The following is a 63358-nucleotide window of genomic DNA, read 5'->3' as shown; positions in this document are numbered from 1 at the left end:
CCATCTGCCCTTTTGTACATATTCACACTTGAGATTGTTCATCAGAGGATTACAGTCAATGGTCTGTATGAGCTGAGCTGGCCAGGCTAACACAGGAAATGCTCAGAAGGCTTTTTGTTATGAAAACAGGCATTCCACTCTCTGCAGAGAAAAAAGAAGGGTGGCCCTGGTGCATTAATATTATGTAAAATAATAAGAATTTTCAAATGGTGAACACACATGCCTACACATCTATTTTAGGTGCTGTTTGGAAGTTTACTAATGCAATCTTTTGTGTATATCATTAAAGGACAAAGGATCCAATAACAGGAAGCACAAAAATTCAAGTCTGAATGATTAATAATGCAATTTCAATTGTACATACAAGGTTGAAGAATTATTTTTTTAATGCTTTGAAACCCTTGGATTTCTGCAGACTGTAATTTCTTCCAGTGTTTGCCACATATGAAATTTTCCAGAGCAGGTTTTGTTTGGAACAGCACATCAGATCACAGAAGTGCCAGAGGAGGAGAGCTAGTGCTGTGTAAAGGGGCTGTGCTGGGCTACAGGTTTTCTTTGTTTCAGGAGACAAGCACAGGGCTCACAGGTTAGGAATAATACCCTGAGCAGTGCCAGAGAGGTGAGGCAAAGGGACTGCAGAGAGCTGACACCTCCCTTGAGACTCTGACCCACAGAAATGGTCAGGACAATTAAGATTTTGCACCTAAATGCCAATTTAATGTATTTCAGATGCAAATTCAATTACCTGTTTTAAAGGAATCTAATTTTAATTAACCCAGGTCTCAAATTAATGTAAACTAATTAACCATTGTTTAGAAATATGTTTCAGAAGACAATACCTAGTTCAGTAGGTCTCTAATGGTAGAAAATGTGCTTTCTTTACCAACAATTTGTTCTTGGGAATTAGAAACATAATTGTGGAGCTATAAAGCAAGGTCTAATACTCTTTTACAGTCCTGTCAAAAGTCAGGTTTGAAAAATAATTCTTTCTAATTATTGTAGTACATGAATATTACTCTCAGAAGACAAACATTTGTGTCCTACAAACATTATCTTATTTTTAAATGGTGACAGCAATAGCTCACTTACATATAGACCAGGTTGGATGGGGTTCTGAACAACCTGGTCTAGTTAAAGGTGTCATTGCTTAAGGCAGAGGGGCTGGAATGAGGTGATCCTTAAGATCCCTTCCAAATCAAGCCATTCTTTGATTCTATGCTATAAAACCAGCAAAGAATATTATCTAAGTGGAAGCACAGAGCAAACTTGCAAGTGCTACAGCAAGAGTGTTAAATTTTCAATGTGCTTTAGATCTTGACAGTGAAAACAAACTGCATTTTGACAGGTGACAGCTGGAGGCTCAAATGGCTGGAGAAGCCACTCTTTTAATCTTCTTGGTGAACAGTGAGAAAACGGATTTTTTCATGGGGTTCACTGATTCCTGTCCACTGTCCCAAGACTTCTTCCAGTGAACTACACCATGAGGTGCTACAGGAACATTCTTGATTTCTATACCAATAAGCTCAATCAAAGACAAGCAGATTTGAAAGCAAATTATATCACATTGGATGAGAAACTATTGTGCTGAAATCAGCTGTAGAAGCAGCAGCTGAAGGATGCTATTAACTACAGATGTGGCTAGGAAAATGCCATCAAACAAACAGAAGGAAGGCAAACCCAGTGCTTTGGTGGCAGTATTTGTCAGCTCTTTCAGCACTGAACCAGTCAGTTCAAACTTTAGGGCTGATCAGCACTCTGCAGTTATGCTTCTGCCTCAGCAGCTCATTGAGTGGCAGCATGTCCTGGATATCACAGGGAGTGGTGCCTCTGATGCACAGATTAAATGCTGCATTTCCCAGAGAACTCTGGAGCCTTCCCTTTACTAGGAGGTTTCAGCTTTCTTGAAATAGATAACAAAAAAACCCTAAATGGAGACAAGACAGTGGGCTGATTTACTGTCAGACCTTTATCTACAAAGAACTTACATATTGAGATACTTGGCATGGGCTTGTGATACATCACCTCCTGGAGGATGGTCTCCAAGCCTGAGTTTGGTACATAAGCTCTCCCCAAAAGTGGGATACACACAGAAGGTAAGGAAAAGCACCTTAAATAGGCTATAAATCTCAAAAGAGGGGGGATTTTTATTTCATGTCAGCACATTGAGCCCCTTCACTGCAGCTTGTTTTCAGCAAGGATTCAAAACCTGGGACTGGGCAACTCAGCATCACTGAATTATTCAAGCCAGGAAAGACCTTCCTAGAATTACATTCTTGTACTTCCAATTAGGAATAATTACTTTTAATTAATGGTTGGACCAACCATTTTTATAATTAATGGTTTTGCCAACTGAATGAGAACAAGTAATTTGGAATTGATTTGACTTGACTAGATGTGAAGAAATTTAGATCATGGTATTTTTTTCCAGGACAAAATGCAAAAACTCATGTATTCCTAGTGAAAACTTGAATTTCTCCAGGATACTTGTAAGGATATGTAAAATGCAGCCAATTAAACCTTTTATGAAATTACCACATAACATGTTCTATGAACTGAGTACTAGGCTACTGGCAGCTCTTAAAATACAGTTCATAGGTAGATACCACTCAATGGGAGCATTTTAAATCAGAGACTTTTCTTGACTGACTTTTTGATTTTGCTTCTCTATGGTATAGTCCCATCCTCAGGTAACATAAAACTGTGTGGAACAGTAACTAAGAGATAGATGGGTAAATGAGCCATCAGGGTAAATAGCAGTAACCTGCAAAAATGTGTTTTGGTAAGATCAATTGTTTGAGATCCAAGAATGACAGTTGCTTATATTTACATGATAGAAGGCTTTGCTTTGAAAAACAAGAGCTCAGAAAAGGATTTAGGGGTCATTATAGATAATCGCCTCAATGTAAGCTGTCTGGGCAATGCTGTTGCAAAAAGTACTAATGAGATTCTTTAATGTGGGTGGGGGAGAATAATATGAAGCAGAAATAATGAAGGATTTCAGCATCATTTGGCAGCACTGCCAAGACCCTTACTAGGTTACTGCTGTCCTAGTGTCTGTGTTTTAAGAGGATTTGAAGACATTGGACAGAGTTCAAGTGAGTGTCACAAATGAATTCTCTGGCTTTAAAAAAAAAAGCCCATGCCTTCTGATGTGCTGGGTAAGAAGCTCAGCATGTTCAGCTCACTGAAGGGAAAGTGTAGGCATACCTTCATCACACTGCATAGGCAATGGCTCTTGGGAAGACATACGTGATCTGGCTGACAAAAACCCAGTGAATCAAAGCTGAAGCCGGAAAAATTCAACCTTGAAATAAGGGGAAATTTCCCAGCAACAAAGTAATGAAGTACAGAAACATCTTATCAGGATACCTATAAACCTCCACCACTCTAAAGATGTACTTTTGGCCTAATTTCAGACTTGATGATTGTGGTTGTCCTTCCTGGCTTGGTAAGCTGTGGACCTTTAGTTCCCCTATGCACAGCTTTATTTCCTCAGCCCGTGGTGGAACAGGGCTGCCTATACTGGAATCAGTGTGCTTGCAGTGCTTCCAGGATGGCTCAAATGATGCTACAGGGGCTGTGACTGGCAAGGGTGAAGGGGTTTTTGTGGGGCCACGTTTGCCTCATGGTCAGGGAGAAGGGGTGACCTCATGTGCTGTTCTGACATAGACGGGTAAGGTTTTGATAGCAGGTGTTTGAGAGATCATAATCCATTCCTAAGGATGCAAACCAAATGTTAAATCTTCTTGGGCAGCAGTGAAGAGTGATCAACCCTTGTGAAGTTACAAATGCTTTCCTTTACATTATGGTTAAAACTATTTTGAAACGTCCCCCTGCTTTCTCCAAACTCATCCAGAGAGCACTTGGAAAGTGGAGCACATTATGGATATGGTTAGATCTGATCCCTGTGTGCTTGCTGAAGGGAGTCACAGCAGCCAACTTCACTGGTATAAAAATTTAGAAGGCACCAGGTGCTTATTCAGAGGCAAGATCCTCCAGGGGAGACTGCACACTGGAGAGCATTGCAGACACACAGATACAGCTGCTGTGGGATAGACAGGTGGGGAGAGCAGAGTATAGCACCTCTGACACAGTTGCCTAAAGATGGCATTGGAAATCAAATGTATATAGCAGCCATTCTTATAAATACAACACATGAAGCAGCACTGGGTTTTGACCTGAAGCATCAGTGAAAAAAACCATGGCTCTTGACTCCAGTGAAACCGCCCCCAGAAGCTGAAATTAGAAACATTAATCCCATGGCATTGCCCATAATTAAAGGCTCCATCTACCACCAAACAGCTGTGTAACTACTGCTGGCTGAACCTCAGTGCTTTGAAATAGGATTAGGAGGAAATTAAAAGAGGAGCAAGCATTGCAAGCAGCAGTAAGACAAGCAATACCTTAGTGTCTTTTATTACATGGACCAAATGACAGAATTGGTGTTCTTTTGCAGTTACTCTTTCTCAGAATTCATTACCAGAAAAAATGAGAGCATTACAAACAAAACTAGGGAATTCAGGACTAGAGGCATGTCAGAATCCTTCAATCCAACAGTCCTTGCTTACATTGAGCATTTATTAACATCTTTTTGCTATATTTCAGAGGTCTGAGCTTGCCACTTGTTCTAGTTTTGGCTGGGTTAGAATTAATTTTCTTCATAGCAGCTGGTATACAGCAATGATTTGGATTCAGTGTTGATAATACAGGGGTGTTTTCCATGTGGGTGATCAGCATTTACACAGAACCAAGGTCTTTTCTGCTCCTCACCCCACCAGTGAGGAGGCTGGGGGTGCACAGGGAGCTGGGAGAGGACACAGCCAGGACAGCTGGCCCCAGCTGACCTAAGGGATATTCCAGACTGTGTTACATCATGCTCAGTATATAAAGCTGGGAGAAGAAGGAGGGAGGGGACATTCAGAGCAATAGCATTTTTCTTCCCAAGTAACTGTGGCATGTCAGGGAGCTTGGCTTTCCTGGGGATGGCTGAACACCTGCATGCCCACGGGATGTGCTGAATGAATTCCTTGTTTTGCTTTGCTCTGCTCATGGACTGTTCTTGTTTTGCCTATTAAACTTTATCTCCACCCACGAGTTTTCTCACTTTTACTCTTCCAGTTCCTCCCCTCCCCACTGTGGGGGGAGTGAGTGAGCAGCTGTGTGGGCTTAGCTGCTGGCTGGGGGTTAAACCAGGACACCACTGAAATCTACTCTGATTTACCACCACAAAGAGAACACAATGCAGCAGACAAAGAGGAACAAATAATTATCCAAAGGGTGTTCTCTCCTTGGATGTCTCTAAATGTGCCTGTTGTTTTTCTTGCTAAAAACTATTTGTTGATATGGACAAATGACAGGATAGCAACAAGAAAGTGTCATCCTGTGAGAAAGGTGCCATATGGTGCACAAATCCCATTAAGAGGGTTTAATTGTTACTTAAAAGCCCACAGACAAGGAGGAATAAAAGGGAGCCCAGTTCAGGCATTCTCTGGATGCCAATTTTGCCAATTTTGATTTTCAGTTTTGGTTGCAGTCCGTCCCTCCTCCCACTGGTAGCCATTAAATACAACTGGAAGGATGCAGAATGACCCCAGAAAGCCAGTGCTGTGTCCACCAAGTCACCAGGCTCCTGCAGTGCCTCGGGGCCAGCAGCCAGTCCTTCTCAGCTGCACTGACAGTTTAACTCAGGCTGGCTCATCTATAACGCATGATGGGACTCCCACGGTTTAAAATTGTTTATGTCTCTTTTCAGAACTAGCCCACCCTCCTGCCAGAGCCATTAAGTCATGGCTGCAAACAACATTACTTGTCACTAGTCTGTTTCTTCTTTCTTCTTTTTCTCTCCAGGTGATGGAAAATAAATGAACTGGGAGGTCTTTTCAGGCGAGGTGGCTGCACTGTGACCAAGGGGCAGCCCTGGAGCTGCAGAGCTGCCATCTGCACTGGTTCCTCACCTCCCAGCCTGGGCTTTCTTGTCACTGGCATGGAGCAAGGAATACAGATGAGCTGCTGGCTAACTGCTGCCTCCAGCAATCAAAAATTATGGCACAGAGCTTGCCAAGCTTCATGCAGTGGAAAAATCTGACCTCTGAAAATGTATCCTGGCTATTCCACCAAGGTAAAACTGAAGTGTCTAGTTTGATTTTACTGAATTGGTGTATGGAAATATTACATAATTTAGAATCATAGGCTCTGGTTAAAGCTGTGGTTGCAAAGTTTTAAGCAGGTCAGGGGCCAAATTAAAAAAATTAAGTCCACAAAATTTAATCCCTCTGTACATTTTTGCTTCAATGTGACTCTTGTTAACTCCCTAAAATTAGATTTTTAATCTCAGATTGGCACCCCATTCTCTGCCACTCAAGTAACACAAGCAGTGAGAAGATTATGGCCACTTATGTAGTATCTATTTTCCTATAATCCCTTTAGCACCATAAATGCTAAATATAGCATCCAGTTTAAATTAGCTTTAACCTCAAGTTGACTCCAGTTAACCATGCAGGAACAGTCAGGGGAAAAAAAAGCAAAACCAAAAACAAACCACACCCCAAAGAAGGCTAGAAAGAGGTAGAAATATTCCCACACTTTAAATAAAAAGTAGTAAGCTGTTCAGTGCATATTAACAGACGACTGCAATAGTGGAGAATTGCCAACAGCTTTTTGAAAATGTGAGGCTTGTGAGCCCTTAGTCTGCCACTCATGAGTAGGTTGGTCACAGTACTCACCCTTACAGCCATCCCAAAAAGCACAACGAGAAACTGGGGCTCCTGCAGCTCCTTATTCCTGGCTATATTTACAAATCATTAACACTGAACATGGAGGCATTTCTGTGAATCAAACTCCCATTAGTTTTTCCAGGAAATGTTTTGTAGGCATCATGAGATGTCCATGAGGAAAATTGATGCATCCCCTGATCAGGGGAGAACCACCATCATAACTCAGTGAGAAGAGCTAAAACAGCCTCAAAACCTAGAACAGGAATTACTTCAGTGAAACTGCTGCAGAGAACCCTGCCTTTTGCTTGGCAACTGCTTCAGGAAGAAATATCCTCAGCACCAAAGTTGGGGTTCAGGAGGGGTCCCATTCTCAGAGGGACACCCCTCAGTGTCCCAGGGAGTGGTGCCAGCTCCTGCTGACCACAGCCAGCTTTACAGCTGCCAGGGCCACATCACCCCATGCATATTCCCTTGGACATTGATAGGTTACATACTCATTAGCCTGCATATTCTATTTCTGCCTCTGCCACAGCACTTGTTCTGACCAGCCCTGGTTTTCCACCAGCCAGTTTGCCTAAGGAGCACAACAGCAAATGAATCCAAATAACCACATCATCCTGAAGCAAACAACCACACACCAGTGAAGTTACAGGTTCATCTCAAAACCTAATAATAGATTTATTTACTGCACTTCTTACTTCTGCTCTTTTCAAACACCACATGGAGACAGGGGAAGCCCACCCTCAGCAAGCCTGGCACTTTTTCATACTCCAGAGACAGCATGACTGCCAAACCCTACCCAGGCATGGGAAACGTCATAGAGATGCAAATTAAAATATATCTGATTGTGCCTGCCTGTCCATTTTGCTTCAGCTTGTTAGGAACAATTGAACAGATGCCTAATGCTGAGCAGTAAAATGAGTACCCAGGAACTCTTCCCACAGTTTTCCTCCTTCGCTTGGAGGACTGCCACATCCACAGATTGCAACACTCTCAAACATTCATTACTGAGACACACTCATCTGTTCAACACAGAGTAGAACAGAGGATAGACAGAGCTGGGCAAAGGAGAAATAATGAGTCAGGAAACGTTCGTGTGTACTGTCACAGCCACTACCAAACATGTGGTGAGCTTCTGTTGAGAAAACTATTAAATGCCAGCAGAAAACACAACATTGGTGAAATTGGGGTTCTGCACCAAAAGCAGGATCAAACTGACTGTAGGCAGGAACTCCAGAGTCTATGGTACCCTCATTCTGCTTCCAGAATATTTTTCCTTATGAAGCATCAAATTTATTTTCTGGAAAAGTTGTGTAGTAGAAGAGTAAACTAAACATTTTTAACTATACCTGGCTACAAAACCAAGGAGCAATAAGATAGCAACCAGTATAGGTCATATCTGGAGGAAATATAATCTCCAGGTTGTTATTTTGATTCTCCTGAGGTTAGACTGGGCACCTCGTGGACCACAGCAGGAGCATCACTGCCTGAGGGGACTCAGTCTGGGACATGAGGGGAACAGCAGCAGCACAGAGCAGGGGGGATACAAAGGTGAAAGGCAAGGACACAGCAGTAGAATCACATATTTAGAGGAAAAATTCATTCAGTTTTCTATATTACATTTTCAAACCTGTTCAACTCTTGACTCCAGCAATCTCTTTCACTTGGGACCAAACCCCCAACAGCTGGTGATGGACAAAGATCCCAAGTAGGTTACACGAGAAGTTACCTGGCTTTCATCAGCTTGGCCCTTTGGAATAAAATCTTTCTGATTACTTTCATTCTGCAGAACTTTCAAAAGTTGCCCACAGGTACTGAGCAATTATCTAAGCTATTATTTTCTCCTGAAATACAGGTTAGTTCAATCTTCTTAGGCTCAGCAATGGTAGTGTGGCACACAATTAGAGTACAGAATAACAAGTCACTACAGATGAAGGAGGCTGTAAAGGTCTTGCTCTCCCCTTTTTTCTTAAAAACATATAAAAACCAAGATCTCATCATGACATAAGGAAGCCCAGTCTTAGAAATTGGAAGAAAGAGATTTATTAGTAGGACCATGGCCTGTAATAGTGAAGAGTCAGCATATCTTCTCTTCATATCTTTTCTTAATGTGTTACCATCACCAGAGTACACTGAAATGGCAAACTTCCACCAGAGGGGCTAAATAAGTGGCCCTATGCCAAGTCACACCATCCAATGCCCACAGCCAGAAAAGATGCACAGCTGGTGCACACCTGAAGTTGCCTAAGGACATTTCCCATCACTGCAGCAGCCTCAGTGGGCCCCAGGGAAACCTCAGACAATGCTTTTTTTTTTTTTTTTTTTTTTTTTAGTTCTTTTCCTGTCAGAAAAAAAGACCCCAAAGCTGGAAGTGTAATGAGAAGAGTATTTCTTTAATACTGCACTAAGATTTTAGGCTTAGCCAATTCCCAGGAACTTCCTAATGACTTCAATGCTACAAATCTTCTGACAACATAACTGCACCTCTGTTGAGGTTTTTTAGTTGGTTTTCTTTTTTTTCCTTTTTTTTTTACCATGGAATTGATAGAGATGAACCAATTTCACATTAGATTTTGCCTCACCTTCCCCTCAAGACAGCATTGAAACCAAGCTCATGTTAAATTGATTTTATTAGTCATGGAACAACAGGTCTGTATGTTGAGGAGTGTTGAGTACTGCTCATATATTATATTACTCATGCACAAATATGTGAGTAACTTGTTTAACTTCTACAAGAGGCTGCTCCTCTTCAGGAGGTGATACAGAGCAGAGGCAAAAGGATGTGCAGCCATTTGATTTGCTCAGCCTGATCAAACCTCACATCCAGGAAAACACAACTCACTGGGCATCTCTTGGTTCTGCTTTTTCTGAAAAGTCAGCATCCCTACCACATTATTTCTCTTGTTACAGAAAGAGGAATATAAAGCCCACAGCCCCTGTTCACCCTGCAGGTGCACAGAGCCCTCCAGGGCACATACTCAGATGTGACCTGCAAAGGGATTAGCAAGCCCTTTCCACAGCCCCCCAGGACAGGGGCACCACACCTGGTGGAAGGATTTGGGACTAGGATCCAGTGAGTGCAATGGCACTGCAGGCCATCCCATGCCCATGGTGCTGTTTGAGACCATCACTGCTTCTTTAGTGCAACTTTCCAAGAAAAAGCCCTTTTCTGCTGCCATGGCATCCAGGGAAGGGAAGGGCACTGGCAGTTTGTATTGCTGCTAGTTTTCCAGGCTGTCTCTCTCTCCAGAAGCACAATCATGTAGGGATGGGAGCCAAAGATGGGGAGCTGTACCCCCTCAGCTGTCCCCAACACAAGAGTACCTCAATTCAGCAGCAAGCACCTTCCTCCCAGTCCTGCAGATACATTAAACCTCTTAGGGACCTCTCTAAAAGGTATCTGCCATTATATCCAAATAATGACAAAACAATTTCTCCAACACTCTGTTTCTAGTAAGAGTAAAGTGTTGGAGAGAGAGAACAGTCCCTGCATCTCTTGCTCAGGGGATCTGGTGTCCTGAGCACACACCAGTCCATCTAATACAGTGACCTGTCTCCATTTACTGAATTGATTTGGCATATGAATGTTTACACCGTTGAGTGTATTTAAACTAATGGCTGCTAAAGCAGCTTATGTGACTTTTTAATCTAGCTTTTCCATAGAGTCATTTGTGGAATGACTGTTTGAAAGGGAAACAGACAAGAAACTGGGGCAAAACATACACTGACAGACACAGAAAATGGGATGATGTGGCCACAGCAGCTACACAGGCAGATTTCTGGTTCATTCATGGCCATCAGACTGTTTCCCACAGCTGAGCTTTTCTACAGACAACCTGACCAGAGGCAGAGCCCACTGCCTCAGGAAAGCCCTGGACAGCCTGGACTTTACAAAATTAATTTCACCTTCTGAAGCAGAAAATAGAAATTCCCCTTTCTTCCTGGGGAAAGGGGCTGGTGGGGAATGTGACCAGTTAAGAGAGGCCCAGCTGGGTGGCTCAGTCCCCTGTGCTCTCAAGGGTTTGACTTAATGATCTTTTCCAACCTATTTTATTTTGTGACTCACAGTTGGAAAAGGATTCTGTGTGAATTACACTGAACCTCAAATGTTGCCACAGATAATTCTGTGTGTGTGTGACTATCATTAAGCACTGAGCCAAAAGGACCATTGGTGACTGAAAGATAGTTTGAAGGGCCTGCTGCAAAGTACAGAGACTGGCTCTGATCACAGATTGCCTGTTTTATTGAGCAGGTGTAATATTCTGTGTCACTGTATGATGGAAGTCTCTTTGTGCCATTTTCCCTTAGAGAACTTAATGTTGATCTCTTACAAAACACTAAGATCTGTTGATCTGTCACCAAATATATCTGTATCATACTATTTTCCTTTTCAAAGTCCTCCAAATCTTTTTATAGCAATTAAGCATGCCACATCAAAAACCAAATCTGTGCAAATCACACTGACCCCCAATACGTCAGACAACTCACGTTCTTCCAGCATATGGTGGAAAAAGTGGATCAAGGGACACAGTCTTTGCAGGAGTAATAATTAGATTTACTTCTCCTAATTCCTTGCACATGATCTTCTGATTTGCACTGCAGGTTTATCTACCCACCACACTGCAGACCTGCAGACAACACCAAGTCTAGGTATTCTATATAACCCAAAACTCCTTCTTGTAGGCACTGTTGTTTCACATATGACCAATAAATTGACATAATGTTCATTTTAAAAGGAGCACTGTCTAAGCCTGCTATTCTGACACTGATATATCCTTACCAACATTTGGTACAAACATTGCCTCACAATTAGGGACAACAAAACCAAAAAATTCCCTCAAGAGGACTGGTGCCTGTGCCATCAAACATCTCCACCTGCAGATGTCCCCACAAGGCCAGGAGCTGGGGCTGCTCTCACAATCACAGATCCCTGGTGACTGTCCCACTGCGCTCACAACTCTGCTCAAAGCAAAGTGTTGGTGATCCAAGACACAGATACAGAAAAATGAGATGGGAAGGGATACATAACACAATTATGGTTCCCATCTTTAGTTTCCTGAAGGAAACTCTATTCCATCTTTAAAGGTGAAGAGTCAGTTCCCATCACCTGTCACAGCAAGAAAAGAAGAAATCACCTTTGGGTAATCTCATCCTGTGGATAATCATGTCAGCTCAGCCTGACAGCCACTGCAGATCTGAGAAGGAGGAACACATGCAGCATGATGTGGCCAGCCAGGCTCTTTATGAAAGCCACCTTCACTCCTGGGTGGTTGAAGCCATGCTCTGGGCAGGGCTTTCCACTTTTCTGGGTATCCCACCTCCCCACAGCAATGGCAGCACCTGACTTTTGCTGCAGCACCCAAAACTTCGGAAGGAAATGGAATGATCTCCTCAAACCACAAGATCCAGTGGATTTCTGAGTGATTATCACACACCTTAGTTGCCCCTGGACTTTAATCACCCAGGAAGTGTGATAATCCCCAAAATACACACCCTAGAGTGTCTTATGAGTGGTAGAAACTACAGTGGTGCATAAACAATGAGTTGTGCTTTCCACATGAGCTTGGCCCTGGCATGAATCCCCAGAGCCAGCCCATGCCCTCTGCAGTCAGGAGTGGAAATCTCTCCTTCCACCACTGCCAGCCCAAAGGCACACCACAAGGTCATCTCCAAACACAGCTCATCAAGAATTTGCTGGCTAGATGCTGGGGTTCACAGCTGGGAAATGGAAGGTCATTCAGCGCTGTGCCTCCTCTCAAAAAACAATATTACTGGGAAGAAAGCTGCAGAATGCAGATTGCCAGTCCCAGACTGATGGCACAAAGTGGCAGAAAGCCAAGCAGGGGGAAGGGAAAGCCACAGGACCCTGACATAATTATATCTTCAGTTTCAGAAAGTGCTTTGATGTTCTCTCAACAGGGGATAGCTTCCATTGCCTTCAGTCTTTGCTGAAGCTTTAGAAACATGGGCTCTTTCTGTTGGATTTTTATTTAGAAGTGGACTGTACAATTTCCTCCCTCAGCACCCATTCAGACTGTGTGAAAAGGGAGGTTGGATAAGTAAGACCAGAACCAAAGTGGTGCCTGAAAATACAGAAAATATTCCCTGGAAGAAGCAAAGACAGGGAGGTGCATTCAGGCTGTAGTTACAAAACAGAAATCTCTAAAAGCCTGTTCCGCTGCTGCATTCAGCACCTGGTCTAAGGAGGCAGGCGTGGCTAAGCCTGTGTTTATTTTAGGCTTGCAGGATAGAGCTGGCTGTGGCATGGGAGGAGCATTCCTCCTGGGTGTCCTGGGGCCGAGGGGCTCTGGCAGCACACACCTCCCTGCAGCTTAATCAGCTCCCAGCAGCCAGACAGCAGCTGCCACACTCTGTGCTCCTGCATAAACGCTGTAATCCTGCTCTGAAATCGGGATTTGACAAGATGGGAATAAATAAAGATAGCTCATGGTGATACCCAGCCATCTGAGCACACTGCCCATAATGGTAGCACCCAATGGTAACCATACTCTGCCAGGAAGAAATTTGTTTCTTGTAATTTTAATATCAATGTTTTTGTTTGCTGTTCACCAAACAAAGCATTTGAACAGCATTAATCTCCTACATTGTAACCCATCTTCACTGACATACCCTTAATGCATTGCTGGAGTTACAATACAAAGAAATAGGAAAATAAAAGGCAATGTCACAAGTGAATCAATATTTGACCCACTGATCATAAAACACAGTGCACACATCCTTGGAGAGAGGAAGCTTTTATCAGGATCCTCATGGAATGTTTAGAGTACAAAATTAGGACTTCCTCCTGCAAAGTGCCTGTTGAAGGCAACAACTTTAAGGTAGCTCCTAAGTGAGGAAAAAGTTGCTAAATGTTCTATCAAGCATGAAGATACCAACATTAGTCAAGGAATGTTTTACTTTTCATCTCAAATACACTGCCTTGTACTTCTTAATTCCTTTCAAACAGTTTCAAAATCCTTTCAAATACCACTACATGCACACCAGTGCCCCACACATAATCTAGTGAAAATAGATGACATTTATTAGCAAATTGTCTAAACATATAAAACTGCCACCAGAGTCTGAGAGAAATCAAATCAGACAGCTGATGTTTGTGTGCAGAATTCAGTGTCAGCATCCACCAGCCAAGAACACTTGCTAAAGCAGGAAATCAGGGTTTATAGTGGTAATAGAGAGTAAAGTTTATATATCAAACCCTCTAAGAAGCAAGGGAAAACATTAAATAAGGGCACTCTGTCATCCTGAAGGTGGAATTAATTCTTTTGTATGCCTCAATAACTAAGTTCCTTCTCACTTGAGAAAAAATGTGGTTTTTACATGCAGAAGGTGGCATCAGATCTTTGTGAAAGGAATAAAAAGGCAAAAGTTGCTCCATAGCTCAAAGGAAATGAAAATATGAAAATAAAAATTTTCCACCAAAAAAACCAAAAAGACTTGCAGAAATGCTGTGCTGTCAATAACAATAAAAATACTCTCTAGAAAATAGAAATGAGTTACAGTAAATAGAGGGAACCCCATTCCCTGCCATGCTGCATCTCCTGTAGCAACTGGCACATGTGCAAAGTGAAATTAGCCCAAAACCACCCAAAATCGCAGGAAAAATGGCCCAAAAACCTCTAAAATCTGTACTAAAACACCTAGAATCTGCCAAAATTCCAAGGGTCGCTGGGAAAAGCATCAAGAAAAATCCAGAATAAATTCAGCATGAAATACCAGAAAAGTTCCTAAATATTTGCACTAAGATACACAAAAATCACTTAATAATCTCAGTAAAAATGGCCCAAAAACTCCTGAAGTCTATACTAAAACACCTAAAATCTGCAAAAAATTCCCAGGATTGCTGGGAAAAGCATCAGGAAAAATCCAGGAAAAATTCAGCCTAAAAAAACCAGAAAAATCCCTACAAATTCGCACTAAGAAATGCAAAAACCCCCCAAAATTCTGCACTGCAAATGGTCTCAAAAAGTCCTAAACTCTGCACTGGAACACCCCAAACCCGTCAAAATTCCAGGTGTTTTTGGGAAAAACATCAGGAAAAATCCAGGATAAATTCAGCCTATAAAATCCAGAAAAATCTCTCAAAATTCACAGTAATTAACAATTAGGCAAAATTCTATCAGATAATGCTTGTCCACCTGCTGACACTCTGCATCATCTATGTTCTCTTTCTCCTCTGTGGTTAAAAGCTTCCCTAAAGGCTGGGCGCTAGATAAAGAGATGTGGGGCTGAGCTGAAGAATAAAAGGATTTTTTCCCCCAAAACACACGCGATCTTTGCACCCTCTGCTGGCGAAACAGCCGCCAGCAGACAGAGTCTCACCACGGAGATCTTCCTTCTATTTCCCAAATGTAACCAGAGAGGAGCAGCTTTCCTCTGAGACAGGTCATTCCTCCTAACCCTGTCACATCAACTGGATTCTGTTCAGCATCTTTACTGACTTTGGTCACAGTGAAAAGTTTACACACAGCACTAATGCACAGTAAGAGAAGCTCATGAAAATCCTTTATTTACCACATTCTTGTAAGGTAACTCAGATTTTTTGTTTATTCTGTTGGTTGGGTTCCTTTTTGGTTTGTGGTTTGTTTTGGGGTTTGTTTTGACGGGGGGGGTGTTGGGGTTTTTTTGGTTTTTTGTTTTTTTGTTTTTTTGGTTTTTTTGGTGGGTTTTTTGTTTTTTGTTTTTTGTTTTTTGTTTTTTTTGTTGTTGTTGTGTTTGTGAGGGGGCTGAGGTTTTGTTTGGGTTTTTTTGTTTTTTTTTTTTTTTGTTTGTTTGTTTGTTTTTTTGGTTTTTTGTTATGATTTTTGTTTTGGGTTTTTTGTTTTTTTTTTTTTTTTTGTAAGGAAGGAGTCCCCTTCTGCTGAGAAGAAAGGCCACTTAAATACCAAAAAAAGCCCTAGTAGCAATATATCATTAAATACCATGTCCAGGGGACAAGCAATTGCTAGCTACTGAAAATCGGACCTTTGCTACTGATACACAGAAATGGCTGGGGCCGATTTTCTGTAGTGAGGCTGGCAAGCCCTTTTCCAGAACTTTGACTCTCTAAGGTAAGCAGCAGATCACAATATAATATTTTTGTTCTTATCTTTGTTATGTTTTTACTAATATAAACAATAATCCAAGGGAAGTTTTTCATGTTACTCTGTATAAAAAAAGTGTTAAAATAAAATTATCCAAGAAAGCCACCAAAGAAATTAGGTATTTGCTATACCAGTTTATCAAAGACAGCAATAAACCCTTTAAGAGCAGCTCTGCTGTTGCATTTAATACCAGAAGGTGGCATTGAATGGCCACAAATCTGCTCCCAGTGTTCTGAACTGAGCAGGGAAGGTGGGTGGGTCCTGGGCACTTCACGCAGAGTAAATCCGAAATTTAGGCTGCTGCTCTCATAAACTCCCTGGAATTAGAGCGATGTAATCAGTAACTAATTCGTGTTACAGTAGCAAGAAAAATACTTTATTTCTTCTCTCCTGTCTCTTCCCTTTGTGCAACCAACCCACGGCATATCTGCTGTGGCTTTTTTGAAGCCAACTGAGAGCACAGGACTCAGAAGGACCGCACTCCTGTCAGCGTGTACAGCATGTGGAACACTCTCATGTGCAGCGGGGGAGCAGAATCTCAGAAATTCGGGAGAATTTCAGAGGAACGGGTTCTCTCATCCACATCACCTCCAATGGTAAAGGTCACACTGGAGACTGGAGGTGTGGCTGAATCCTCAGCTGGCTTCCAGCAATTCCGAAAGCCTTTCCTACAGGGTTTCTGCATAACTTCAGGGATGCGCTCCTATCGATGGCCCAGCAGCATCTTGCCAGGTTTTACCTTGGACAGTCCTCTCAGGACCTGGTGCACGGACAGGAGCCCTGCCGAGCCCAGTGCAATGGGTGCGCATCCAAAGCATCTCTCACATGGTTGTAGTCTCGGGAAAAGGAATCCGCACACGCACACGGACAGCAGGGAGCCGCAGAGCCGCGGGTTTCCTGCGCTGGCTCAGCTCAGCTCAGCTCAGCTCAGCTCAGCGGAGCAGCAGCTCGATGTCCCTGCCCCGCTCCGATCCGCTCCCCTCGGTCCGGGGGGACGGCACAGCCTGGGCTGGCACCGCGCCCTGCATCCCACCTGTCCGGCACGGCTGGCAGAGCTGGACCGTGATTTGGGCACAGCCGAGGCTCAGGGGGTGCTGAGAACAACCCCTGAATGTGCTGTTCCAGAGCATCCCCTGAATGTGCTGCTGCAGAGCATCCCCTGAACGTGCTGTTCCAGAGCATCCCCTGAATGTGCCATTCCAGAGCATCCCCTGAACGTGCTGCACCAGAGCATCCCCTGAACGTGCTGTTCCAGAACATCCCCTGAATGTGCCATTCCAGAGCATCCCCTGAATGTGCTGCTCCAGAGCATCCCCTGAATGTGCTGTTCAGAGCATCCCCTGAATGTGCTGTTCAGAGCAGCCCTGGCCCCTGCAGTGCTGAGGACACAGCACAGGCTGCCTGGCTCTGAGCTGCCCCTCGGCACAGCAGCAGGATCTCCAAGAGGACTGCAGCAAACAATTATCTCAATGAGCTTTGACCTTATCTCAAACTTTATGTGTAGCTTTGCTTAGGAAAAAGATAAAGATAAAAATAATATGTATTTTATTCCTCTATTTCAGATAAATAATTCTGAGGTTTCTGAGTGTTTGGAAGTTTCTTTGTTTTGAAGAGAAGGGGCTCCAATGATGGACATTTAAAGAAGAGAACAGCTTTGTCAACCCTCATGGCAGCCCAGACAAAATGAATATATGCATGCAGAGGGAAAGCAGAGAAATAAAATTCAGGGTTGGAAGAAACCTTGCCATTTGGGCTGCCAGTCATCTGGATCAGCAGAGCCCCCTGACAGCCTACAAATCTGCATTTCCTTTTCCTGGGGCTTGGTAGCTGAAGGACAGAGAGGACAGACTGAAACCAGCTCCCAGCACGACATGAGCTAGATGTGGTCCTGAGTCACACCTGGATATACAATATAAACGTGGTGTGTGTTCTGGGGGGTGCTTAGGTGTGAGCTCTGTTACTGCTGCCTCAGAAAAGGTAAGGCAGGGAAAGGTTTGGAGTGAACAGTGAACAGGTCGATCCAATCAAAAGCACAGTGATGCTCAGTTCATAGCACATGAAACTGCTGAAAGACTGAGTGCTCAGAGACACTGAGGGAAATGCAAACAGAGCCCCCGGAGGGGAACCATTTTTCAGCAGGTCATGAGCAAGCCAATAATGATTTCCACTTCATTTGTATGTGTGCTAAACATACTTGGCATTACTTCAGAGACTGGGGTCAAAAGTTCGACGATTGCTGAAGGCATTGTGCTGAAGATGCAGCTGGATAGCTGCTAGGGGAGGGTAAAAGCCAGGTTTGCACTAACCCTTACCCCTCCCTTGTCCTGGTGGGATTTCCCAATTGAGATCCATTATATATGCAATTGGCTCACTGAAAAATGGCCACAAAGTTTATCTTGCATGGTACCTCACTGCCAGGGTGCTTCAGAACAGCAAGCAGAAAGCAGAGCAACTAGGGCCAGCATTCCTTTTGCATCCCTCAATAGCCTTTCCATGCTGCTGGTCTCCTGGGCCAGCAAGAGCCTTTCTCTGGTCATGGCCCTCTTCAGCATGTCCACCAAAAACAAATCTAAGCACAGCACACACAAAATTTGAGTCATGCACAGATGAGCTGGGGGAGCAGCTCCTTCAAACAGGCATTGCCAGAGCCCTCTGGCAGTGGAGGACACTGCACCATCAGCTGCTCTCTGCCGGCTTTGCTGAATGCAGCAGCAGTGCCAGTCCCAGCACTGCCTGGTGTGCCTCCAGCCAAGAGACACACCGAGCAAGCAAAGGGCTGGACTGCCAATAACTTAATTTCTTGGAGGCAACACGGTATTTAGCCTCTCTCTTCAGGCTTTGGTGGTCTGGTGGGCTCACAGTGTCAACATCATATGCTCTGAGATACATGGTGGAGTTTTCCCCCACCTCCAGAGAACTCCTTGAACTCTGTGACCTCTTCATGCTGCCCCTCATGGTCCCAGTAACAATTCACTGTGCTGCTTGGGTATAAGCAGAACAGAAAACCATTTGCAAGCACAGGTTTCTCTGCCTGAAGATGATAACAAAGCTACAGAAAATAAAAAATAAAAAAATAAAAAAAGGGTCAGTACACAAAGACAATGCTGCAAGTACCCCTTTCCACCAGCTCTCGATTTCTTCCTGCCTTTCTCAGAAACATATCTGTGTGGCAGAGACTCTCAACCTCCCTGAGTTTCATCACAGTTTGACTTTCTTTGCACTGAACTGGCAGGAAAGGAGGAGATTTATATTGGTCCCAGGTACATTACCTTGACTGTGTTTTCCAGGCACAAGCAGCCCCATGGAAAAGAAATCTTCCAAGGAAACCACGAGCAGACTCAAGGGAAATGGAGGAGCAGAGGCTTCCACTAACTCACTCAGGGCATGGCTGAACTGGATTCAGGTGCTGAGTATTGGCTGGGGAAAACAGGCTCATTTTTCAAAGACCCCTGTGCAACTGTCTTGAAGGAGCTTGCAAGGTGTGCTCTAAGACTGTAATCCTGATAGATATGCATTGCAATTTGACTTTTCACAAGGTGGGGAGGAGTAAAGGAAACAAACCCATATCTTTTTTTAGCAACTCTCCCCTGCCTTTTTCGTAATTAAATTCACCATAATGACCACTGTACTAAATCTAATAAGAAGCCTGAGTTTCTGGTTTCCATTGGCAGCCATTTGCACTGCTCAATTTAGGCAACTCACTAAAGCATAAGGACAGTACTGCAAGACAACCTTCTTGAGTCAGTAAGTAAGAAGAAAAGCTTACCTAGACAGTATTAAATCACTAAAATTGATTGCACCCTATTGCTTATGCTCTGATTCCACTGGCAGGAAGGCTCTGAGCTGGCTTATTTACACATGCACTAGTGAACTCATTCACACACAGCTGCTTTCCACCTCAGAGTAATAAAAATTAATAATAAAAATAATTAAACCTCATCAGCCTTCAAGCATTTGGAAACCCCAGAGCCCCATTGCCAGATCCTCTGAAAATGCAGCAGCCCTCCCCTGAGAGAGACTGGGGCTCAATTCCTGCAGGGACTGGCTGCCAGAACTACCACGGCGCCTGGGCATCACACTCCAGCAACAGATTACTCCCTGCTATCGACCCCCCTGCTCTGGGTTAATTCTTTTAATTGTCTCACCACATCTTTTCCCATCAGGCTGATGTAACTTGTTTAAGCACACACAGATTGATTTATGCCAGCACTAGGGATGTTAATCTGATGCCTGCTCTCCAGTTAATGCACGCTCGGTGAGAGATGCAGGACAGCAGACTCCCATATGGGAGCTCCAGCCTTTTGCCTGGAAATCAAAGGCAGCCTCCCAGCAAGAGCAGAATTACAGCACTCCAAGAACAGTGGCTTCCACTGGCGTTGTGGGTAAGGCAAGGTCACTGCGTCCTGCTCTCAATTCTCAAGTGCCATCTTCCTTAAATATAGCAGCAATCAAGGAAATGGAAAATCTCTTTAAAAGTCCACTGTTAGGAAATTACTGGAGCCCACTGAATTCCTAAAATCTTGTCAGGAGGTAAAGAGTTCTCTTCAAATGCAAACTCATTTGTCTCCAATTAGAATCAGTTTCCTCCATGTTCAACATCCTTTAGTTCATTGCTGCATGTTCCCTGCATTTCCCTTTTACTCAGGGGATGTGCACATAGTACAGAAACCTGCAGAGAGCAGCCTTCGGTTCTATACATACAGTTTAGGTCATGAAATGAACAGAATACATAATGCTCATATACTATGAGTTGAAAAACAGGGTTCTCAACAGTTCCAATAAACCAAAGTACTTTTCCATTCTGTTGCCATGTTCACAATTAAAACAATTGGGTACATTTGAAAAGAATTAAGTTAATCTGCAGGTGCCACCGTCTAACTGAATGTCAAAGAAAACTTGCCCTGTAATTTTGTGTTTCTGGGACAAAAAAAAAAAAAAAAACACAAAGAAACAAAACAACCACACAAAAAAAAATACCCACACATCCACTGTGACAAACTTTAAGAAAACTGAAATTCTGCTTCTGAGTCCAACCTACATAACCAAGCATTCTTTGGGATTACAACTGGGACATCAGCAGTCCCATCACATTTTGACAGCAAATCCCATGCATTTTCCCACCAGCAAGAGGGCTCAGAGCAGGAGCTCCCTCAGCTGTTTCTCCCAGGTGTTCCTCCTGCTACCCAGCTGGTCCTGCCTTGGTTAGTAGCAAGTGGACTTCATCTCCTTGGGTTTTCAAATCCTCCAGAGAGCTTTCAGTACAATTTCTAAACACAAACTTACCAGATGTGCTGTCAAATCTCACCACTTCTTGCCAAGTTTATCCCACTTATGATCTATTCTTCTCAGTTTGGGGGGCATGGACATGCTCAGGCTGAGACACTAACGCTAATTCCATGTGCTTCCAGCCCAAGCAGGGAAAAAATAGGAGGTGCTCCACCCCTGAAAACCAGTCAGTGGAATCCAGATTTCTGATGTCAGTCATCTCATTCTTGCAGCAACTTCTTGGAGAACAACCTTCATGCTAAGAGCAACTTACAGTATTTTCAAACAAAATAAGAGACAACTGTACAAGTACCTTCAGATGGTTCATGAACAAAAGGAAAAGAAAAAAAAAGTCTAATCATTCAACTTTATTCAAAAATAGCAAAGGCTACAAGACTGGTGGCAAATGCTGCCACAGACAAACCTAACATATAATATATGCAAGTGAGTAAATATCTAAGGTTTAGATATTTAGATGTGTCAGAAGACCATGAATAATTATCTAGGTTTATATTTCTGATTTCCTTAGGTCACATGGAAAAGTAAGATCCACTACAGGGTCCTACTTAGCAGGAAAAAAAAAGGAAAAGAAATTTCAGACTGAACATCAGAAGACTACTCAAGCCCTGAATTTTATTGGACAGATAAGTATTCTCGAAGACAGAAAGTGGAAATTCCAGTCACTGAGCTATTTATATGTTCAGAAATGACTTTGTCATAGAGAATACCCTCTACTTTTAAAATTGGAAGACACACCATTGTTTACTAGCTTTCTTTTAACTCTAACTGAAGAACTATTTATTACAACTATCAAGAATAACAACTATTGCTAGAACTGACATAAGCTTAGACACAAACCCTTGAATTGCTTTTTCTCTTATTCTTCCTTTCTCTCCAAGAAGAGTGAAGCAGCATAAAGTATGGGTGTAACATTAATTAAAAAAACCCACCCTGATCATTTTATCATTCCTCAAAGTATGACAACCACTAATAAAGAGCAGTTTTCCTTATTGAACAAAGCTTTTACAGAAGTGGAAGGGCACAATTTCATGTGCAGTCCCCATCCCCCATTACACCTGTATCCCCCAAGAAGTTTTGACAGTTACAAGACACTCAGCCACCTCGGGAGGCTGTGCCTGGTGGCTAACCCTGCTAATCCCAAAAGTACCAACAGTGTGAGGGTTGTCCAGCCAGGACTGCCAACCAGCCCAGCTGGGATCCAGAGCAGGGGCACCAAGCCCTGCCTGGCATGTCCATGTCCAGAGCCACCTCATGCCACCACCCCAGCCACTGGCAGGACTCCCCTTCCTCTGCTCTCCAAAGCTCCTCTGAGTGCTTCATGTGCTTCTGTCTGTACTGTGTGTCCATCTGCCTTGGCAACAAAGGTTTTGGAGCCCAACAGGAAGAGCAGGAACCTCAGCTACTACTGACATACAGGAGTATGTTAATGGATAATGCAAAATACCTGTTGTTTTCTTGATAATTACATGCACAACAATAACTTATTGGCTGCCATTTGACCGCCTGACCATTTTCTGCACAAAAATGCATTTGAAAATAAGTTATTGAAAATGGACCTTAACTTCTATCCCTTCTTTTTTTCTCTACCACACTTCCAAAGATTTTAACATACTTGTCAAACTAGATGATCCTCTCTTCTTTGGCAGAATCAGATTAGCAGGTCTTTTAATCAAAAAAGAAACACATAATTAGTTTAGTCCTAAGTGCTAAAAAGTATTGCCATTTACTGAAGAGGGCAAGCTCTATTGCAGACACTAAGTACTCAGGCTATTAAGAGTATTAATATCTTGCAGACCTGTAGGACTCTTGACTCTCTGACTCATCCTGTTTGGACACCTCTCAGCAAAAACTTTTTCTCATGTGAAAGAAAGGCTCCTAAGGATGCACAATTAACTCAGTTCCATTCCTGACAGCAGAGTGCATCACAGCAGTTGTTGCTTCTCTCCCTCTCTCTCTCCCTGTAAAATCGCCCTGCTACAGCATCAAAAACAACTGTGTCATTGCAAAGCACCAGGACTATCAATTCAGTAGGCAACAGGACAAACATGAGCAGGCTTACACAAGTAATTTTATCTGTTTAACTACTTATATATTTGTTTTGGTGCTTGGAGAGAAACCTCTCTAATTTTTCCAAAATTTCCAATGTAGGTAGGTCTTCTTTTTTAAATGCTAAAAATGGGATCAGCTGGTCATACCAAACCCCACTTTACCCTTACAGTCAACTTAAACATCAGCAGACATGAAGGTTTGTATGCTCATACATGTTATATATTTTCTAGAATTTTTTCTGAAATCTTGAAGATCCTAAGTATAATTTCTCTGTGCCATGGGCTTTTTTTGATTCAATAATAAATTCCTTTTTATTGCCAAACAGTCATCATGAGCTACTTTTGCTTCATCTACAGTGTCTAGAACAAAGAAAGTGGTAAAACTCCTGGTGCAGTCATCTCTTGTTTACACAGATCCAAAATCTTCTCTATCTCCTTGACATTAACAGTGGTTTTCCAAATCTGCATGTTCTGCACTGGAGGACAAATGAAGTACATCACCTCCTTGGCATTCCTCCTCTCAAACTAAATAATCATCAGATCTCTGGGCTTTAGGATCAAAGCACAAAATCTTTTTTGTCATCTCATTTCACCTAAAAGTCCCTTCCCAAATATAAATTTCTAAGCCAAACACCAGGGACACTTTTTTCTAACTTTAATTTACTGTGGGTCCATCAACTTTGATCACACTGGAAGGTACATTTTCTCCCCATTAGTTGTGTCCAGTCAAAGAAACTCACGTAGCGATGACGCATCTCTTGCAGATAAGGGTATCCGCTGATTTGATTTACCAAGGAAGCTAAATTTATTATGCAACATTTTACAAGTATAATTCTGCTTTCTCTTGATGGTAATAAATTCGATATCAACTCCCATGAGACAAGAGAACCAGTCCTTTTATTATCCAGACATGACCCCCAGAGCCAGATTCCATTTTAGAGACGGGAAATGACCATATCTCTGATTAAAAGGGAAACTTTAATCAAATAAAGTGCCTCATCAAGCGAGAGCCAAGATTCCAATACTCCTGACTGCAGCACAGCAATGATCCAAAGTCATATCTGCCCCCAACCCATTACCGCCTACTGCAAACGTGATATCCATCCCAAACAGGAGGTGCATCCTTCAGCCATTTCCTCGTCTTCTGGGTACTGCTCCTCCCATGCTCACAGACCTGTGCAGAAACATGTTCTCAAGAAGCTGCCCCAGGGTCTGTTTGAGGAATCAGAGGAGGATGGACTTTGTGGTGTTTGGTTTGATTTTTTCCCAACTAAATCAATCTCACAGGTGACAAGTATCTCGACACCGTGCAGCCAAGTGCAGCAGCCTTGGCTTTTAGCTCAGTACCCTTCCTGTTAGACTCTTCTATTCCTTCTACACCCTGAAATTAGCTTTTGAAGCATTTAGGATAATAGCCTACTTAGAATCCCAGGTCAAGAGCTTTATCCCGATTGTCAGTGGTGCATTTCTGCAGTTTTACAGCAGATAACAACGGTAAATTAATGAATAACAACGGTAACAATGACAACATGTATGTCTAGGGGTATTGTTATTTTAAATATGCTCTAAGGCCCCACTTCTGTGGATCTGTATGCTACTCCATGCAGGGATCCATCTTAAAGTCTTTCTGGCCATCTAGAATGTTTTCTCGCAACAGAGCAAGATACAGCAACTGACAGATAATTCATCTCCCTTTCAGCTGTGGATGCCCTGCTACGCAAGCAAATGAAGTTGCCCAAACTCCACATCCACTCAGGAGCCGCTCGGCTGAGAGATGGGATTATTCCACACAGCCTTCTGCAGAGATCTCCTTGGATCAGCCCACATGTCATTTCTGCTACAGGAGTAATGATACGCCGCTCTGTGCTGAGGAATACTTCTCGCTACCAAAGCCTCTCGCCGAGCGAGGCCCCGCAGCGCTTCCAGCCGCCGCGCTGGCCCTGCAAAACGCGGGCAGCGTGTGACACCGCCGCACGGGAGGATTTCCCTGGGGTTTGTCCCAGTGTTAGAAACACGCTCGCACGCAGGAAGAGTTACTGTGCTGCTCTCTGATTTCCAGTGAAACTCCCGTGGTCTCACGCCCCCCCCTGAGGTGGGGCAGGGCTCAGCCCAGCCCTGCCAGCCCTGTTCCCAATTAGCCAAAATCCCCCCGAGCGTCCCCACACCGTGTCCTGGCCGGCTACGGAGCGGGGGACGGAGCAGCCCGAGCAGCTCTGGGGTTAGACGGCGGCAGCGCGGCGGCACAGCCCGGAATGGCCGGGCTCCGCTGAGGCAGCGGCGGCAAGGGCTGGGAGCACACGGGACGGGGGCACATCGCCCCGGCCCGGGGGGAAGCTCGGAGAGCTCCGGGAGGCTGCCGGAGCCGGAGGGTGCCGGGGAGCCGGGCTCGCATCCAGCGCTGCCCGGGTACCCGCGGCCAGCCGCGCCGTCGGGCCGGCGAGAGTCGCCGTCGGGCCCCCGCCCCGGGGGCGGTGCCGCGTCCCCGCCGCCCCCCGGGCACACCCCGGGGCGGGGAGCCCCGGCGGCACCCCCGCCCCGCAGCCCCTCGCCGCGGCGGCAGGGCTCGGTCCCCGGCGGTGCGGCGGGGCGGAGCGGGGCGGGGCGCGGAGCGCGGGCGGGCGGGCGAGCGGCGGGGCCGGCGCGGCGGCGGGGGCGGGTGGGGTTTCGTGCGCGGCGCTTATTAGTGTGGTGATGGAGGAGCGGCCCCTCGGAGCCGCCTGGCAGCGGCGGCGCGGGCTGACGGCGGCCGCCCGGAGGTGAGCGGCGGCGGTCGGGGCCGAGCGGCGGGGCCGCCCCCGCCGTGCCCCATGCGGGCGGCGGGGCGGCGGCGGCGCTGAGGGCCATGTCGGAGGCGGGGGGCGCGGGCCGGGCGCGGGCCGCCGTGGAGCGGCTCTCGGAGGCGGTGGGCGAGCGGCGGCGGCAGCTGGGCACGGCCATGGGGGAGGCACGGCGGCAGCGGCGGCTGCTGCTGGGGGTGGTGTGCGTGGCGCTGCTGCTGGACAACATGCTCTACATGGTCATCGTGCCCATCATCCCCGACTACATCGCGGCCATGCGCGGCGGCGGCGGCACCGCCGGCCCGTCAGCGCCCGCGGGGGGCAACGGCAGCGGCGGCGGCAACCGGAGCCTTCTGCCCGCGCGGTACCCGCCGGCCTCGGGGAGCAATGAGGACGTGCAGATCGGGGTGCTGTTCGCCTCCAAAGCCATGCTGCAGCTGCTGGTGAACCCCCTGAGCGGCACCCTCATCGACCGCGTGGGCTACGAGGCGCCGCTGCTGGCCGGGTTGGGCGTCCTGTTCCTGTCCACCACCACCTTCGCCTTCGCCGAGAACTACGCGACGCTGTTCGCGGCGCGCAGCCTGCAGGGGCTGGGCTCTGCCTTCGCGGACACGGCCGGCATCGCCCTCATCGCCGACCGCTACGCCGAGGAGCCGGCGCGGAGCCGCGCCCTGGGCACGGCGCTGGCCTGCATCTCCTTCGGCAGCCTGGCCGCCCCTCCCTTCGGCGGCGTCCTCTACGAGTTCGCGGGCAAGCGGGTGCCGTTCCTGGTGCTGGCCTGCGTCTGCCTCCTCGACGGGCTGCTGCTGCTGCTCCTGGCGCCGCCGGGCGGCACCGGGGCGCGGGCCAACATGCCTGTGGGCACCCCCATACACCGCCTCATGATTGACCCCTACATCGCCGTGGTGGCGGGGGCCCTGGCCACCTGCAACATCCCCCTGGCCTTCCTGGAGCCCACCATCGCCAACTGGATGAAGGAGTCCATGGGGGCCAGCGAGTGGGAGGTGGGCCTCACCTGGCTGCCCGCCTTCTTCCCCCACGTGCTGGGCGTCTACGTCACGGTGCAGCTGGCTGCCGCCTACCCGCACCTGCAGTGGTTCTACGGGGCCCTGGGCATGGCCATCATCGGCGCCAGCTCCTGCTTGGTGCCGGCCTGCAGGAATTTCGGGCAGGTCATCATTCCCCTTTGCGGCATCTGCTTTGGCATCGCCCTGGTGGACACGGCGCTGCTGCCCACCCTGGCTTTCCTGGTGGACGTGCGTCACGTCTCTGTCTATGGCAGCGTCTACGCCATCGCAGACATCTCCTACTGCGTGGCGTACGCCCTGGGGCCCATCGTGGCCGGCCAGATCGTGCACACCATGGGCTTTGCGCAGCTCAACCTGGGCATGGGGCTTGCCAACGTGCTTTATGCCCCTGTCCTGCTCTTCCTCAAAAATGTCTGCCAGATGAAACCCTCTCACTCGGAGAGGAACATCCTCCTTGAAGAAGGACCTAAGGGACTCTACGACACCATCAAAATGGAGGAGCGCAGAGGCGTGGGCAAAAGCCTCCAGCCGGCGGGTGAAATGGATGAGAACGGCATGGGCTCTTACCACAGAGACCTGAAAGGGGCTTCTGAGGAGGACTCGTCAGACTATGAGTACAGTTAGGTTCCCCTACGTGGCCCAGACCCAGGAGCGAGGAGAGACATGTGGGAGAGAGGCAAAGCGGGGGATGAAAATGTTACTGCATTATGTTTCTGTACTGACGTGCAATATCTACAGTTTAACCTTTGTCATGATGTAATGGCTTTCTTCTAGACTTACTTTTAATCGGTATTTCCCTCAGCGTTCTGGCAAGGTGGAGGGGGTGGGAAATGGGAGACAATACTGAAAAAAACATTGGCGTAATCATTAGTAGAAATCTGAGGGGAATCTTTCAAAAAAAACCACCAAAAAGAAAACAAAAAAACCCAACAGCTTCGTAGCTGGGGTATAATTGTGCAGAGTGTTCTCAAACTGAAACTGTGTGTGACATACTGTATATCTCTGTAAAAAATACAAGAAAAGCAAAAAAGTATGTGTAAAATTTCAAATGGTGTATTCAGGGACTTAGTAAATCTTGTGTACATATACTCAGACTTTCATTTGGTTTCATATATTTAAGAAGAGCAACAGCTGTCTCATTTTAATCTTCCCTGGGAATAAACTGAAGTATTGTACCTTTTTTTTTCTCTCTTGTGCTGCTCTCCGGTAAGTGCAATATGCTGTATTATGTTGAAGTCCAAGTTACAAGAATAATACGATCTGAATAAAAAGAATCGAAGGGGATCAATTGTCTTTTGTTTTGTTTTTGAGGGCTGCTTTAGGTTGGGAGCTGGTTGTGCTCAGTGTAACCCCTAAAGTAACAATTCCCCAGAGCACAATTCTCGCTACCAAAATGGCACAGGAGAAAACCCCAGTACAAAATGTTCTCATTCATTCTTCAAAACATAATGGGTCTGAGCGAACGACATCACACTGCAACCGTGCTCCTGCTTGCTTAAAAACAGCTCCTTGAATTCTCATGGGAATTCAATTTTAATTCCCCACAATCATGAATTTCAGTTTTCTGATATTTCAAAAATTACATTACTAGCAGTTATTAGAGGTACAATACTGGAAGGTGCCTTTCTCAGTGCTAAATGCTGCTCCAATTAAAAGGCACCCATCTCAGTGATTCGACAGGGATTAAACAAAAACAAAAGATGGGTGAAAGCTTCATTCAAACATTTGCAAACAGCGGAAACCTTAAATCCATTCACAAGGGAAACAGACTGCATAATTTGCCATATAAATTTCTCCTAATACGAAATAAAATCGTTTATTTTAATTCCTAACCCATTAGGAAACAAATTATTTGTAATCGCAAGAGGGGGCAAAGACATTTGCAAGGGACCATTGCACCTATTAAAGGTCTCCCACCCGTCCCCGGAGCTCCGGGCTCCGCGGAGCAGCGGCCGCTCGGTGCCTGCGCTGCGCGGGTCGCGCCGCTCCGCAGCCCCCGGCCGCCGAGCGCGGCTCGGGCGCCGCAAAACTCATGGAGACAGCGGGATGGCGCTTTGGCACGGGGGCTCGGGGAAGGAGCAATGGCCACCGCGGTGGGAGGTGAGACCCACTTCCCTGGACCGCAGCCGCTTCCTTGTGGTAAGCGGCAAAAGCGGAGCCTCCTCCAGGGCACCGCCCGCGCTGCCGCCCCGGGCCGCTGCTGCCGCCGGCCCCACGGCAGCTCCTCCGAACCGGGGCTCTCCCGGCACCGCTGCTGCCGCCGGCCCCACGGCAGCTCCTCCGAACCGGGACCGCCCCGGGCCGCTGCTGCCGCCGGCCCCACGGCAGCTCCTCCGAACCGGGGCTCTCCCGGCACCGCTGCTGCCGCCGGCCCCACGGCAGCTCCTCCGAACCGGGACCTCCCCGGGCCGCTGCTGCCGCCGGCCCCACGGCAGCTCCTCCGAACCGGGGCTCTCCCGGCACCGCTGCTGCCGCCGGCTCCACGGCAGCTCCTGCAAAACCCGGGCCCTCCCGGCCCGGCATCGCCGCCGCCCCGTCGCGGCTTCCACCCCTCCCGGCAGCGCCGCCCGCCCCTTCGGCCACCGAGCTTTTAGGAGCCGCAGAAGCGACGCTTCTCGGCACTGGCGACAACCCCAGTGGCACCGCGGCTCTGCGAGCACAGCAGCCCCTTGGGGCTGTCCTTGCCGCTGCCGAGGCTGACCCCGACGGCCGTGAGGGCGCCGGCGAGCCCGGCTGTGCCCTGACGGTACACGGGCGGCACAGGCACCGCGGGCGGGCGGCAGCGCCTGTTGCGCAGCGGGAGGGGCGGTGGGGCAGGGCCGGGCCGGGCCGGGCCGGGCGGTGCGGGGCGGGGAGGAGCCAGCGGCGCGGAGTTGAGCCGCCCTCCGCACGCCCCCACCCAGAGGGGACCTGGCCGCGGAGGAGGCGGCGGTACCTTGGACAGAGCCGCCGCGACTCGCAGAGCCCGCCCGGCAGCCGCCCGGAGCGCCCCGACGAGCAGGTACGGGCGGGCGGGCTGCGCGCCCCGCAGTGCCGCTGCCCCGACGGCGCGGTGCGGGAGAGCTGGGGCCGGGCAGAGCTGGGACCCGGCAGAGCTGGGGCCGGGCAGAGCTGGGACCCGGCAGAGCTGGGGCCGGGCAGAGCTGGGGCCGGACAGAGCTGGGGCTGGACAGAACTGGGACCGGGCAGAGCTGGGGCCGGACAGAGCTGGGGCCGGGCAGAGCTGGGGCCGGGCAGAGCTGGGACCCGGCAGAGCTGGGGCCGGGCAGAGCTGGGGCCGGACAGAACTGGGACCCGGCAGAGCTGGGGCCGAGCAGAGCTGGGACCGGACAGAACTGGGACCCGGCAGAGCTGGGACCCGGCAGAGCTGGGGCCGGGCAGAGCTGGGGCCGGGCAGAGCTGGGGCCGGGCTGAGCTGGGGCCGGGCAGTACGGGAGCGGGGCGGCCGGTCCCGCGGAGCGCAGCCGAGCGAGCCCCTCCGCCGAACTCGGGCTGGGCGGCACCCGCGGGGTGTCCGCCGCGACGGGCGGTGCGGCAGGGAAAGGGCTCCTTGGGGGATGAGGCTTGGGAAGGTGTCGGGACTGCCGGCAGCCCCGGCTGGGCGTGAGCGCTCCCCGACGGGTCCGGCGCTGGCGGGGCCCGCAGGGAGCTCCGGGCTCCGCTCGCAGCGCCCACGGCCGCGGCAGACAGCGCTTCGCACGTGTATTCCCGACAGCGCGTACATTCCTCTTAACTTCAAGCACAGATTCCTGAGAACTTTAAGCTTATCCTCCTGATAACGCTGAGAGTGAGGATGAATGGATGGGGACTGAATGTATTGCCCCGACAACATCGCATACTGCAAGCTGCCTCCCGAGTCCCCCGTGTCAGGAGAACTCAAGTATAAGCACATGGGCTTAGTCCTTCTCTGCTATCTGCTAACGGAGAGATCAGTGCCTTTTGTTGTGGATTTGAGCTGTGGGGAAGGCCACCCGGCTCCCCAGCCTGCTGTGACTCGCAGCCACCGTGCTAAGCCGCTCACCCTGGCCCTCCAGCTAAGCCAGCTGTAAATAAAAACAGCTAGGATTATTTTTTTCTTTTTTTTTTCTTTTTTTTTTTTGCCTAATAACTTTGACAATGTACCTCACATCTTTCTAGTAAGCAACTTTGAAGTCATCTTGAATTTCTGCAGGATTTTCTTCTGTGTCAGTTTTCTTGTCCTTTATTAAGCAAATACAGGATTGGGTGTGATGCTAAGCTGTCAGCACTCGAACCAGAGACAAAGCCTCCGTTCATCCTCGCAGCAAAGAAAAGCACAGTTCAGGCTACCACCTCCAAACTCTTTATCACACTGTTTTTACAGGTATGCAGGGCTCTTAGTGGCACTTCCCATAGGCACTGAGCCAATATGGATTTTTAGTCAGCGTGACACCATATTGCAGTTTGACAAAAAAAAAAAAAAAAAAAAAGGAAAGAAAGAACAAAAGTCCCAGCAAAAAGAATACCAGCAGGATTTTTCCTTTAAGGGTGTACAGTTTGAGGGGCTCTAAAGACAAAGGGCTGCTCTGTATTTGAATGCAGGTGGGGGGCTGAGGCCAGCCCATAAACAACTGGGCAAGTTTTCCAAGAGTTACAGGAGGTGCATTATTTGAGGTGCTTTGAAGCTGTGTTTTGGAACAGAGTGCATGGCTGAGTGATGGGCCCTGTGCAGCACACAGGAGGGAGCAGAGCAGTGCAGTAGGTTCCTGTGACATTTCCATGAGGGAAATTGTCTCTCACCTGGGTTGAGATTGTGAGCAGATGAGATCAACACGAGTTTGCTGTGTGGCTCATTGCAGGGCCCCAGGGACATCTCTCAACCTTATACAACCTATTTGACAGCACATGGCCCTACTGACAGCCAGTGCAGGGCAGGATCAACACAAGGTGTCAGTGACCACATACACATTGGCAGAGCCACGCTGAAGCTGCAAGGCTGGAACAGCCAAGCTAATTCCTCAGGAAAGGACTAATCCACAGCCATCTCTGCCTACTGCTAAACAAAACTCTTCAACTCACTTTCATAAACTGTAGAGTTTAATCCAAACTGTTCTTAAAAGCTGTTGTAGAAATAATTCCAGTGCCCTGAATGCAATAATTCCAAAGATTACAGAAAAAAAAAAAATTCTACATAGTCAATACATATTGTCTTTTATATTTTCCATATGTACAGTGGAAAGTAATTTAAAAAAAATCAATAAACCTCTATCTATCAAGAACTGGCTGAACACAAAAATTTCCCTCTGCTTTAGCTGCACTTACGTACTGTCATAACTGAAAGGACAATTGCTTGGTGTGGTCACTAGTATACCAGAAGAAATATGTGTGTCAGATAGCTTATTCCTGCACAGAAAAGGAGCTAAGAGGCATCTTTAGAAGTGAAAACCAGTGAAGTGAAACAATTGAATGCCAGAGAGACATGAGTGGAGGTATTTGCTCAGTCACAGATTACTTTTGTGACTTTTGGCAGATTAAGCCGTGTCCCTGGATAAGTATGTGCTATTTGGAAAGACTGCTGTATGAAGTGGCTCAAACCCAGGGTACAGCACTCCTGCCAGTCCTCCCACAGCCTTCACAGGCAGGATCACTGGTCCCCCAGCCCAGACACATGCCCCAAAGCACTGGTACCCTCTGAGATTCTAGGCAAAGGCACATCTCCATCAAACTCCTCTTTACATCTTCTAGCACAGCACCTCGCTGTACCCATGGCCCAGTGCCATGAAAAATACATTTAAAGGCTTTGGTGCTTTCATATGCAATGGTAAGGGAAGGAAATACAAGATCCTAATATAGAAAACTGCAGCATTACTATTACCTGTGTCAACTTAAGTACATTCAAAGAAAACTCCCCTCTTTCCTCCAGCTAACATATAATACAAAGCATGCAGATTATGTCACAATAAATTGCAAAGTAAATTACAGTGACAAAATAAACCATGCTGAGAAGGGACCTTTTATGAGCATCACATAGTTCTGAATAAATAAATTTATAGCAAAATGAGACAAACAATGCCAGAGCAATCTCCACAGGGCTCAGTTCAGCTACTTTGAATGTTGTGCTTCTATTTATCTTCAGGTTTGCATTCTGAAGCTTCTGTGTGTGTTTGCACAGGGAATACTCCCCTCGTACATTTTGGTTATAAATAATGGGTACTGATAGGACTTTAAATCTTTTCTATTTCCAGAACTGAGGCATCAGGCTCCATAAGTGCCCCCAAGTGACTTCAATTTCTGTCCTCAACGAAAGATACCCAAAGAAATGCAGGGATGCCTGACCTAGAAAAAAACATGCAGAAGAACGAGAAAGATACATCCAGTAAAGATGAAAGAGTAAGTAACTCTTTCTGGGAAAGCAAAAAGGAAAAAAGGAAGATGACTTAGCAACTTTTAATTCTGTAATTAATATCATAATTGTAACCCAAGCTCTGTTCTAGAGCAAATTTCTTAATTTCAGGGAACACCAGTTATCCTGCAACAGTTTATAGCCAGAAACTTGATATAAACACTAGTGCTACTCATATCCAACTAAACTCTTTCTCCCAACATCCTCTGAAGAATTACAGTAAAATAAATATTATTATACAACAAATATTTTTATACTACAAAGGCAGAGATGGTATGAAATTATTCATGTTAGTACAGCACTATCAAACTATCAGATATGATTCATTTTCAAGCTGGTTTAGAAGGTGCTGGGTGTGTAGAGTCAATAGTCAGCCTCCAGGGTTTTTTTGCTAAGCAGAGTCATGAACTGCACAGGAACCTTACCCAGAATGATAAGGCCAAAGCCAGGTATCAAAAAGAAAGACTAGTTAGCACATCTGTTTCCAATGACTGAGAAATCAATGACAGAAGAAATATGTCTTGACTAAACATAGCTTGAAACTGTAGAATTGCCATTCTCTTATTTCTGGGTGTATTACAGGCTAAATTGGAACTGCATTTCCATTAATAACAGGTAATCCTGTGACACTTTTCATGACTATCTAAAATCTTTGATTTCTAGATAGGGAACATAATGCACTACTGACTTTTCTTTGGATGTCAAAAGGCAGAGCTTGTAATGAGCTCAGAGAACACCCAGTCCCTGCCTGCCCTGGACTAACTCTGAGCAGCAGGTGGGACAGGTAACTGCTAATCCTTTCTTCCACCCAAAATCACTCTATGGCCTGCAGTCCTACTAAAATTAATGTCCACTACAGCAAGAGCTGGCAGAAAAATCTGAACGTTGAACTGCTTTAGGAGATGAGAAGAAATCAAATTAGAAAAATAAAGCCTCCAAAAGCTTATGGCCTACACTAATCACTAATGGACAAGCATAGCTGCATCAGGTGACCATTTCTCAGCTAGAAGATACAGCTCCCTCCCTGAGGAACCACTCTTAGAGCATCACAGCCTCTTGCAATTTCCCAGTCTTTCATGAATTACCTCCTTGCTCGGTTTTCCCATTGCCCCCATAAATGCTCTGGCATTTAAATGACTAATTACACTTTACTTGGTTAATTCTACATTAAAAAACAAAGGAAACTTAATTACATGGACAGCATGGAATTCTTTTCTTCCTAGACACTATTGCTCTCAACAAGGTAAGGATAAAAGAAGTATAAATAGAAATGTTTTATCAAGCCTTCCAGGAGGGTTCCAGACTGATAGCAGAGGTTTGGCAGAGTAAAACACAAGCTTATTGAGGACTGTATATAGTCAGTACTAATAAACAGGTAGACCTGCATGTTTTCTACTCCTGTACTTTTATAACCATTCATATTACCAATCAGACAAGTATTAACCCATGGTTTTACTGATCATAAGCTAAATGCTCTTCTTTATTAATGAAATACCTTAGGATATTATTTTATTATTTTGTAATGTATTTGCAGATTTCCTAGAGTTTAGTTCAGGCATTTGCTTGTGTCATGCCTCTGTCTTAGTATTTCTAGAATTTTTACCAAGGAAAAAGTGTCCTTGGTAATTTTCCACTAGTCCCCTGCTCTATCAATTTGAAACAAACAGTACATTTGCACAAACAGTACATTTGTAGTAATCAGGCCTCTCAACTGCTAAAACAGAATAAATTAATTTTTAAAGGGATGTAACATATTCATCAGCAACAAAACCAATAAAAAAAAAAAAAAAAAAGAAAAGAAAACACAAGAGGACAGATTGGAAACAAGTAGAATTACTCACTAATATATATTTCTTTTTAATGACTAGGAAGTGCCAAAACTTCCAGTTCCACCACTGCAACAGACCCTACACATGTACCTACAGTGCATGAAACACTTGGTGCCAGAGGAGCAATTCAAAAAGACCAAGGCCATCGTGGAGAAATTTGGAATTCCAGGAGGCCTGGGGGAATCCTTGCAGCAAATGCTCGAGGAAAGAAGTGAAAAGACAGCAAACTGGGTAAGTAAATGCAGTGGAAAAAATAATTGCTGTGTTGGATGATGCTTATTTACAAGTTCTTTCTGATATTCTCTATACAATCACTGTTTTCTTTCAGCAGGTCAATGCAAACAGGGGTCACTCTGACAAAAGAATATTTTAGACTTAATAGGCTAGATTTTTAAAATTATGTCAAAATCCATGTCATTACTATGTTTTCAGATCAACAGTTTGTTGACATTAATGAGGAGATTCATTCAACTCAGATTCATACACAGAAGAGTCACAACACCTGTAGGAAACACACCTTTTGGATGTAATTTCTTCTTTTGCTTTAAATGACAGGATTTAGAATTTTTGTTAGAAAGAAAAATACTTTCTGATAGGGCTTTAAAAGTGTACAGCCATCTACCCAAAGTTCTGATCCACTCCAATTACTCTGGAATGGAATACTTCATTATAGGAATTAGTTTTTTAAAACTGAACTATTATTTGCCATTGATTGTCACACTATACCACTGTAGTTACCCAGAAGAAATTACTCTGCCAAATATGCACACAGATGTAGATACATGTGCATCTATCACACAGACCAGGCTGAAACCTCTGCCTTTATAAAAGTTCAGCTTTCTGCTTCCCAAGGCAGGCAAATTAGGTAAGCCACAGCTGAAGTAAATTTTACCATTCCACAGAGTCTCAGTTCACCCTGCCCTTATTAAGCATGCTAGAATATGGCAGCTGAAAATTTGGGTTTTATTGAAGTCCTTCCATCCCAACAAGGAAAATTATTTTATGGATTCAGTGAAATCCTGCAGGCTTGTTACTGATGTCAGTGAATTGTGGTTCTCCCTTTTGTGAGACACACCTAAAAACTCCATTGAATTGCTGCTACAGTCGGGGGAAAAGATGTAAAGTGCTGCTTTCATTTTAAAGGCTGTGCTTAATTTCTGAACAAAATGCTGCCCAATCTTGATTTCATATTGTGATCACAGAACTTCATGGAGGCTAAACTAACCAGCATTTAAATAGTGTTCCTGATAGGAAATAATACTCCAGAAGACAACTGCTTGTTTGAACACTTACAGCATGAAAATTAGAGAGGAAGGATGCAAAAACATTTTCTGAAATTGTAACAGCTTTAAATACTGGTTAATAAAATAAGTACCTGATTCCTAAGGTAAAATTAGAAATGGTTTTATTTGGAATTTAACTTGCCAGGAGTATATCTCTAGCATGTTCCCCTGAAGACTCCAGAGACTGTGGGGGAAGCATCTGTTCTAACAGCAATGAAATATCTCCGAGGAAAACTTTTTCAACTGATGCATGCATCTGTAATTATTTTTGCATAATTTCGTTGTTGTTTATAGTCACCATATGCAAAGCCTGCCCTCTCAGAAAGACCATTTGATCTTCTTGTGAAAGCCTCCATTTTCCAAATAATGATTCTTCAATCTCTGCTCAGACATAAAGGAATGAAGTTACTGTTCATCTATGTTTTCAGTAAAAATGGTTAGAAATTTAATGTGTGTCTGGGTTAAGAATCAGCAATCTGCATTTGTGTCAGTGGACACAAAGGGAATTCTCCAGGGGCCCTATCCACATGCCACTCTCTGCAGGACTGAGCCATTAGGCTGGGGAAATTCTTTTCCTGCTCCGTCTTGCTGCAGGACAATATCTGATGGCTAGCACTGGAGCATCGTGGCATCATTGACAAATACTTGAAGCCCCCTGAGAAAAGGCATCTCTAGTAAAACCCTGGCCCTCTCTTAAACATATTCTAATTGCTATGCAGGAGCTAACATGTTGTGTTCAAACATTTTCTGGTCATAGAGAGAAGCAAACAACAAAACACTCAAAGCACCAGAATCTGGAGCATGTTTAGTTTTTAATGGAACACACTGTAAATTGCCATTGATTGAGAAATAGGATTATGGAATTGCAGCTGACTTCTGCTGAGCTGAGGTCACGGAGCCCAGACTGAAAATTCTCAGCAGCTCCATTAATCAGAGCCCATGGCTGACACCAAGAGCACCAGGCACTGTCCCCTCAGCCCCAGACTGCTTTTCTGTGTGTGCTGGCAGCTTTAAGATGCTGTGTCCCCTTCCCCCAGGTGTTTAACTACTGGCTGGATGACATGTACCTCAACAACCGCCTGGCCCTTCCCGTCAATTCCAGCCCTGCCATTATCTTTGCTCCTCAGGGTTTCAAGGACGTGAATGACCAGCTGAGGTAATGTGTTACAGCTTTCACTAAATGAAAGGATATTTTAAATGTGCTGCTTTTGCAAATAGACAATCAACTTTCATTTAAAAATAAGGGCTGTAGCCATTAAAATTATTTCCTACGAGGCCTGCTGACTGAGGGCAGTGTTTCTGGGGTAACTCACACTGATATTCAGAAAGAAAGATGCCATTACTATTAAATGTACTGCCTTAAAAAATGCTGTGGGATTTATATTTTTAAGGCATATTTACAAAGCTTTTTACTGTACGTGATTCGAGTAAACCACTTTGTGATGAAAAAATAAACACTAATTCCTGACACACAATTTAAAGGAAATTAATCTTTAGCATGGCTTCACTATGACTTGTAGCCACCCTGCAAGCTGAAAAGGCCATGCTGGCATTAAATTGTCCCTCTCAGATGCACAAAAGGGCACCAGAAGCACAGGGGATCTAAGAACAAGAATTCAGAAATCATTCTTCCCCAAGAACACTGCTTCCTTCAGGCCCATCAGTCCCAGCCCTGAACTGATCTCTCTGCTTTGAGCTGTTGTGGGCAATTACTATCATTTAAAAAGTGAGAAGGTAAGCACATAGCCAAGCATGGAATATATCTCTCCAGACACCCTTAAAACAGGATTTCATTCTTTAGCCCTTGCCAAGACATTCTTCCTTTTAATACAGTAAAAATCTACCTTCATATAGTGCAATTTTCCTCTTTGCTTTTAGCACTCTCTAGCTGCTCATTACTGAAATAATTAACTGCATGTGAATTTATGCTATTATAAAACAGCCAAAACCTTGAAAGCAATATGCATTATTTTAACATTTTGCATAGACAGCTAATGCATCTTTTTACTTTACTTTAAACATAACTGTAAATGCTTCCATTCATTACTGAATAAATTTATTGTGCACACAGCTTTCAAAAAAACTCCACTTTGCATTTTCTAATGCACGTGCTTTAACAAGGAAATATTTTTCTTAGAGCCTCCCATTCTGACACAGTGCAAACAGACAATGTCAGGAAATTGTACACCTGTCCACAGCTCTGCAAAAAGAATATTTGCTGAGGACAGGAAGTACTCTAATACTGGACAGGTTATGAGTATTGATATTGAAACCCATGTGAGGATTCTATTTAATATTCAGTCTCTGCTCCCATTCCCTAAATAAGCACTTTCAGGCTTCCTCCTGTGGTACTCTGTTTAACCATTTGAAGGGACTGTCTCTAGGATTTCATATTTCTCCTGACATGAATTAATTTAGGTTTTGGGTGGGGGTAGGGAGCTCTTCTTGCCAAGCCAGAAGACTTTCTCTCCTTATGCTGTGTCATCAATCATCCAGGCTTTCCTCTGTCTCCCAGTGTTGCCAAATGACAGAAGACTGATGTCACTTCTCTCTGCTACTTGCAGGTTTGCTGCCAATCTCATTTCAGGAGTGCAAGACTACAAAGCTTTACTGGACACGTAAGTAGCTTGGAAGGAGAGCCTGAGTATCCACAGGGCTCCTGATCCAAGGCTGCCCTCAGCACAAAGCCAGCCTGCATTGCACCCCTCCACCATGGGGAAGGGCTGGAGCTCCAGCACGATTCAGAGAAGAGCTTCAGTAATTTTTTATGCCCTTTCTGCTGTGTAATAGATTGGAGAAGGATCCTTTTTGATGGCTGGCAGGCACAGTGCAGCCCAAAAGGACACACACAATTTGCCTAACAGAGTTACTGAGAGCACAAGAGGAAGCTTGTGCTCCCTGCACCCCAAGGGCGGCAGCACTGTGGTCACACAGCCTGCACACATTTCCTGGCACTCTCCACATTCTGCACTCTCCACCTACAACTGCACTGTCCCTCCTCCCTCCCCTCAGAGAAATAACACATCCCAGCAGGGAGGGAAGTCTCACCACAGAAAGGCTGGCTCAGTAGCCAGTAAAAATAAGCTACTTATGCTCTTTTTGCTTTCTGAATAAAAACACTGGGGAAATACAGGATTCTTCAAATTATGCACCAGTGCAAGTGGTACAGAGAATCTGAGCATTGGCAACTAAAGCAAATATCCCTGGTTTAGACCTGCAACAGTTCTAAAGACCTGGCTAACCAAGATAAACTAGCATAAAACATTACCCCTCACAAGCTGCATGAGAGTAAACTTCCTTGCCTGCTTCTTCACCCTGCCCCTGTCTGACAAGTTGTAAGTTTATTCTTCTTTAGCAGGAGGAAGCTGTCTGCACTGTAAGATCTTCCTCCTGTGGTCTCTGCAGCCTCTCCTGACCAGCAGCACCATTATTTCCTGCTGCAGTGTCAGTGGGGTAATTTACAGTCTATAATCATAATTGTGACTGTAATAGTCCTTTTTTTTTTTTTCTTGGCCACTAAAGAAGCCTTTTAAAAGATGCTTGTTTCACCCACCTTCAAATAAAAAAAAAAATTAATAGGTTTTCAGCACATATTACTCCATAGGTCTAAGTAAAAATTAGCACAAAAGTGAGGACCTGTGGGAAACAGAAATTCCCACTGTATTGCCCAAGTCCTGTTTGTCAGGCAAGGCCCTCTCACACACTCTCTAACCAGTCAGCACAGTAAAGGGCTGCTGTGATTTGCAGGGAATTTCATCAGTACCTGTCTTCAAGGTGCTGGTCCTTCCCAGCTGTTCTGCTGACTTCCATCCTGCCAAGTTTCAGGGCTCCCATCTAGGCAGGCTTCCTATGCACATTGCAAAGCTGCTTATGACCTGTTATTTCCATTTCCACTAGATAATAATGCAGTTGCTTAATGAATATGCATGAAGCTGCCAGAAATGATGTATTTAACTCTGGTATGGGAATTCATCTATTTCCCTTATACTGTAATCTCATTTTATTATTCAATTTGTGTTATACCTGATCTAATTGTACCAGAACAAAGGACAGATTAGATTTCTTTTCCTTTCTGTCTCTCTCCCCTCTTTTCCTCTGGCTTTGTTTTTCCCCTTCTCTGCAGCCATGCTTTACCTGCTGATTTTTCTCGTGGGCAGCTGTCTGGCCATCCTCTCTGCATGAAGCAGTACTACGGGCTCTTTTCTTCCTATCGCCTCCCAGGACGCACCAAAGACACCCTCGTGGCCCAGAAAAGCAACGTAATGCCAGAACCAGAGCACATCATTGTTGCTTGTAACAATCAGGTAAAACCAGTTCTCTTTTTTCATACCTTTCCATATTTCTTAACTTGCTTAAATTCATTCCAGAAGAGCCTATCTGGTGTCTGTTCAGAAATGCAATTAGTGTGCTACGTATGAGCTCACTCCTTACCGAGTGTTTGCGGTCGATATTTCCAAAAGATGCTTCTGCAGCATTTTTGTCCTTGGCCCACATTATGTTCCAAGTACAGTGATGCAGAAAGGAGGAATGTGGCAGAATTCATTTGCTTTCTCTTTCAAACAAAAAATGTTTAATAAACAGAGACGAAACCACAGAGAAAAAAGAATCCTGTTAGAGTGCATTTGCTGGAAATGCTCTTCTCTTGACAGTCAAGTATTGGCACACAGTTAATGGCAGCTATACCTCACCTGTGCATGGCATAGACACCATGCAGGGACCCTAAGCTATGCCTGAAGAGTTTAGCAGAGATGCAGGCAGAAATACTGAAGTGTTAGAGTGAATCTGCCCCAGCCAGTAATTACCAAGGAGCAGCAGAGTCTGTTTCCTGGGCACAGTACCTTATAGCCCAGCCTTACATGCAGTACTGGAGCCATGCCATGAGATGGTAGCTTCCAGTGAAGTTTTCTGCTTTTCCAGGAAGTGCAGGAAATTTTCTAGATTCTCTAGGTTATATTTGAGCAAATAATACCATGAAAATTACTTACATACTGATTTTATCCCTCCAAGCTTTTTTTAAGCTTATTCAAATACTGTATGCTTTACTTGAGTCCAACACACAGTAAAAGTCCCCTATGGCAACTGGCATTACATTGGTGTTAAAACACAGGAGGGGTGAGCCCTGGGCCATTCCCCAGTGGTTTTGTGTCCCACTGCATGCAAGACTTCAGCATCTCAACACCTACCCAGGTGACAGAAAAATGTTGGACCTCAAAGGGCCCAACCCACCTCTGACTGATCTTCTGACTTCTGTCATTTTTTTGCAGTTTTTTGTTTTGGATGTTGTCATTAATTTCCGTCGTCTCAGTGAGGGAGATCTTTTCACTCAGTTACAAAAGATAGCAAAGATGGCAGAGAATGAAGAGGAGATGCTGCCTCCAATTGGCCTGCTGACAACAGAAGGAAGAACAGAGTGGGCAGAGGCCAGGATGATCCTTATGAAAGGTTAGCAGCAGCAACCCCAGCTTTCTCTTCATCATCTTCCTCCTCACCATCACTGCCTTTCTTTGCTGAGAGCAAACATCACAGCAAACACAGGACTGAATGTGCAACCCCACTGCTGAATTTTTCCAGCAGTAGGAACCTCAGTATGTGTAAGATGTGTGCTGCCAGGAGAGCAGAAATGGCTTGACCCTTTGGCTGTGTATGTTTGTGTTTGTTATGTAATAACTCTCACTCCATTCTTTGTTTTTCATCACATAAATTACATTACATCAGATCTTGTGATTTGTCTCTTTCTTCATATCCATTTTGTACCAAGAGGAATGATGTATCCTCTTAGCTTCTGGCAACTATTTGATATTATTGATCTAATCCAACAAAAGCATCTGCAAGTTAAACACCTATTGAATCTAGCTGTGTACTCTCTCTAGTCAATGGAGAAGGTACCAGGGCCAATTCTTAAGTAAATATCTAGGAAAGATGGCACCATTTATTATCTGGGGACCACTCTCTCTCTCTTTTCCAACAGGCAGCATTTAGCTGTCTCAGATTCTTGTATTTCAAAGTTGGAAACAGTTGTAAATAAAGGGTGGGGTTAGTGATATCACATCACACCTTATGTTTTTTACCCTGAGGCTAAGTATTATAAATGCCCTCTTTTTGCCATTTTATGTGTCTTAAGTATTTATTTTTTCATTCTGAAGAAAACATTAACTCATCTCTTTATCTCCAGTTCAGCAATGCCACAGAAAATATTGCTTTTTTACTAATGCCCTGGAATATACAAGAGTTGCCAATAGTCTCAAAGTAAGTTTATCATTCTAAGGAAGATTCCCCTTTTCTTATTCAAGTTTATCTGTCCTTATAAAAACTTAATACAGATACACACACAACACAGAGTCCTGGCCATTATTTCTCAATATTATATAGCATTAGTCTTATGTTTAAGCTTTCCCCTCCTCTTCCCATCATTTCTCTTTAAAGGAGGGGACATAAAACTCCTTATTTTAATGAAAACTGAGGTGAACACAAATCATTTATTTTCATGCCATACTAAGTAAAACAGTCAATGCCTTGAAACTTACAGCAAAATTATCTTTGTTAACCTACATCATCCAAAAGAAAAACAAAAAGAAAAATCAACAAAAACTAGCTAAAACCCTCTCCATAATGTTTTTAGATTGCCTGGCATATACCAAAATATTTATTTTAATCAGAAGGCAAACCAACTCAGTTATGTAGCTGAAAAAACCAGATTCTGCACTAGTAAATCTAATAGCACCTTGATGTCAGCCCTCTCTAAACTAAGCAGGAATCCCATCCCAGACCATCCATGTTAGCACAGCTCTTCTATACAGGTGAATTCATTGCTATTACACATGGATATATGATCATTACAATCCAAGTGTTCTGCAATAAATAAGAGAGGAAGAGGGAACCTGGAAGGCAGTGGCAGTGAAAGGGTGACTCCACAGCTGGTCTGTGCTGAGCAGGGCAAGAGAATGCTTTGGGACAGGAAACCTGTGCAGTGTTTGCAGAGGCTGTGAAGAGTTATATCCATGGGCCTGCACAGACCTGCAAATAGAGCATAGGTCTTGTAGGTGAGAAGATGTCCAGGCTATTGTAATAAACCCAGCCATGACTGATTTATAAACATACTCAGCACTGTGACTGCCTTCAGGCTGCAGAACTAGCTCACTCTTCCAAAGTACAGAAAGTGAATTCTGTATGAAGTGACTGGCTACAGTCCCATGAGTACTGCACCTGAATTTGATTCAAAACTATCTTCTCATATTTTCCTTTCTAAAATTAAATTTAAAGAACCCAACTAACCAACAGTTGGCTGGCCAATTCAATGTAGCTGTGCATTAGACAGAAAGAAATGTCTTGCAGGACTTTAGGCTTGGTCTTACTCTCCTCTATTTTAGCTCTTCCTGCAGATATTTTCAATCCCAAGTCATGGTTCATGAGTTCTTGGGTAATTTATTGTCTGCTTCACATGATAATTTTTCAGGGTTTGATCAGCCCTCTGGATATGTTTGTTTCCTTCTGTAAAAGCATCTTTCCCCTGCTTTGCTGTTCCTGGCACATGTTAATTTTATTCACTCTAATACCTAGACTCCAGATACCCTGAAGCCATATGTCAGACTAAGAGCTTCATATCTGTCAAAGATGTGTGGGTAGCAGCCACAATGAAATATATATAAACCCATCAAGCAGCGTAAAGCAGAATGCTGAGCAAGCTGGGAGCAGTTTGTAAATCACTATCCAAGCTGTTTCTCCTCAAAGATGCCTGTCTGCAAACACCAGAAGCTGATGTAAACAGGGCAAGTTCCATTCACAAGGATCTTTTCAGCCTTTGCACCGATGCACCCAGAGCATCAATGAAAAAACACCTCAATTACAGTCAGCCCTGCAAGTGTGAGATACTGGAAAAGCTTTACAGCCAAGTGGACAGGGATGTGCCTTCTCTCCTATAAAGCCTCTGAATGCTTTTGAAGGCACTCCAAAGGGACCCTGGTGCTCACATTTTGCAGGGCTGCAACCTCTCTGCGCGCCCCATCAAACACAATCTCTTGGCTCGAGCCTTTGGAGGAGCTGGCAGGTGCTCCAGCTGCCTTCCCCAGGACTCTTCTGTTGGCAAGGGGACACAGCACACTCTGCACTCCACTAGGTCCCCAAGGAGCCTGCAAGGAGTCAGGCTGACCATCTCTGTCCCTTGGGCCCTGGCTGCTAATGCTCCCTGCAGGAGCCACCAAACAGCAACAGCAGTACCTTACATAACCTGCACAGGGCCAAAGCTCCCCCTCTTCCTCCTCACTATCACTTCCTCTCCTTCTCTCAACACATTTTTAATTTCTTGCATATTTGGTCTCCTTTTCACTGCACAACATCTGGAGAATGAACCTGGATGGTAACAAGTGTCTGGGTTTTTTCTAGCTCCTGACTAACCTATGTTGCTAGTCCTAGAAAGGTACATTATTTCTTACTATGAAAAATGCTATTCTTTCAGACAATCAAGCTACTTTACATACTTGCAAACCTTGAAAACCTGAACATATTGAAATGGCCCCATGTGTCAAATGAAAATGAGAATTGTTTAATTTTAAACACTTTTTCATTCTTTTAGCTAAAATAATTTTCTGAATTGAGCACATATTTGTTGAACTTAGCCTAGACTTGAAAGAAGTTTTGATCAATCTGAATTCATATATTTCACTGAGAATATTCTGAAACAAATTTATATTTACACCAAATCTAGCAGATGAAAGCTGATCTGTTAAGAGCAAGAGGAATTTTATGTTGATGCTTGAAAGCCCTTTTTCCTTTGATCTTGTTAACAACCATATAACAGCAATTAATAATGTTACATGTTTTTAAATGAAAGCAGTTCTTGTTAAAGGCTGCACACTTCTCTCTTTTCAATGAGGAACTGTGGAAAGTGCTCACAATTAAATATTTCCTATGCTTCAAACTGGTCCTTGGATGCAAACAAACCCTTAACCTTTTTAATATTTCTGAGTTAGACAAAGAAACGGAGAAACACATAAATACACCATAAATAAGGAGGAAAGCACTGAGGACAAGGTAAAAATGACCCCATAGTCCAACCATGTAAGAAGAGTGTCAGGATAGAAAGAAACAGAAAGAGATGCAGAAAAGTCCATTTTATTCAGCAGTACAGTAATGACAGGAGAGCAGTGCAATGTGGCAACCCATGGGTTTTGCAAAACCATGTTCAAAAACTAAACCTCAAAACCTCATCCACAGATGTTTCCTCATGTGATGTAGGCAATATAACCTAATGACCAGAGACAGGAGAGACAAGAGGGTTTTAATACAGTAAGGCAAAACCAATATAGACCCTGCTGTTCCTTGTTCTGAAAAGGGTTTTCATGGGAGAACAACACAAAAAGACTCGAAGCTCTGCTCTTCCAGAGCAGAATACTGCAGCAATAGTGTGAGCTCTGAAGTTTTCTATTTTCTACCTGTCCTCTGTAACTGTTATATATAAAATAAGCAAGCAATGCTGGCTTTAAGAGTAAAATAGATCTGCTGTGTAATATAATTACTTCAAGGAAATGAAAGGCGGAGAAAGAAAGTGGCTGTTATTGAATCATGTGAGAGACACACAGAGTTACAGAAGTTAGCACAGGAATTAATGCCTTGGTGTAGCGTCCCCTTGCACTGAGGTGATGTGCTGCTGAGGGAAGCTGCCTGCAGGGTCAGATCTCCAGGGCAGAGGGCTCCCAGGCAGTGCTGTCCCCGGAGCTGGGGGGACGTGAACGCCTCGCCCTTCCCTCCGCAGACTCCACCAACCGCGACTCCCTGGACATGATAGAGCGGTGCGTGTGCCTGGTGTGCCTGGACAGCCCCAGCAGGCTGGAGCTCAGCCCCACCAACAGGGCCCTGCAGATGCTGCACGGGGGAGGCTGCTGCAGGAGCGGGGCCAACCGCTGGTACGACAAACCCATGCAGGTAAACCCACCCTGCACCCTGCCTGCTGCTGCTCTGGGGAGCAGGGTCCGTGGGGGAAAGGGGGGAGGGCAGGTTTGGGCTGTCCCTTGCACAGCAGGGACACCTTTTCCACTTTTTCCAAAGCTCCCTTGGCTCCTGAGATAACATAGATATGCAGATGTCTGAGTAGGTAGATGTTGGATATAAAAAAAAAAACAATGCATTTTCATACACCGAGCCAAATGAAATGAAAATGCTGGCCTAGTATCTCAGAATGAGAAAAAAAAGCAAGGTATTTTTCTTTGTTTCCTCTTCTTACACATTTTCCTGACATCCTAGAAATGTTACTGCTTGTAATTTGGCATGTGTTTAAGTCCTCACTTAACAGACTGTTTACTCATTTAATGACATCCTTGTTGAGCCTTCCCTTAAGTATTGACTTCTCCAGCCTTTTTCCCATCAGATTTTGATTGTCATATTTTAAAGCATCACACTGTTATTTCCACACTTTGCAATAGACCCAGAGTGAAGTGATGTATTAATCTCCAACTGTCAACAATGTTGACACCTTATGAAAAATTGAAAAAACCCTGACTGATACATTGCTTGCATAATGCTTGCTGCTCTTGCCATATCTAAAAACAGCAATATGAAAAGAGAAACCCCTAAAATAATTTCACTTGCACCAGCTTACCCAAGAGCAAATACATTTCAGGAATCATTCCTGATTAATGCCACTGCAAATGACATTATTAGCAGACTCCTTTGAAGAACAAACCATTTGTCTTTAGAACAGTTAGAACCCTGTTATTTGCAGGGCCAAGTGTTATTTCAAGCAGATGAGAATAAACAATATTTTCTTTTTGTCTACTATCATAAAGCAGCAGAAAGCAAATAAAATTGTATAGAGTGTGAGAGAGCTTAATTTTTCCAGATGTATTCAAGCCAAAGTAGTCCAAAGGTGAAGAGAAATTCTTAGGGAAATAAGATCTCATTTCCTTCTATGCAAACATAGATTGTGTCAGAAGACATTCTCACAGTAGAATTTATTCTTTCTCTCCATATTCTTCCTCACCTTTGCAGTAAGGCTTCAGAAAATGTCCAGGTGAACTTGTTCATCATGCCCCCATTCTGAAAACCTCATGGAAAGCAGGGAGGTAGGATGTGTGTGTGATACAAATGTGCAAGAGAGAGCTAAGTGGGTGAGCTCCAGCCAAATGCACTTCAAAGCAAGTGTGGGGGAAAAGCCCAGAAAAAGGACAGCAAAGCTGCAGTATGGGCCTAGACATCTGCTTTTGTATGAGATGGAGAAATTACAAATTACATGGGTGTATCACAGAACTGGAAAACAGCAGGTTGCCACCAGCAGTGACATGTGTACACAATGAAATTAAAAATGAAGACTAATAAGAGGGGCATGAAATGAAGAAAGCATCTAAAAATAAAAGATTCAAAATAAGCTATGAGAAAGCTATCAAATAAGGATGAGCTTTTAATAAAATGAGGTCCTAAGGATTTCCCAGATACACGTTTTATTGTCCTCAAAAGTAGAAGAAGAGCCCTGGCCTGTCTTTGTACTGATGGGTTTTCTGTGCCATAAAGCAGATGCTAAATCAGATTTTCAGATTCCATTGGGAATTGCTAAAATATACATTCTGCCAGGATTCAGTCCCAAACAGAAACATGAAAGTGCAACACCTATCAGAACACAAGCAAGTCTCCTGCAGTAAATCTGTAAATCACCCACTGATTTGTAGGGCAAGGAAGTTCCTGATATGAGCGATAAGAAAACCACAGGGGAATAAGAAAACCACCTATGTCAGGTTTCCATCATGGACAACTTACCCAGAGCACTATCTATTGCCTGTTTGTGTTGCACCTGTTCTTTTCCCTGTTCAGTTTGTGGTGGGAAGAGACGGACTCTGCGGGGCCGTGTGTGAACACTCTCCCTTCGATGGCATCGTGATGGTGCAGTGCACTGAGTACCTGCTCAGGCACATGTGAGTTCCCTCTCTGTGCATTTCACACCCATTCCAGCCCCTGGGAAGCCTCTGCCACTGGCAGATTTCCCCTGATACACAGGGGCCACTAAGACACATAGAGCTGTTGAAAAGCAGTAATGCACCTGCTAAAAGAACAGTGTTTAATAAATTGATTTATTCCTGTGAACTTAATGAGCTCTGTCTGACTTGCCAACAGGAAAGAAAGTTCCAAGAAATTAGTGCGAGCTGACTCGGTGAGCGAGCTTCCTGCTCCACGGAGACTAAGGTGGAAGTGCTCCCCTGACATTCAGACACATTTGGCATCAGCAGCAGAAAAGCTCCAAAGGTAGAAACATTTCTCAGCCATGACTGCAAGCTGGGAACTACCCAGCACATTGCCTGGGCTCCCTCTTGTCTTCCTGCTCCTCCTCTTACCAAGCTGCACAAATCTAGCATCTCTCTGCAGGATAGGTCCCTTATGGGCTGGAGATACTTGTCCCTATTCAGGAATTGCATTACCATTGCTTTCCTTCCATGTAAATATTAGGAACTCTAAAAACCACTGGAAAAACAGCTTACCCATATTTGCACAGGATGCAAACAATGCAGGTCTTCTGTTTTTGTGGATATCTCCTATGGGTTTGAGCTGACTCAATCTGAAGCCAGGGCAATAGGGGTACATATAGAGGACAGTAGAATACAACTGGTTTGAATAAACAATTTGAATTTAGGAAAGTAATTTGTTTACATTAATATTGCTTCTACAAAATCTAGTTTTTCTGAATTTGTTTCCAGGTTGTCAAAGATTTGCATGATCTTTGGGGATCAGGGTAGCAATAGGATTTTTTTCTCAACATTCAGGCCTGTGATCTCTTTGTAAAGGATTAACTAATTGTCTGCATGATCAGCTGTAAGCATGTCCAGTGTGGTTGCATTAGATAAGACCTCAAAGTGTCTAGAAAGATACATAAGAGTGAAAACATTCAGGATGCAGAATAACTCCTTTGTGTTCTTTAATAAAGGGAGTAGTCCTCTAAATTGAATCTTGCAAGGAGCTTAAGGCCTTCATCAGATTTTAAATGCACTCAATTCTCACACCAGTAAATCTCTCAGAAATTTGTCAAGAGCAAAGGAGACCCTTGCTCAGGCTTCAGGGATGGAAACACTAAGGTTGGGAGAAGGTTGCTGGATTTTGGGAGTTTTTTTGTTGTTTGGGGGTTTTTTTATAAAAAAGGTATCTTACTCAAATGAACAGACAAGTGCCACAGTTAAGGCTGCAGATAACAAGCCTGGTGCAGAATCTGTATGAATAAAAGTTACTGACTAGGAACAAGTTACCAAAGGCCAGGACTGTCTGCAGAGAGAGCAGGAGGGCAGAGGCCACTCACCTCTAAGAGGGTACTGGCAGGAAAAGATCTCTGGGTTTTAACTGCAAACAGAAATGGGACAGAATATGGTTTAGTGGTGAAAAAGGTAGAGTAGATTAAAGGTTGGACTTGATGATCTAAAAGTTCTTTTCCAACTTTAGCAATTCTATGAGATTCTTACATCTACCCCTGCAGTAACTGCCTTCTGCTTGTTTTCCAGGACAGTGGAGAATCTGGATTTTATTGCCTACAAATTTGAGCACTATGGAAAGGAATTTATTAAGAAACAAAAGATCAGCCCAGATGCCTACATTCAAGTAGCACTTCAGCTGGCATTCTACAGGTAAGGTTAGTTCAGTTCATAGGAACAAGGTACACAAGGTAGTGGGGTTTTATACAGAGGGTCCATTTTTCCCTCAACATTCAAACAAATGCCTCCTGCATGGAAATCTTGCCTAATGACTGTAGGGCAGACAAGAAAGAAACTGATACCTGGCTAACATATTTCATGTACTCTTGCATATTCTAGTAATAAAACTTCAAAAATTACCTAGCCCAAGATTTTCATCTAAATCCCAGCCATGATATAAATCCCATGTTTGCAATAAAAACCTTAAGGAATGGTTGTGTTCTGAGACCACCTGCTTCAGCTGAAAGACACAGTCTGTCTCCTGAAGCAAGGAGTAGTATCTGCATACCTGGACCCAAATGAAACAACAGTTTTCATAATCTGTCCTAGTTGCTGTGAGGGTTTTCATTCCAACTCACAAATAACACCCTACTCCCCTTTTACTCATTCTTTTCATTCACACACTCAGTGCATTTTCTCTTGTTTTAAATAAAACATATTTCAAGCCCATAAGTAAATGATTAATTACACAATTATTTTATGATGCAGTACAAATAAAACATCTTTCAGTAAATTTTTGTTTTACTAGACTTGTTTTCACACAAGTCATTTTTTACTGGCAGTGCATAACTCAAACATATACAGCTGTATGCAGCTCTTCATATTAGAAAGGAGTGAGCATCCATCTTTTTTAAGCTTCTTACACAATTCTATCAACATTGAGATGAATACTGTGCAAGAAATAAAAGTGCGGCTGTAACAATAAAACGCACCAAGCCTGTATTTCTCTTAGTCTTTATGACTCTTTGAAAATCATCATCCTTTGTTTTTCTTCTTCCCCCTCTCAGGTGCCACGGGAGGCTGGTCCCAACCTACGAGAGCGCTTCCCTGCGCCGCTTCGATGAGGGCAGGGTTGACAACATTAGGTCTGCTACCTCTGAAGCATTTGCTTTTGTCAAAGCAATGGCAGGTGACAAGACAGCTGTGTCGGTATGTTGGGCTGCCTCCCTCTGTCTTCTTTGCCAAAACACTGTGTAAATAATGCATCTGTGGTCCCAAGTCTCTCATTTTTAACTCTTAACTGAGAGCATAAAGGCAAAGGGCAGGGTAGCAAGCATTACAGACTTTGCTTTTTGTACAGACCAACCATTAAGCTAAATATAAATATTCCCTTATTTTTATTTAAGCATCCAAAAGATTCAAAGGTGCCTGAACATGACATTATAAGAAACGTAATATCTAATTTTAGATTTAGTACTGTCTTATGAATGTTCTATCATCAGGTCCAAATTCAGCTCCCTGGAGAGATCTAGGCTGAACATGCAAAGTTCAGGATCATTAAACTGCCACACCAGGGGAATTGCCTGGCAGGTCTCCTGCAGTGCTTAGCTCTGCTGCAGCCTGCAGTATGTGATGTAATACCCATGCTTTCATTTCTGGATATGTGGACATGTTCTGGCTGATCTTTTTTGTTTTAAAGGCATGTTTCTATGAAATTGACTGAGTCTTATAGGATCCTCGAGGGAGCTGAACCTTAATGATGAAAAGCTTCATCAAGCTAACAAAACAACTCTCCAAGTTGTCCTGCTATCATACTGCATAAAGAAAGATTAAAATTGCCTTTCTTTGAGACCCCACCATCTGTTTGCCAGAAGCATGAGCTCTGCACAAAGTGGATGGGGATGCAGAGAGGTACAGCTGGGAGCAGAGCTTCACAAGCAGCCCTGTGCACTGTCCTGCCCCATCCCTGGGGAGCCTCCCCCTGTCTCTGTGCCATTCCACCCACTGCACTGCGCTGCGGACGGGGAATTTCCAGGTGGCGCTTCAGATGCAAAATGCTGCCACAGTACAGTTTGTTTTTCACAGTAAGCCCATTCCAGTGGCAACAGCCCACATGGCTGTTCTTTAGAATTTAGCATAACGTTGCTAGAAGCATTGCTGGGCTGTAGGTTAGGTGTAAATTAATGGAATATTATAAACCAAGATCTCACATCCCAGAGGAGTCTGAATGTTTGCCTAGATAAGTCCTCTCTTCATCCACTGCTTCTTCAATTTCCTTAAGGTTATCATGCTCAGAACTTATTTCCTGATGAACAAACTCCAATAAGTCCCATGGTAAAATAACTCAAAAAACCTGCAGTAACTGCCTCTGCTGTGTGGGTAATTCACAGCAGACCATGACTCCAACACATGCTATTGCACACAATAGTGACTGCCACACTACCAGGGAAGAAGAGGCTGTTTTTATTTGCTGCCAGTGTCCTGTCTGACCAGAGGGCTCTCGATCACATTTCAGCAGCAGTTCTGTTTCCTGTGCACGCTCCTCTCCATGCCAGGGCACTCAGCACAGTCCCAGCCCCTGCTGTGGCACACTGGCTGTGCTCCTGGCAGGAGCCAGCATGCTCCTACCATGCTGTTTCAATGGATCCTTCTAGATCCCTGATCCTAGATCCCTTTCACAGCACCCTAAGTGCCCTGTTTCACACAAGCAAGCTGAAGAATGCCATGAGTGTCTAAATGGAGCTCAGTCTCAGCCCCCATATCTTTCTTCTGCATGCCTTGGCTGTACAGAATTGGGGGGATGATGGTTTCATTTCCCCTGGAAAACCTGTAATCACAATGCAAACCAACCACTGATAGTTTTCCTGGTCTCCTCTCCACCAAGAGATATGAAGGACATTTATACTGATCTCTGATTGTTCCTTCCAATAGACAAGATATTAATAAATCTTCATTTTGATGTGAACATCTTCATCTTTCCATGCAAAAATACACACATATATATGTATATTAGTATCACAGAAACATTAGAAAATGAATTTAATACAACCCTATTCCAAGGTGATTTCTTTAGACCTACACACTGCTCTGAATGTGAAGGGGTTAATTCTTTTTTCTGGACAAAGATGCACCACTTGGTGTAAGTAGCCTTGAACTCCCCAAAATATTGTTAATAGCCATTAATTCAAATCCAATTAAAAAAAAACCACTTTTGTCTTCTGATACAAATAAAAATTATTCTCAAGTGATAGCTTGAGCAGTCACCAAAGATTGATTGAGTCAGATTGATTCTTCAGCAGGAGAAATATCTCATGCATTTGACACTTGCTGTAAAAGCAGCAGCTACTGACACCAGAGATTTCTTGAATAGCTGTAAATTAATCAGATTTAAAGACTGCATTTGGTAATTTAATCTGTACAGGGGAACGAAAACCTAGCTCTAGCCTTGTGAAAAAATATCAGACTTTGTATTTTGAAGGTCCCTGATGGTGACCTTGACTTGCTTCTAAAATGAATTCTTTGTTCAAAAGATCATTCATCGCCCATAGGAGCTGAAGGTCCCCTGTTTGTCTGGAGACCCAGTCATTTCTGGCTGTTTCAGGGTCTCCCAGAGTTGCAGTGTTGGACTTGATGTACAGCAAAGCAGCACTTCTTAAGATCCTTCCCTTAATATAAAAGGCTGCCATTTGACAGGAGTTAAAATTTACTAGCTTGTTATCTGAAATGTGAGGAATCTGTGGAGGGTAGAGCAGCCTTGGAAAATTTTGGATGCTCTTTCACACATGGGAGTAATTTTTTGACTGGCTAGTAAAATACCAGTAATGGCTTTCATTAATATCACTGTCATTGTGTAGATAAACCATTCTGGAGAAGGTACACTGCCTGTATGTTTTGAAAATACTGAATTACACTAGGCAATTATTTTCCCTACTTCAAACACAGTGATTCTGTTGGCAATTATCTACACCCCCAAAATCCATGCAAGGAATACAAAAAAGGACCTGCAAGCCTTTTCTTGACTTCAAACAAACCACCAGCAGGACCAGGTGCTGGTGCTGATCAGGACATTGATCCCTGGGGATTTTCATGTGTCAGAGCACTTACACCTGAGCCAAGAGCAGAGGACATTTGAGGTGCTTGCTGTTTGGCTCCTGGTTAGTTGATGAAAAATGCTATTTCTCTGGGAGCTGATTCAATAACACATGTATTCTGACTACCCCAACAGGATTCTGAGAAGATACAGAAATTTAAGGATGCAATTGCAGCTCAGACTAATTACTCTGTTCTGGTGAGTAAAACACTGCCTGTCTGAATAAGAACTAGTAATCTTTTTCAAGAAAAGTATGAAGACATCATCATTAGCTATTTAAACACTGGAAAAATGTAGTCATCTCCAAACAGGAAAGTATCTACTATGTCACACTTAGGAACATTTCTAATGGCCCAAACAGCCAACTAACCTCAGCTTTAAAAAACTAAGCCTAAAACTAACCATCTATTCATTTTCTGACATTTCTCTTCACTAGAGGATAGAGGTCCCTATCTGGAACCTGATCTTCAGATGGACTGGTAGGCTGGAACATGTATTCATGTATTAAATTGCCCTTTCTAATAAAGGTCCTTAACAATGAGGGAGTGATTATAGTAAGTTTGCTTTTAAAGACCTGAATGCAGTGTCTAATAAAAGAGAGAGATGCCCTCCAGCGAAGAAATCAGTTTAATATCAAATACAACTCATTTTCTGCTGATTAAAAATGAGACAATTCACTCTGGGTAATGCCTTACGTCCCACTGTGCCAAGACAAAGCACAGACTTGTTCTATAAACAACTTAGTCATACAGCTCTTGAAATTAATAAATATTAATAACCAGCTATGATAAGTGAATTTTCTACTTATGGTTTTTGCCTCAGACCATTGCCTATAAACCCATATTGTTGATTACTCTTTATATATTTATAATATTCAAGAAATCATTCACCTTCAGAGGTGGTTTTAAAGGTATATCCAGAGCACTGAAGAGGCAAATTGTTGCTTTCAGGCAGGACTGTGAAACAAAAGAAGCAGGGAAGAAAAACAATTCTGCATTTCAAGCCTTGTGCTGAGAACCCACATCTTAAAAGCTGAGACTTCACATGTTTTGTAAAGCTAAGTCAAGTCTTACTTCAGGGCAACTGCCTCACCTGAAACATCTCAGGGTAACCTCACAATGAGCACAGCACACTGCAGGTCTGCTGGGTGACAACCAGTGGAATTTCTGTACAACAGCTCTCAGAAAATAAAAAGAGAAAAAGAAAAATGCCCATTAATTCTCCCCTCCAAGTTATTTATTCAGCCTCCAGTGCAGCTCATGGGAAAATATTAAAACTGCCATTGGAAAAATAATTTATATCTCCAGGTATTTTTACTTACCAAGCTACCCCTCCTTTTTCAGAATACTAGAATGTAATCATTGGGTCTTTAAACTCTGGGTAAGACTTAGATGGTCTGACTAAATTGTGCATAACAGACTGAAATGTAATAGCTCCTAAGGAAAACAACAAAAAAAAATCTATTTCACAAAACAAAAAGCAATTTAATGATTTTATTTCCCCTTGTTAAGGCTTACTAGTAGCATTGCTATCTTAAAAGTGGAGCTCTAAAATTCAATTTAGCCCAGATTTTTCCTATGCGTTGACTCACAGTTTATTTCGTTAGCCTGTCTCGGCCTCTCTTCAGACATGACATTGATCTATGTAGCAAAAATGTCATTGCTAACAGCCTTATAAATCTTGTGTGATAGCAAAATATTTCCTTTGATTATCAAGTCAGTTTCCCTCTATGGGAAAAAGAACATAAACACAGTGCTGATGTATGCTACCTTTTTGCAAGCATCTCTGTCTGGGCTGATGAACAAATAGCTCCTTTACCAATGGGTGCCTAGTTCTTAATAAGCCAAACCAGGAATGCACTCCCAACCCCCTGCTTCAGGCATTTATCAGTCTTTAAAATTATTCTTCTCATAAGAGAAGAAGTAAACTAGAGCTTTTCTTTTATTTTTTTTAATCCTTAAGAGGAAAACCAAGCTCATGCTCTTTTTTCAATCCTGCCTTCTCTCAGGCTGTTTGTTTCCCTGGTCCCTAGTTCAGCATCCCTTTCCTACATTACTTCAGTCTGGGCCATGGAAGAGCTGCAGGTCAGTCCACAAAATCAGCACTTTCACCAGCAAGAACAAACCTGGACTGAAGGATTTTGAACACACTTATTTATCTGAGGCAATTCCTACCTGGTTGGACCAAATTTTGGTTTGGTTTCCTAAAGAAACAAAACTCTGTAACTATCCTGTCTGCCAAGCCCCCAGTGCTGACTTTTGATCCCATGAGCCATCTTCAGTCACATTTACTAGTAGGGCAAAGCTCTTAAAGCTAATAAATGCCTTAAGTCTAGAGCAGCTGGTAGCTGGACAGAGCAGAGACCTGAGCATGGGCAGCTGGTGGCAGGGACTTGCTGCAGGCTCAGCTGCAGCTCTTGTGAGCTGGCACTGCTGCTTCTGCATCCCTAGCCCTGTTTTCTCAAGCAGTGGGGCTTGCTCACAGATCTGTGACAGATCACTGGCAAATCTCTCTGTTATTCTGTTCAGCCTGTTGCAGACACCTACCAGATCCTTGGATCTAAATTCTATGGAATGGCATGTGCTTTAACTGCCAGAGGGAGATGCAGGCAGTGAGGCAATGGAAGGTTGTTCCACTTTGGAGGTGTTTTGGAGCCCCCCCACCTTGAAACATAATCCAAACAATGCACAGAAAACACCAAAACATGCTTAGAAATTTCTGCTGTCCCATATGCTCCCCTCAGCATCTTTAGAAGTCCAGCCTATGATATTCAGCTCTGAGAGACAATGAACACACAGATAATACCACCACATAATACATCTCAAGACTGTCTCCTTCCTAATTTGTAAATCTTCAGAGCACCATATGAATTTCTAGTTACTGATCTTCAGCAAAGTACAAACTCAAAGTAACATCTGAACATTGCAGGCTTGACATCACTCAAACCAAGTTCATCAGCTCTGACCAGAGCACTAGGCAGTAATAGTCAAAATGCCTCCAAGCTCAGTTAAATGCTGTTGTCTGATCCCATCTCATCACAGGCTGTTACTGGGATGGCAATAGACAATCACCTGCTAGGGCTCAGGGAGGTGGCACGGGAGCACTGCAAGGAGCTGCCAGAGATATTCACAGATGAGACTTATCTGACAAGCAATCGATTCATCCTCTCAACCAGCCAGGTGAGTGTCTCCTCTTCACTGCTCTTGCCAAGCAAAGGATAATTCATTTGTGTTCTGCCAGACCTTGTAGCTCACAGTGAGAACAATGTAAAAAAGGCAAGCAAACAAAAGCAGTATCATCGAGAAGTCTGCAAATTGCTCCACATTTTCAATCCAGTTTTTGTTCATCAGCACAGTAGATACTGACTGTTATCACTTCATAGGCAACATCCCAAAGTCCTTTGCAGAAATTCTGGAAATGCACACACACAAACTCAGCGAAATTCCCATGAGGGCTCAGTTTCCTCTGCTTCCAGGTTACATATACACCCATTCCCCTCTTTTCCTCCTTCCCCTGAGATGACAGCTCTCGTGTCCAATGACAGTATAGCCACAAGGCAGAAGGGCTGCCACCCTGAGAAACAAAAAGCCAAGAGCCATGAGGAAATTTTACTCTTCAAAATTGCTACATTTAATATCTTTGAGAGCCTTCCGTATTTGCTTTAAGACAGCAATCCATGCAGACATGCAACTTAGACTTACAGACATTTTGACAGGTACAGACATTTACAGTAATTTGCACATACAGAGGTACTCTGAGTCAATAATTCCTATATTTAATGTTATGAATAAGGAAGCATACAGCCTAAGAATTAAATGTTTCATTGCATGTAGTAGCAGTCCTAATGAAAAAAGAAATCTTTGTAGGAATTCATTAACTGAAACACTAACCCCTCTGCAACAGATTGGGACTATGCAACAAAAGAGACTTACAATATCATGCCACAGCATAAAACCTTAATAAGTAATTTGATCTTGTCATAATGTTTGTAGGCTTTCAGACATGAGTGGATGTAGCCAACATGCTACTACATAAATTCTGCAGGAAACTACCCATGAGCAAAGAGAGCTTCTGAATAGCTTTATGGCCTTCGGCTGTTGCACAGCAAATTCATCTGACAATTCTATGGCTCTGTTAGCAGGACTAATGGCCTGTTCTACACCATTAAAAAGGCAAATGTTGTTTGAGAAGGCCCATGTACACAGTCTGAAACACACAGATTTCTAACACCTTTTGTTTTCTGCAGGAGAAAGTGTTCCACTGCCATATTATGCCATGATTAAAGTGGGGTGCAATAGAATGCCTAGTTGCATTAAAGTATTTTTATACAGTATCACAATTATAAACTATTATTAGAAGTGGACAATGCTAATTTCTCTAATTTAATGCAGTCTTCACATTAAATTTAACATAACCTTAAGAAATTAAAAACCTTAGAGAAGTTTCACTTTTTCCTAATTCGTAAGCAGCTGAATTTAGGTGCCCTGATTAATCAGAGACCACTCCTTCCCTTCTCCCTGCAACCAGGTTCCTACTACTATGGAAATGTTCTGCTGCTATGGGCCTGTGGTGCCCAATGGATATGGGGCATGCTACAACCCTCAGCCAGAGCACATATTGTTCTGCATCTCAAGCTTTAAAGAATGTGAGGAAACCTCCTCAGGCATGCTAGCAAAAGCTGTGGAAGAAAGCCTCCTAGCAATGAGAGATCTGTGCAACAAATGCAGTTCTGCTGCAGCAAAGGCACCTGCTAAACAAGGTGCAGCCACACAGCTGCAGTGACCACCAGCTCTAGGAGGCTGTGGGGATTGTTCTCCTGAATCCACCTCATGAGCAACATGAGCTGTGCAAAGGCAAGATAGTACTAGTAATAGAATAGTGTAGAACCAAAGTGTCATTTGTTTCTCATTGTTGCCAACATTTACAACTCTGTGTACTAAATCTATCATCTCTTGCTTACGGGTCAGCAAAAAAAGATTTGGTGCCACTGGCTGGAATGAAGGAGGATGTCATAAAAGTATGTGTTGTACCATAATTACCTGACCATAATTATCTTGTGCCACTGTATCACCTAAAAAATTGAGTAAGTTTGTATATAACATAAATTAAATACTAAGGCACACCAATTAATGAATATCTCCTTCAAGTAGTTCTAAAATATTCAAGATTTGCATGTAAAGAAAAAAAGAAATTTCCCCTGTTGGGAATTTTGAGAGTAACACTGTAAATAATAGGTTGCTGCCATTATATCCTGAACTTTTGCATGAGGATTATTTAATACTACCAGTCTATTTACTATATAAGAAAACTCGATTATTTTTAGAAGAGTGGCCCCTGTGCATTTCCACAGAGTTTAGGAACATAATCCGAGTGTTTGCACGTTTCCCCCAATTTGAAAATGCTGCAGAAATAATTTAGCTTTTATTCTGGTTTGCACTGGTCTCAAGCACAGTCCTGTTCTGAAAGCAGCATACTGGAGACATGATCCATCACAGAGAACTGGGAGAATATTGTCCCTAATGAATTGACTTAATTATTATTTCTTTCTATCAGTGTGCAAAATCCAGCCTGACAGAGTGGCAAAGCACAAACATAAGTACTTTTCAATCCTACTTAAATCTTTTCTGTTTGCATTGGCATTAATTTAGTCTCTGTGACTGGCAGGAGAGTGAATGCAACCACACAAAATCAAAGAGCAATAACTAGAATGAAGAGGCAAATTTGCAATATAAGGAAGTCTTCAAGCTAGAGTTATAAATACCAGTACTGGTACTCATATCAGCTTTGCATCATCCTGCTTGGAGGGATTTATATTTTATATTTTTTAATAGGAGATGTAGGGTATCATACTCTGCAATATACAGTAAATTCAACCAGGAAAGTGGTAATATATACAGTGTCTGGTAATTCCCATTTTATGTGAGTGTTATCTTGAGGTTTTTCTCATGATCTCTTTCATTCCCTATGAATCCTACCACACACTGGTATTTCCAGTTACTTTCTGATGAGGTGAGATGTGCTGGCTTACTTAGAGGTGTTCAGTATCATTGTTAGAACACAACTTACTCACTGACTGAAGACAACTCCAAACTCCAGCGCAGATCCCGTGCTGCCCAAGCTGGAACACACTGAGGCCTGGCCAGGGATTGCTCCCTTGCCTATGGAGAGGTGATATTCTCTCCTCCTTTGTAGACTGAACAATCACATGGTGAAGCACTCTGAAGCCTAAAAGCAGAGTGGATTTATTGCAATAACCTAGAGAGGCAGATATGTCCATGTTTAAGAACTCTAGATACAAATTCAGGAGATTCTCCACGTCCATGATTATTTTACTCCCTCTTTGGAGTGGCATATGTGCAATTAAGCAGTCTGCAGGATAAAGGATATCCACAATCCCATATATGAAAGCACAGTGGGCCTGATAATCAATTGGAGCAAGCAGATATGTTGAAGTAAATCTACTATGATGATTTGCAGACATTAAGAGCTGGGCTCGTTTTTTTTTAAGTTATTTTATTTCACTGAAAAATATCTATGTTTTACTACTCCATGAGCTGTGGTTCAAATCAAATATGAAATCTGGTTTTAGGTTACATAAATAATATCATAGCAGAAAAGCTGCCCCAAAGCTATCATAGAATGGTTTAGGTTGGAAGGGATCTTAAAGATCATCTTGTTCCCACTTCCCTGCCATGGGCAGGGACACCTTTCACTAGACCAGGCTGCTCCAAGCCCCATCCAACCTGGCCTTGAAAACTTCCAGGATGGGGCATCCACAACTTCTCTTGGCAACCTGCTCCAGTGCCTCACTGCTCTCACAGTAAAGTTCTTCCTAGCATCTAATCTAATTTAAAAGTTAAGATGTAAAAATACATGAGCAAAACCCAAGAAAACTGTTAGTCAGACCAAAAGTTTGCTTAAAGAATACACAGTTGAAAATAAAACTTTAAATTTTTACTATACTGTAATTATAAAAATTACTTGAAAACATTCCTGGTAATTTTGCTTTATCTCATTTCACTACAAAAGCATTTTGCATTTCTAACATAAATGTAGCACTACATATTTTTTGTAGTATTTATGTTTAAAATTGTAGTCATATTTTAAGTGTATAAAAATACATTAATAGTTATTTGATAATTTTTTAACTTTCTTCTAATTAAATATATACTTTTATTTTGTAATCCTAGCTACATAAGTACTGATAGTATTTGCAAATATTACCTGTTGCTCATTTTAATTTTTTTTTCTGGAATGTTAACAGTAGCTCAGACCCTGTGCTCAACACAGTCACTGAGAGCTCAGGATGCATCTACACCCACACTGATATTTTATACCAATTTATCATTAAGAGTCCCTTAGTTGTCTACAGCTGCTGTAATGGGTGTTTTGCATTCTCCAGCTCTGGAAAATGCCACTGGTGGTGGAAAATACTGACACTATACTTTTACTTGAGGACCAGTGACCGCCCATACTTCCTATTTATTTAGCTAACCATTCTATACTTTATCTTACTGATCTGGTTTTAGTGCTCAGCCTGAATATCTGAAAGGAGCAGCTTTGATGAGCTCAGTCCCTGCAGAGGAAGTGTTTTGTGTAGCTGATTTACCTTTCCCACTACCTGTGCTAAAAGCACTTTCTGCAAGGTGCCTGATTATGTGCAGGAAGCTTCAGGCTTGGTTCAGATCTGCTTAAATTGGAGGGTTCTGGTTAAATTACAGATGGATAAAAATTCACAGGCATTACAGACTGACAGCAGGAGCTTCACAAGGGACTGTACTGCTCCTATTCCCTAAACCTGTGTGGTGTGAGCCCATGCTGTATCTATCAAGGATTTCAGGAAATAGGTTTTCTTAAGTTCTTGTTTAAAATTATTTCTGTTATGCAGATGAAGTTTCTTTATGAAGTTTAAAAATACACACTTTTATGCACTTATGGAAACCAAACATGAAGCTTTTAAAATGTTTCTAGCCAAAATACTGTGGAATAGATTGTTCAGTATGAAAAGAGAGAAAATTTTGATTGACAAACTAAGTGTAACTATATTAATGTAACAAGTGGCTGTGATTTAATGAGCCCCCTTGGTGGGACCCGGGGCACACAAGCCCTGCAAGAGAACTTTCAGGAGGTAATTGTTCCTCTCTCCCCGTGGGTGTACACCAATGTACACGCAGTGCAGGGTGCAGAAATCAAAAAGCAAAATTTGTAATGAAATTCCATGTTCGCAGTGATCAAAAGGAAAAGATGTTTGACTTCAAAACAGGGGTGTTTCCAGGGCACAAGAGCCCGACCTCACTCCTTTGACAGGAGTGCTGCCAGAGCCCCTGTGCCACAGGGGACAGCAGGACACGGCTGTGACAGCACAGCCAGAGTTGCAGAAGACAGAGAAATATTTTAGTGATACTTTTATTTTTATAAAGAAAGTATATATTTATGATAAATGTAAATGTGTATTTACAGCACATGCTGTTCCTGTCACGTTCTGTCTCTGTTGAAACACATTTATCTGTCTGTATCCGTATATACGCCCTGAAGTGTTCGCTGTGAGGCGCATCCAGCTCGTTGGCGGGCACCGTAAATAAAAGTCACCGGAGGAAAGACCGTGTCTCCTTTTTGTGCCGGGCACCGCGGCCCCTCGAGCAACCTGGGCCTGCCACTGGGAGCCACGGGGCTGATCCAAGGGGAGGGAGCGGGAGCTGGAGCTGGAGCTGGGACTGCACCGCCCGCGGCTCCCCCGCCCTGCCCCGATGTGTGCGGACCCTGCCCGGTCCCCAGTCAGATCTCCCGTGAGGCGGCTTCGGGCCGCTCCCTCGGGTCCCTGCTCGCATTCCCGGTGTTGCAGTGCTGGCAGGATGCGAAGGGGCTCCAGCAGCTGTGCCGCCCGTGAGACAGAGGAGAGGGCTGCTCCTCAAACACGCCCCGGACAGCACAAACACCTTCATCCCTTGTGTTTACTAAAATAAACTAGCATTACAGTGTGTATATATTTTCCAGTTACACAAACATCGTGAACACACAGGCTGCAATAAACTGTGCGGTGAGGACCGAGCCAGCTGTGCGGTGAGGGACTGAGCCAGCTGTGCGGTGGGGACCGAGCCAGCTGTGCACTGAGGGACCGAGCCAGCTGTGCGGTGAGGGACCGAGCCAGCTGTGCTGTAGGGACCGAGCCAGCTGTGCGGTGAGGGACCGAGCCAGCTGTGCACTGAGGGACCGAGCCAGCTGTGCGGTGAGGGACCGAGCCAGCTGTGCTGTAGGGACCGAGCCAGCTGTGAGGTGAGGACCGAGCCAGCTGTGCGGTGGGGACCGAGCCAGCTGTGCTGTAGGGACCGAGCCAGCTGTGCGGTGAGGACCGAGCCAGCTGTGCGGTGGGGACCGAGCCAGCTGTGCACTGAGGGACCGAGCCAGCTGTGCGGTGAGGGACCGAGCCAGCTGTGCTGTAGGGACCGAGCCAGCTGTGCGGTGGGGA

At 44.2% G+C, this 63358-nt stretch overlaps 2 protein-coding genes across 3 annotated transcripts; both read left to right on the top strand.

Annotated features, from left to right (window-relative positions):
* Window positions 1–25823: 25823 nt before the first annotated feature.
* On the top strand, window positions 25824–59068 carry CHAT (choline O-acetyltransferase). Of its 2 annotated transcripts, none has more exons than XM_056494832.1 (15): window positions 25824–25904; window positions 33157–33301; window positions 35183–35374; window positions 37464–37582; window positions 38991–39044; window positions 40550–40730; window positions 41691–41868; window positions 46175–46344; window positions 48223–48323; window positions 48523–48651; window positions 49893–50015; window positions 50870–51011; window positions 54028–54090; window positions 56934–57071; window positions 58420–59068. In XM_056494832.1, the coding sequence occupies exons 2-15, from the start codon at window positions 33239–33241 to the stop codon at window positions 58672–58674; spliced, it is 1908 nt and encodes a 635-aa protein (XP_056350807.1). In that variant the 5' UTR covers window positions 25824–25904; window positions 33157–33238; the 3' UTR covers window positions 58675–59068. The 2 variants fall into 2 exon arrangements, with proteins under 2 accessions (XP_056350807.1, XP_056350808.1); XM_056494833.1 differs by lacking the exon at window positions 25824–25904 and adding an exon at window positions 29855–29954.
* On the top strand, window positions 25991–28230 carry SLC18A3 (solute carrier family 18 member A3). Its single transcript, XM_056494834.1, has one exon. The coding sequence runs from the start codon at window positions 25991–25993 to the stop codon at window positions 27575–27577; it is 1587 nt and encodes a 528-aa protein (XP_056350809.1). The 3' UTR covers window positions 27578–28230.
* Window positions 59069–63358: the final 4290 nt, after the last annotated feature.

This window comes from Oenanthe melanoleuca, chromosome 6 (assembly GCF_029582105.1).
Source record: "Oenanthe melanoleuca isolate GR-GAL-2019-014 chromosome 6, OMel1.0, whole genome shotgun sequence".
In the NCBI taxonomy this organism is placed as follows: Eukaryota; Metazoa; Chordata; class Aves; order Passeriformes; family Muscicapidae; genus Oenanthe; species Oenanthe melanoleuca.
The sequence above is the reverse complement of the archived record's forward strand: the minus strand, read 5'-3'. Positions and strand labels throughout refer to the sequence as shown.

What these genes read in the sequence shown, in the direction of transcription:
- SLC18A3 (XM_056494834.1), top strand. Translation starts at nt 25,991, where the DNA reads ATGTCGGAGGCGGGGGGCGCGGGCCGGGCGCGGGCCGCCGTGGAGCGG.
- CHAT (XM_056494832.1), top strand. Translation starts at nt 33,239, where the DNA reads ATGCCTGACCTAGAAAAAAACATGCAGAAGAACGAGAAAGATACATCC. An exon ending in TACAAAGCTTTACTGGACAC is followed by an intron (nt 39,045 to 40,549) that starts GTAAGTAGCTTG and finishes CCTTCTCTGCAG; the next exon opens with CCATGCTTTACCTGCTGATT. An exon ending in GTGACAAGACAGCTGTGTCG is followed by an intron (nt 51,012 to 54,027) that starts GTATGTTGGGCT and finishes CTACCCCAACAG; the next exon opens with GATTCTGAGAAGATACAGAA.